This window comes from Podarcis raffonei, chromosome 4, assembly GCF_027172205.1.
Source record: "Podarcis raffonei isolate rPodRaf1 chromosome 4, rPodRaf1.pri, whole genome shotgun sequence".
NCBI lineage: Eukaryota > Metazoa > Chordata > Lepidosauria > Squamata > Lacertidae > Podarcis > Podarcis raffonei.
In genome coordinates, this window is record NC_070605.1 from 50,161,002 (window position 1) to 50,233,090 (window position 72,089).

A 72,089-nucleotide genomic window follows, 5' to 3' on the forward strand; every position below is an offset into this window, starting at 1 on the left:
AGAAATAGTGGCCATTGCTATGAGGAAGGCAAAAACTCACAGGCAGGCCCAATTGGTCTGCAAGCAAAATTCCTCCCTGGCCCCAAATACAGCAACTATTAGCAAGCTCTGGCAATGGAATGCCTCCTAAACTCCAGGCAGACCATAATCCCTGAAACTGAGGGAGGGAGGGAGAGGAAACCAGGGTCCAGGCCCAGGAGCAGTCAACTTTATATAGCCAGAAAGCAGACTAGAAGAGGGAAATGCCCCCCCCCCAATCTGCTCCATGGCCCTGGCCTCTCCTGCTCCCATGACTGGCAACAAAAGCGTGTCCTGGGCAGTTGCTGCAACAAAAGGAAGTGGAAAGTACTTTCCCTTTCCACTGAAGTTGAGGGAGGAGGAGTCCAGCCCCTGCCATGGCCACACAACAGCTGCTTCTGGCGCAGTGTGGTGGGAATGAGTATTTTGGCAGCCAAAAAAACATTTGTGGTTTCCAGCAGAAGTTCAGAGCAGTGAAAGGTTTGGTTGAGAAGACAACTTCATCGTTCCAAAGCCTATCTTCTGACAAGAAACATGACAATGTACCCTAACAAAGAGTAAAGTTTTGATTTGAAGGCAATGACCAGAGCAGATATGTGATGAAGTTTACTAGCATTTACTTGCTGAACTCCTTGAAAATTGACTGCAATTTTTTTAAAGCTACGGTATAAATGGGAAAGTGTTGACATTGTCACAGTCATGCTTCTCTCTTGGTACATACAGTATTTTGTTCAGGGAGACAGAGGGAGATTGAAATCTTTTGGCAGATCTAGTTCTACCTACTGGGAGATCAACCTCAGGATGTTGACAGTGAAAGCTTAGCGTTGCTATGCAAAGAATATACTTGAATTTATGTGAATTTAAGAGATGGCATTGGTAGCCCAGAACTGAGAATAGAAATACATTGTAAAAAATGTTTACTTGTGGGAACTGTAGCAATGATTCACTAGCTATATCAAGGAAAACTTTAGTTGATTAATTAGTGGCAGCCAATGCTATTGGCAAATAAACATTTTAATCAAGCTGTTTCAGAGTTGGTGTCTTGCTATAATAGGAAAACAAAAATAAATAAAATATCAAAGTTCATACACCAGCCTTGATTTACCAACTCATCTGGTAAACAAAGAATTCTGCACAAGCAAGCGAGTGTCTCTCCACCTCTCCTTCACCAACGTGCTGGGTAGAAGGCTTTAATTTTTGTTTTCTAACTTGCTTGCTAAGAGGCTAGTGCCTTGCATTTCCATGCCAGTTGTAAAAGGGGACACAGAATACTAGTCCTGTAGCAGGCTAGCGAAAACTTGATTGGTCAATACTTTTTGTAGGTTTTTCTACAAGGCAGCCTTACCTTTAAGAATGTGAGAGTTTTTGTTCATTAAATTTTGTGTTATCTTCAGTGTTTAAAGAAGATACGTAAGTATCTACAAATTATGTAAATATATTTATGCTTAATAAAGGAGTATCGGAACATAATAAATGCCTGCTTCGTCAGCATCAAAGCCTATCTAGTCCAGCGTTCTGTTCTCACAGTGGCTAACTAAATGCCCTATGGGCAGCTCAGAAGGAGAATATGGTCACAATAGCACTCATCTTCTCCCAACTGGAATTCAGACACACCATAAATCAATTCAAGTTCTTCAGTTACATAGTAGTAGTAGTAGTAGTAGTAGTAGTAGTAGTAGTTCAATTTATTAGTTCAATTTATTGAATTAGGTTTCTTTAATAAAAAAACCCCCAACTATGTCAGTGTGCACATTTGTTTAGATGGCACGTGAAATTGTGTTTTCGTATTGGATATAGCTTCGTGATACTGTATCATGCCCAGTAAATGACTCTATATCACCATGGTTCAGGCAAACCCCAATACTGTCTGTGTTCAGCTAGATGAATGGATATATAGGAAGACAGATTCTCTCTGGACTCTTACACTATTAAAAACTGCATGGCAGGAAGAAATTCAAGTGGTGTAACATTTCCTATCACCACATAACAGAGAAAAGTATTGCCTGTTGAATCTCTGCCTACCAAGCTGATAAAAGTATTACCTGTGGAATTTCTGCTTCACCTAAGTCAGAGAGAGAGAGAAGTGACTATTTCGCTCACCTCTTGAATCTGGAATCAAAATGCCGACATGTTCTGCAAAATCAGCCCTTCCCTTCTAATCTTTCCATATGGGAAAGCTTTCCAGATTCTCTCTTGGTACATATAATCTTTGGAACAACTTTCTTTCAAGTTATTTCTCCAGCCTATTCGATAGAGTTTGCTTACTGATATAACAGACTAGGACTATACAGTAACTACACCTTTTGGGGCATGGATCTTCATCCACTAGCTTTTAGTCTTTTAGCTTGCTGAGCTGTCGCAGAAACCCCTACGATGAAGGATTTTGAAATGATACATTTTATCCCCATTACACAGAGCCCTAACAACACACATTACTTGTATCCATACTGTCATTTATTGATGGTATACAGTCTAGCTGTAAAGTTAGGTACAGAAGCGACAGGGAGTAGATGGATACACAAGCTGCCCATGGAGCTTGTTAGCACACTTTGGCTTTCAACTACAGTCAAAGCTGCAAAGGCATTGCAACAGGAGGGTACACTCAGACCTTTCTTGGTAGGTGAAACAGGGGACTAGGCACCTTCATGTTGCTTTCTGCTGCTAGCACCATCATCACAACCACACAGAACTCTCCTAAACCTTCCCCCTTTGAACAGTGATATGCAGGGTTTACTCATGGAGAAGTGATGTGCTGGCAGGTTACTTTATGTCTGTGCGTATGGTTGCTTGCTTTGGATACTTATGGGAATGGAGAGACTGTCTTTCCTTGCTGGGTGGAAGAAACAGTCTATGGCACATAATGTTTCAAGGGAGGAATGGATCTGGGCTCTGCTCTGTTGTAGGTACACCCTAGCCTTAAGTACATTTCACTCCCAAGACCTTCCACTGACCTTTCCCCCAAATGCTCAATCACTCCAAACATTTCCCCCTCCGGCTTATACCTGTACAGTCCTACCTTGGTTCTCAAAAGGAATCTGTTCCAGAAGTCTGTTCAACTTTGTGTTAGCAAAGAGATGTTAGCAGGGCTATGTGGATTTGAACACAAAGTTGAAACCATCCAGAAGAGGGCAGCAACACACACACTGAATAATGCAATAACAACCAGTTTACCTGAAAAGATTCTGAGACAAAAACTACATTTCATTCAGATTTGAACAAATGAAATATCAGAATGTAATTTTGTTGGCTCCTCGCCCCCATGTCTTCCTCATCCAACGTGACCTAAAACAACTACAGTTAGTCCAGAAGCTTGTTGACAGTTTGTGAGAGAGGGAGTGGAGAGCGAGCATTCTATAACCTGCTTGAATGTTTAACTTCCCAAATTATAGTTTTTAATCATGAACTTGGTATACCCAGGTGGCTTTCCCACTCTCATTAGTCCTGCACTCTGTAGACCCATATAGTTGAAATAGAGAAGACCAGAGCTTACTGCAAGGAAGAGGCTTCAACTGTGATTTTCAGAGCAAATTCATGCAATCGTGAAACTTAATAGATATATCAAGCAGACTACTTATTTCTTATCTTATCATTCCTCACGGGGCTGGCATCCTTCACGCACCTGTCCATTTTGCATGCTGAGCAGCAGAGTTATTATTAACTATCAGCACTGACAGTTTGACGCTTGCAAGTACAAGAGAAGGCTACTCCAGTTTCATAGATGACCACCTGGGGCTTCCTCTTGCCCTGTTTATAGCTGTAGCCTAAGGCCATTGATGAAAAGTTATTCCTGAACATCTTTCAGTTTTACCTCCTTGTTTTTATGTTTTTGTTTTGTTTTGGGATTTTTTAAATACTATGACAAATGTTGAACCATTCCTTAGCTTCCCTTCCCCAGTTGGGAAGGGCAGTAACAGAGAGGCAGAGGATCTGCTTTCCATACAGAAAGTACCAGGTTCAAGCCATGGCATCTTCAGATAGCACTGGAAGAGAACCCCCTTTGAAATCCTGAGGAACTACTGCCACTCAGTGCAGACACTACTAGGTTAGATGTACCAATAGTCTGACTCGGTATACGATAGCTTCCTATGTTCCAGTTTCTGTTTTTCAAAAATCCCAAATAAAATCAGATCATGGCACACTATAGCAAGAGTGAGATATAGTACCGTACTAGCATGGCTTACTTTTTCTTTTGAACTATAACATAGTGGCTACCAGACTAAGCTACCAATTGGGAAGTCACCACTGCCAGGGTGTAGCTGACCCTAGGCCAGTCACTCAGTCTCCCTGTACAATATCAGATGGTTCTGAAAGTACAGATGGACAAATCTGTCAACTTCGGTTTCTCTCAGTGCCTCATTTTCCCAACAATATATTTGCCACATTTCTGCAGTCTGCAGCAGTGTTTTTTTGTTTTGTTTTTTAAGTCCTTGTCATAATCTGTCAGCATTTTAGTGTGACTTTCTCCTGATAATTTTAAGCTGTTTTAAACTGTTCTTAATATTGTGTGATGTTGTGCTTTAATATTAATGCTGAGTTTTAATTGTTATGTTTGATTGTTGTAACTGGCCATGGGACTTTAGGGTATAGGGTAGGTAATTAATTGTAACAACAACAACATTTTTACATATGCAGTTGTTGCCAAATTTTCACTGATGCGTGCATTCACACACACACACACACACACACACACACACACATGCATTCATTTTGAACATATTTTTGGGTTGGTCAGCTACCGGTACATTGCAAAAATAAGAAAACTGCATATTTCAAACAGTAGCTGCATTTCAGTTTGCACACTTAGTTTCAGGAAACATAAACTAAGTAGATTCATATTAAAATGTGTACCTAACCAAATTTCTCCCTACTTGTAAAGATTACAACAAAGTGGTCAGCAATCATCCTTTTTTGTTTTTTGATGACACATATGTTGCGTGAGGCTTCCAACATGATCTCAGGTAATAGTTGGCACCCATATCCAGAATAAAGAGGCAAAACACTTGTCCACACTGTACCAGCTCACTTGGTAAGCTCTTGCACGGACTCATCAGTCACCTGAGTGTGGATTGAACAAGTATTACCTTTTTGACTGCCACACACATTGCATGACTACACTGAAAATGCACACCCCAGTGTTCAGATATATTGGTTTTCTACTATTGTTCTTAACTGAACGCAGCTGTGTTTCCATAGTTCTGGGTCAAAATGACCCTGTTCAACCGTCACAACTGAAGAACCGATAATCAACAGATAACAGCAGCAGAATTATGTCTGCAGATTATCTTATGACATTCTGTACCTGCATGGATATGCAGGGATAGCAGAGGCTGCAAACTGGAAGTATAGAGAGAACAAGTTATGCACCAACTGCCCTTCATACAGTGGGTTGATTTGTGAGATAGGCATTGCCCAATCTGGCCAATTATTGTTATTGATATATGTTGATTTTTTAAAAAATTGACTAAACTTTATAATCATTCCTGACTTTTTCTGAATTTCCATTCTTTCTATTAAAAAAAGGAGAAACAAAAGGGTTATAACCAGAAGAATTCTAATTAGAATGTTAGAGTGAAAAACTGTATAATAATTAAGGTTGAGCTGTCCTTTAAATCCATCTCCATAATATTTAAATGCATTCATTAACTCTAGACATAATTGGGAGGCATGTCATTAATGCAACAGTTCTGAATGTTTATCAAATTACCTCCAATCATCGTTGTATCTTGATGATCCCTGGCAATCCGGTGTATGGACATCAATAAAATACTAATTATGAATTACTAATTGTAATCACTTCACAAGGCCTAAAAAAACAGCACGGTTTAAATTGAATTAAGTTAACTTTATTGACTTAATTATTGAAGGATGAGCTGTTTCAAGCTGTAAAATTCTGCAGTGACATATTAAATTACTTCTACACTTTATAATTAATGTCAATTCCTTTAAAGGCAAAGACTACAAACACATAGATGCAAAAAGATGTTTAGATAATAGGACATACAAGTGCATTCCAGCTGCTGAGAAACTGGAAAAGAATCATCTATACTTTAATGGAAATTCATATTGTAAAACATGAAGTTAAGGATCAACAATATTATCATATTGCTCATGGAGAGGCCCATAATGTCCCTGGAAGTCTTAACCTGGAGGCAAGGCGGGCCATCAATGAAACAAGGGGAAGCCACTGCCTCAGGCAACAGATCCAACCCCCGTCCTGTCCCAGCCCTATTGTACAAGATTTCTCCAGCTCATCCTGAAAACCAATTGAGCTCTCTTCCACTTGTCCTCTGTCAATTGATATTGAAAGGCATATTGCTTGTGAACTGAGAGGTACCATATCATATATCCTTTCTGTCTAATGTCCCGCTTGGAAGAAAGTGTATTGCAAGCTCCTTCTTTTGAAGACTTGCACCATTCCTGACTCACATATTAAACAACTATGACTGTTTCCATTCAGCATGTTAGCTGCTTTCTTATTGATTCTGCATCCCACTCAATGCTAGAATTCTTTACATAAATGGCTGGAAAATTCATTATCTTTCAGCCAGTTATTTGACCTTGTACGAGATCATATTGATAAATTAAGTATAGAGTAGTGCATGAAATTATTTTCTGTTCAACACTAATTGCATTGAATATTTAGCAGCATAGATCACCTTTTCTTTACCTGTTTCTCTACCCAAATCTGTCCTGTTTCTTGCATTTTAATCTCTTTTCTTATAATTGTTTCCATTTATTCTTCTTCAATGCATATATATGAGAAGTAATTTCTACTGTGTTCAATGGGGTATCTTCCAGGTAAGCAAACTGTATTAACTTTCCTTTTGACATTTAACATGCAGGAATTCACCTGTTTAGTAATTCATTGTTGTGTGTTGGCTTCTTAAGGTATTTTACTTCACCTTGATGATAGTGGAGGAGACAGTTGAGTCAATATTTGAGAGTGTTTTTTCTTCTTATGCTATCTCATTTTATTTTATTATTTATTTAAGAATATTGTTATTCTGCTTACCATTAAAAAGACATTTTGAAGCAGTTTTCAGTGATAATATATACATTAATAACATTTCAAACTGAAAAGCAGTATCACAGAAGAATCTTGTCCAGGTGGTCAGAGAAATTCAGAAGCACCCAATAGTTAGTGCCTCCTGAATGGTGGGGTAGGGGCATACACGTTTCTTGGGTGACATCCATTATCTTTATCTTTGTTTTAGAACACCCATAATTTTTGCCCATGGAATCTGTCGTTTTGTCATTGGTCAGTTTTCTTATAAAGACAAATGTTCCCCGTGGCTTTTAAGGGGCAGACAAAATTGCCTAGGTGTCAAACTCAATTTATTGGGAGTCAAATAAGCAAACTGATTTATTTTCTTCTGAATAAATACATAATTTCTTATGTGCACAAGTATAATGAAAACTTTTGAGTCCTTCTCAGGTGGGTCCTATGCATTTTTACTCCATTACTGCTGTGTTTGATTTTGGCATGTAAGGTCAATCTCACCATTCCTACAGATTGTTTCTTTAAGGTTTAAGGATCCAATTCAGAATCTTCAATATCTGCCACAGGGAGCATATGAATGTTTTCCCTCTCTTCTATTATTGCCGTCTACAACCAGGACAATTTAGAAAGATGTTTACATTTCCAAGATGAGCCCACGGTATGCAGAACTGATTCATCGAAAGTGTCTAGGAAACCATCTACAGAACTGATTGATTGGAATTACACTTAAATAGGTTGTTTTAGTCTTTCCAGCATGTACAAATCATTTGTGACACCACCAGTAAGAATGTTTTATGTAAAAGCCTGTAGGAAATTGTCCATGCGACTTTTATAATCAGCAACCACTCCAGCATTTTGCAACTCAGGTGTGTGTGTGTGTGTGTGTGTGTGCGCGTGTGTGTGTGTTATTTCCCCCTGATTAAACATCCATTTTTATTTGGATGGTTAACTTGGTAGAGAGCAAAATCAAAAGTGTTGTACATTGTCTGAAAGTGGTAATGCATGTTGCTTTGCTATTTTAAGTCTCATTTTACTCACTCTACTGTCATTATCACAAATGATAGCTGCTCATATTTCAGTAAAGCAGTGTCCATTAGTCAAAGGATTATATGCAAATGTATATTTCCCCCTTGAAATGTGTTTCATACGGCCCAGTCTTCCCCTTCTCAGTATAAGTGAGCATGTAGAATCCCACTAAATCACTCCTAAGAGTTTGCACTGTAGGAATAGTAAGCCACAAATTGTGGGGCTAAGTAGGAAATTGTTGGATGCTTTCACACTTGGCAAGAACAAGAACATTTCCCCCCATCAGCTGCATATTGTAGTAGAGGGCTAGGGATCCTCAGGCCCAGCTGCCGAATGTGGTCCTCTCTTATCTAGCCCTCATAATTCTCCATGGCCACATACCTCTCTGGCATTGTATTACATCCTGAGTGTACTAGAACTCTGATAATTCATCTTGCTTGTCTGTATGGAAGAGGAGAGTGTAGAAACAAATTTAGCATACAAAGGAAAACTTTCATTGTTTGGCCTGCTTTGGTCTCTGGCCTTACCCTCTATGTGACCATCAGAAGGTTGCCCAGAAGGGAATGCAAGTCTCGGGCTAAAAAACAAATCTCCACCTTTGCTGTAGTATTCAGGGTGTGGGTGGGTGTGCCAGTAGGCTGATTTGGCTGATTTTTGTTGAGCAATATTATTTTGACAAAAGGGGCAAGTGTAATGTGAGCTCAGTCTGGTGAGCTCCCTGGGGCCACTTTGGGTTGGAGGATCTCTATTCAGCCAAACTCTTGCAGCCAACCTGCAAGATGGGCTGTGGAAAGGGAGCTCCTCTTGCACCCTGTTGGCACTATCATATCTGTGGCTGACTAGCCAAAATGGTATAGGCCAATCAAATGTCTGATGAGTAGACCATTCAGGAAAGGACAAGCACTGCTCAGTCAGCAGTGTAACACTTAGGGCTAGATAGAGATTTGCACCTCCTTATATGTGCATCTCAAGTTATCTGAAAGTATGTCCTCCGTAACAAAATTGAAGCTGGCACTCTGTTTCAAACTTGAGATACTAGAGAAATTCAATCTTTGCAAAAAAAAATTATATGAAATGACCTGATCCACACCTCTCTGACTAGTGTATGGATTACTGTATAAGCCATCCATCTGATTTCACACTTACATGATTCCAATGCATTTCTCAGCTCAGAAAAATCATATGGGTATGTTTAAAAAGGTGCTTTGGAAGAAAAGACACCCAAAATTATATACACACTATTTAAATGCAAACTTTCATGCAGATTTTTTTAATCCATAGATTAATGCAGATTTAGAACGGAACAGAATTATGTGTGAACATATATGAAAGTCACATGGTTCAGAAATGCAAATACTTGGATCAGGCTTGTGAATGTCAGGATATATTTTGTGTGTGTGTGTGTGTGTGTGTGAGAGAGAGAGAGAGAGAGAGAGAGAGAGAGAGAGAGAATCAAAAGATATAGCTAAGGTGTAGGCCATACAGACCTTTCTAGAATTGCACATTTAAGCTGCTTCAAAAAACTGTATGAGCTTACAATTTAACCCTAGTTTGTTTCTGATGGATTTTGAAAACTCCATGTCATCTCTGACATGGAAAACATTTCAAAGGAAATAGCATTTGCTGTGGGCCAAATATATCATCAAAATATAATGGAAATCTGAAACCTCATTAGTACAAAAGGAACAGATAAGATCATATGTAGAGAAGGAATTTCCCCCAAGAATGTATTCATTTTAATACCTCCAGGGCAACAAAGAGCACAAGAGTATTTGGAATCTATTATCATAAATTTGATTACAGCTATTGTAAATACAGGGTCCCTACTTTTTTTCTTTTGCTTTCATAGTATTTTCTACACAATTTCCATATGTTACGTTTTGTGATTCTTTAAGCTAATTCCTTAAAGAAAACAAATGCAATACATTTGGAGAGGAGGTTCAGGTATATTGAAACATCCTTGAATGTTGGATACAGCTAAGTTTACAAACTTATCATTCAAACATCACTATAAGCCTTATTGTATAAGGGTAACCATATTTCTGAATGGGCAGCATTTATTTTCTGGCCCAGAATGTATTTGCCCTACTCTTAGCCCAGGATGAAATGATTGGGTGAAGCTTATGTTTTTTAGAGAAACACCTCAAAGACAAACTAGGGAGAAAGGGACTTTGTGCTGATGACGGAAAGAGATGCAGAAAGGTGAAGAAACATTATTATTTTTATTTCCCCTCTGGTTGTTCTAGAACATTTTGAGTCATCTCTGCATGGCTGGCATCTTAGGGAAAATAAACAATATTTTGCTGAGAAGAACAGTTTGTATGAGTGTTTGGAAACTGTATAATGTAAATTTAAGGCAATTAGAACAAAGCTTTACAAAGTGTGTTCTCCCTCATGGAGAGCACAGGTTGCGGGCAGGGCTGACAAGACACCTCACTGTTACTAGGCAAATGGTTTGGCCATTTTGGCTGTTACTGGGGAAATCTAGATGTTGCCATTTGTTGATTGACAGCCCTATTTGTTAAATACAATGCTCGCAGCGAGGAACTTCCTCTTTTCGATGCTTACTTCGGATCACCTGCCCTCCCTTCCCTGATTTTAGGCTGTTTGCTTAACCTTGCTATGCCTGTCATGGGGTCATCTGCTTTGGGGCAGGGGCCTGGTAGGAATTTTGTCCATTTGGCTGATTAGTGTGTGCCACTTGGTTTTTGCCTACTGCGTAGCAAATCGTCACAACTTGTAAGGTTTGCGGTTAGGCATTGGTCTTGGAATTGGTTGGTGGAGGGGTATGGATTCGGCTGTGCCTGCCCCTCCAAAATGCTGCTGCTGCTGGTTCAATGGTTTTCCGTTAAAGGAACCCAGGGGCTCCCCATGCTTCTGTCCAAAACCCCCTGGCAAGGGGCTAGGGCCACGCAAGCCCCTGGGAGCATTCTGGGGAGAGGTGAGGCATGGTTCCCAGTCCCGTCTCTCTCCCCAGGTGACTTACCCTTGCTGACTTCGTGGGGGGTGCGAATGTCAGAGCTGTCCCCGTGCGGGGTCAGTTAGTGCTACCAATGCCTAAGCAACCACTCACATTGCTGTAATTTGAATAAAGTGGTGGCCAAAATTATGCCAAAAACAAAAATTAAACAAAAATTAAGTGTGAATTGTGGGTTTTTTTGGGGGGGATGTCTTGGGGACCTCGATGCGCAACGATTTTTGTGTCCTTACTTAAGTAATATTGCTTTCAGCCTGAGATGAACTTTGGTGAAGCTACTAAAAGTGAGTAAATGTATCTGACACAATATAGATTTTGATATAGTGCTATGGGATATAGAAATGCTATTTATCAACAGGTGTTATCGTTTGAATAAGCAGCTAATCCCTCCATTGTCTCAACATTGTTATCAAGGCTGAGTAAACTGAAGTGTGTTCTAAGAACAAATTGTAACATATTACTTCAAGTGGAGAACTTGACAGGTAGCCATTTTTACATGGACACACAGGGTAAATATTTTGGCCAATGAATCTCTGGTGATGTGTAGAAACTAGTGCTGTGCTGAAAATTTCTCCTAGTTTTATTTTGGTTTTTAAGATTATCCATCAATTAATGAGCAAATATTGCATTCAAAAATGATTAAAGGGGAGAGAGATTCTTTGGTGAGCACTCAAGGGCCCCTGCTTAGTGAGGGGGAGATGTCTCCCAGCCAAACCCTCATTGTCAGATCACTTGAGAGAAATATGGGAGGGGAGCATTCCATAGCCCAATTTGGGCATGGAACTGTATAGTGAACTTTAAACAACAGCCTTGCTTGTGCCAGCTGAGACACAATTTGGAAATCTTTCTTTGCAAGAGGAAATGCAAGGATACTAGGGTGGTACAAGGGAATAATTAGAATTCAAAGCTTTTATTGCCTAAAATCAATATTAGACAGCTTGGGACCTTTATATTCCTTGTGGGGGGAAAAAGCCCTGTAAAGGTGGCATAAAGTTTGGAATAAAGGAATTATCCTACTAGCACACTAACCAAACCAATCCATGCTCAAGCCAAGGAGTGGGACACACACACACACACACAGAGAGAGAGAGAGAGAGAGAGAGAGAGAGAGAGAGAGAGAGTGTGTATCCTGGAAAGGCAGCCTCATTTAAAAAAGGAAAAATAAGAAGGCAGAAGGAAAAGGTACCATGGTCACACGCTGGCTTCTGAAGTCTCTGCTGGGCAGTATTCTCTGAATTTGTAATCCCTTTGTGAATTGGTTCTTGCCCGATTCACCATTGAGAACGATCTGTTTTTATAGTCACATGTCTCAATGGCCAAAAGTTCTTTTCTTAGAATCCAGAAATCCAAATGGCTTGTGAAAAACGCATTCTTCTGTGCCAAGATCCAGGTTTGAATGTCTCAGTATTGTTCTCTTCACATGCATTGGGAAGTAACAAAAAGTCCAGACTGCCTACATCACAGGCCCAGCTTAGTGGACATATCCCTGGCCACGCCTGTCTTCAACCTTCTTCTAAGCAAAACCCATTCACACACACACACCACACAAATGTAACTTCTATTCTGGTTGCTATGCAGTCACTAAGGCTGGAAGTATTTCTTTTCAAAGTTGATACATTGTGCTCTGCAAAGCTCACAATTTAGGTTTTCAGTCCAAGTAGGTTAAAAGTGCAGTTTACTTAACTTCTGCAAATAAAAGAATAGGATAGAATAAAGAGGTTTGATACAGGTTTTTAAAGCAATAAATATGAAAATATAATGCACATAAATGTCCCTAACGGAAACTAACTAGGTTGCCATATACATAAGTTGGTCCCAGTGTTTCTGCTTATTAGGGTTGCCAATTTACTGAAAATCATGCTTACAGATGCAAGATGTGTTTTATCATAACAAGAACTGCTGGAGCACTAGGAGTTTTACCGTACTGAAGCTGGTGGTTGTTAATTTCTGGCGTCCTCATTTGCATTCCCTTTCACTTGAGTGGGTGAAGAATACCCTTACAATAGAATATCCTTACAATTTTTTTAATTTTTTTTTCCTGCTGCTGCTGCTGCTGCATCACACTGTTGACGCATATTAAGCTTGCAGTGTACTAAGACCCCAATATTCTTTTCACATGGCAGGTGTTTCCCGTCTGGTTCTTCCTGCCTAAGTTCAAAACCTTACATTTGCCCATTGAAATTTATTTTGTTAGTTTTGGCCCAGTTCTCCAATCTGCTCATGTCATCTCTCCAATGACATCAGCTACCCTTCCTAGGGTAAGGACAGTAATCACAGCAACTTCTCAAAGATATATGCGATCAAAAACAACTAAATGTATTAATTGATATCACAACTTGGCAGGGCACCATGTACATGGGGGGGGGGACTGTTTACTGTGGTCAAGAGCTTTATGCCTCCCAGTGCAGTTTAGGAAGAAATTACCATAAAGCATTTCAGAACTTGGTGCTTGAGAGAAGCAAGTGATCTCATCGGCAGCCAATCACACATACCAGCTTGTGGCTTGACAGACATGGGTTGGTGAAAATTTCACATCCCTTCCCAGATTACTCAGTGTAGCCCCATTGAAATAAGGAGATATAATTTAAGTTCATGGATTTCATAGGGTTCACTCTTAGTATGAATTAGTTGGTTATAAACCAACCAAGGGCTTAGTTCACAGTGTTATAGAAAGGGGCTCACTTTCAAAATAAGTTCAGAATACCAGAGGAGAAGTCTGTTTCGAGAGTAAGAAAAAGATGTACATGGTGATAGGATCTCATTTTTCCTCCTTTTATTTAAGCTAGAAGAAGGATTATGGAAACAGGCTGAAAATACTATTTTAACACATTTTATATATAAATAATAATCTATATAATCTATAAGATTTATATTATTCATAGATTTAATATATATAATTCAACATTGCCAGTAAATATGACTGTAAAATGACAGGGTATCTTGTAAGAGTGTGCAACAGAAATGAACAATATTATTGGACTGGAAAATCCCCATTCACTATCAGCAATAGGGGAAGCTTTTCTTAGTGTAAGGACAGGACCCTGCACATTTCACAGAAATTTTCCTCTTCCCTCAAAGCAGCAGAAACTCATTTTCCATTTTTGTGGAGGATGAATGCACCATTCAAATTTGAGGACTGAGCTTTGGCCCACGTTTGCTATTTTTATTGAGTATACGACCATGACCATTAGGAAACCATGCATTAGAAATAGATATTCATTTTCCACCCCACCCAGGTGACAGATTTCTTTCCTGACAGAGAGTTTGTGGAGATGTGGTATTAAAGTTTGTCAGATTAAATCTTTACAAATCAGAAGCCATCAAGAGTCCCCCACCCACCCTCTGCCCACATATTTCAGTGTGAGTGAAATTTCAACTATGGTTTAAATTCACAGAAAAGAGAAATTAAATGACTATGAAGAGAGAGGTGTTTTATCACCTGAACTAATACCTAAGCTAGGAAAATATTTTTTGCTTGAGATGGTAACATGATGGTACCAATAATCATTTGTGATGGAATATTAAGTCCTATGAATAGGAAGGAAAGATCTACAAATTTGAGTTATTAATCTGTTCAGGAAACATATTCAATGTGCACTTACTAGGAGAAAAATCATATTGTTATTGTAAAAGAATAGTAATTTTTATACCGGTACCTTCTAAGTGCTGTGATAACCAGTGCTTATACTGCCCCCCCCCATCCCCAAAGCCTCTGGGTTATTCACATGCAGGGAAGAAGAAAAACAGAAGTACATGTGTATATAAAGTAAAAATGATCTAAAGCTGTTCATTCTATGTTAGAAGTAGTGCAGTGAACAATGAAAAATACACTGCACTCTTCATTATTTGGTGACCTATGGAATTTGCTGCATGTATGGGCCCCTGAAATAATGGGGTTGCAGTTTTCAGCCTAAGAGTGATATCCAGCTAAGTCATACTCATCTAGAGCTGGTTGGAGGGGGGGACACAGAAGTAAGGGACACAAAATAAGGAAAATTCTGTTGTGCAAGTGGTAAACTGTTCCACTGGCAAACTGACATTATTTATTAGATTTCTGACCACCTATTACCATAAGCTGTCATAGTAGGTCACACCAATAAAATATACATTTATTAAAGGAAATGAAACAATTAGTCATAAAACAAAGAAGTGTTAAAAGAATTAAAAACAATTTAATATATAAAAACAAAACCAACATTTAAAGCCATTCTATATGTGAAAGCACTTTAAAAATAGTTCCAGTACAGATGCAGACTGGTAAATCGTTAACACTGGATTCCACCAAAGAGGAATTCAAACAAATAGCCAGCACGTGTAGACACAAAGTCAGAAAAGCTAAAGCACAGAATGAACTCAGGCTTGCTAGAGAGGTTAAAAGCAAAAAAAAAAGGCTTTTATGGGTTTGTTCGTAGCAAAAGGAAGAACAAAGAAACAGTGGGGTCACTCAGAGGAGAAGATGGTGAAATGCAAACAGGGGACACAGAAAGGGCTGAACTCCTCAATGCCTTCTTTGCCTCAGTCTTCTCCGATAAAGAAAACAATGCCCGACCTGAAGAATTTGGAGCAAATGATTCAGCAGAGGAAACACAGCCCAGAATAACTAAGGAGATAGTACAAGAATACTTGGCTAGTTTAGATGTATTCAAGTCTCCAGGGCCAGATGAACTGCATCCAAGAGTATTAAAAGAACTGGCAGATGTGATCTCAGAACCACTGGCAGTCATCTTTGAGAATTCCTGGAGAACAGGCGAAGTCCCGGCAGACTGGAGGAGGGCAAATGTTGTCCCTATTTTCAAAAAGGGGGAAAGAGAGGACCCAAATAATTACCGCCCAGTCAGTCTGACATCAATACCAGGGAAGATTCTGGAGCAGATCATTAAGCAATCAGTCTGTGAGCACCTAGAAAAGAATGCTGTGATCACCAATAGTCAGCATGGATTTCTGAAAAATAAGTCATGTCAGACTAACCTGATCTCGTTTTTTGACAGAATTACAAGCCTGGTAGATGAAGGGAACACAGTGGATGTAGCCTACCTTGATCTCAGCAAGGCATTTGACAAGGTGTCCCCTGATATTCTTGTAAAGAAGCTGGTAAAATGCGGTCTTGACTATGCTACCACTCAATGGATTTGTAACTGGCTGACTGACCAAACCCAAAGGGTGCTCATCAATGGTTCCTCTTCATCCTGGAGAAGAGTGACTAGTGGGGTGCCACAGGGTTCTGTCTTGGGCCCAGTCTTATTCAACATCTTTATCAATGACTTGGATGATGGACTCAAGGGCATCCTGATCAAATTTGCAGATGACACCAAACTGGGAGGGGTGGCTAACACCCCAGAGGACAGGATCACACTTCAAAACGACCTTGACAGATTAGAGAACTGGGCCAAAACAAACAAGATGAATTTTAACAGGGAGAAATGTAAAGTATTGCACTTGGGCAAAAAAAATGAGAGGCACAAATACAAGATGGGTGACACCTGGCTTGAGAGCAGTACATGTGAAAAGGATCTAGGAGTCTTGGTTGACCACAAACTTGACATGAGCCAACAGTGTGACGCGGCAGCTAAAAAAGCCAATGCAATTCTGGGCTGCATCAATAGGAGTATAGCATCTAGATCAAGGGAAGTAATAGTGCCACTGTATTCTGCTCTGGTCAGACCTCACCTGGAGTACTGTGTCCAGTTCTGGGCACCACAGTTCAAGAAGGACACTGACAAACTGGAACGTGTCCAGAGGAGGGCAACCAAAATGGTTAAAGGCCTGGAAACGATGCCTTATGAGGAACGGCTAAGGGAGCTGGGCATGTTTAGCCTGGAGAAGAGGAGGTTAAGGGGTGATATGATAGCCATGTTCAAATATATAAAAGGATGTCACATAGAGGAGGGAGAAAGGTTGTTTTCTGCTGCTCCAGAGAAGCGGACACGGAGCAATGGTTCCAAACTACAAGAAAGAAGATTCCACCTAAACATTAGGAAGAACTTCCTGACAGTAAGAGCTGTTCGACAGTGGAATTTACTGCCAAGGATTGTGGTGGAGTCTCCTTCTTTGGAGGTCTTTAAGCAGAGGCTTGACAACCATATGTCAGGAGTGCTCTGATGGTGTTTCCTGCTTGGCAGGGGGTTGGACTCGATGGCCCTTGTGGTCTCTTCCAACTCTATGATTCTATGATTCAGACATTATGTGTGCACATAAATGCTGGTGCAAAGAAATATGTGAAATGATAGTTATTGTGATACCAGACCATAACATGATTTGGTGTTTATTCCTTTAAAAGTGATTCTATGCTTATTTGTTTTTTCTACCAATGCATACAGCTGTTTGTTTGCTTCCCCCACTTTTCTTGCTATATAAAAAAAATTGTTTTGTAGACTTGAAAGGTTTGTGTTAAATTATTGATTTGTGTGTGTTAAATTATTGATTGATTGCTGTTCCACACTCCAAGTTATTTAATGTTTTCACATATGCATTGTTGATTATGGTCATTCTTGAAATCACCTAAAAGATTCAAAAAAATGATGTGAAAGCTGACCCTTGGTGCTTGCAGTAGAACTAGTGGGGTATGTACTTGCCATGCAGTTGCTGGTACTGCTGCCTCTACATAATCCAAAACAAACACAGCATATGTATTTCCACAAATATGCCAAAAGCATGGATAAACATAGAACAACAAGCAGAATTATTATTTATTTATTACTTATTCATTTCTTATTATTATATCTATTCATATCCTGCCTTTTTTCCTGACAGGGACTCAAGGCAGCTTACAGTTAAAACTGAAAATGCAATAATTAAAAACTATTACAGTGGTACCTCTGGTTATGAAATTAATTCACTCTGGAGGTCCGTTCTTAAGTTGAAACCATTCTTATCCTGAAGCGCGCTTTCGCTAATGGTGTATCCTGCTGCGCGTGCACCTCTAGCACATGTCTTCCACTCGCACCCCAAGGCAAAGTTCACAACTGGGAGCAACTATTTCCGGGTTAGCAGAGTTCATAACCAGAAGCATTCGTAACCAGAGGTACCACTGTATATATAAACAGTGCTCTATTTTTTTTAGGGGGATGCATACCCCTAAACATTTTGTGAATCTAATGAGAGAAGAAACTAACAACATTTTAAAAATTAGTTTCTTCTCTAGCACGGTGAATTGTCAGTTCCATTGCTACCCCCAATGGAGGCCTCATTTCCCGAGTCTCAGGCAGAAGTGAGTGTTTAATGTGTGAAGTAGGAGTTGGAATCTAAGACAGTGATTAGTCAGTTTTGTTGTATTTACTGTGTTTATTTTTTCTGATTTGAACTATAAAATGATGATTTTCTTGAGTCAAAATGAGAGTACCCCCAAACATTTTTTAAATAAAAAAGCACTGTATATAAAAATTATAGAGAGAGCATTGCAATAAAAACATCACAGCCCCAGTCCTTTCCTTACAAACTGACAGTTCCCCAAAAGCCTGTTGGAACAATAAAGTTTTCACCTGCTGGCAGGACAACAAGGAGTGGCCTGTGTGGTGAGAGAAAGTCATCCTCTCTATAACAGCATCAATACTTCTTACCTGGACACAACCTGGGACATGGAAGTGTAGCTGCAAGGGAAGGGACACAGAGACACATCAACGGATCCAATTTGGTGCTCCTTCCAGTGCACCTGCACAGTCTGCCCCCTGCCCACCCCATCCTCATCCAGGTAATAAACAGTGATGCTGATGTTAGGAGGTTGGCTCTGTGGCTCCTCTCCACCACCCAGGCCATTATTCCTGACCAGAAAAAGAGGGTGATTCTAGGTATTTTATAGAAATGTGTCCGGCACAGGAATAACATGAAAGCCCAGACATGAAGCGGTGCTGGAAACAGTCACAAAGTGGTAAAATATCCCACACAGGGCCCAGCAAGTCTGCAGGCCATTTGCAAAAATCAGCTGTAGCTTACCTCTCTCGGGGGTAAAACTAGAGTAAACTCAGACTTGTCTTTTTCTATTGCTGAATGCCAGCTGGCAGGTGAATGTGTCAGGTAAGATGATGGCTCCTTCAGATCAGCTACTGATGAACTGGAGGCAAATTTCTGGCCTCTTAATTGAATTTTAAGGGTGGCCAGCACCAGCAGTGATTAGCCCCAACCAGCTTCATCAAGGATGATGGGAGTTGTAGTTCAAAACATCTGGAGGGCACCAGGTTGGAGAAGGCTGCCCTTGATTAATGTGACAAAAAGTGGGGCGGGGGAGCTGCTTTATTGTCTGCTCTCCCCCCCCCCCAATCTGACAAGCTGACTTTCACTGGTGCTGAAAAGTAACAAAGGAGGTTTGGGAATATTTGTCAAGCTTGTAAACACCAGCCCTTTGAATATATTTTCCTTTGTTGCCAGGTCGCAGCAGAATAATCCAGCAAAATAATTGACTAATTTGTTCAGTGTTCCGCTTGCCATGATGTTGTTATGTATTGGGGTGTTTATCTTCCACAGGGCTGTCATACCAAAGATCGTTCTCAAGTGAATTCATAACTTACCTTTATAGTGATATTTACTTTTATTGTTACGAGCTAAGGGCCTGCCAATACGATGGCTGGATTTGATTCTCTCATAAAAGCTTTCCCTTGTCCTCTCGCCTCTTTCTTCTTGCGGTCCTTTATCCTTCCTAACTGTCAGGATGAAACTGTATGCTGCAGTGCCAGCTCTAGATCAAAATGGCACCCCAGCTGGGAAGCATTTTCCATGTTACGCCTCTTATGTTCAGTTTTTGGACATTTTGGACAAGTGGTCCCGTTCACAACTTTGACACACAATTTGCAGGCATTTTTTAGTTCTGTTGAGTGAGCGGTTGCAAAACCTCCCACAACTTATAGGCTCATGCACAGCACAGGCCAGTGCCAGAGCACAGGATGTTGTCCTATTCTGAGTCAGACCATTCGTCCTTGCTCATCCATTATCCATTCAGCACGGGCCAGCAGAGTCTCTCTCCAGGTTTTTAGGTAGCCGTGTTCCCAAGCACTACCTGAAGATTCAGGGACTCGATCAAGGGATGCTCTGCATGCAAAGTATGGGCTTTGCTACTGAGCTCCATTTACAAGCAAAGATGTCCTGTTTGTACTATTCGTTTCAATTGACAGTTGAGCAGAGAGCTTGTGACAACTGCACTCTGAGCCTGGTGCACAAAAAGCATGCCTCCCATAAGCCTGAAATCCCAGGTGGCCACCTCAGTTGCCTGCTCCTAAATCCAAAACTGATTAGCTGATATACTGTGATGTCACAGTAGGGAATGAAGTTTGTAGAGGCAGCTGATTGGCTAATGAAGGAAACTTTGATGATATTGATATCAGAGGTGCAAATTTAATATCCATCAGCAACATTTATTACATTAAAAAACATGTTGTCACAGCCAGGATCCCATGCAATTTTGAATTTTTTATCTATCTCTTTATTTTACATGTTGGGTTGCCATGTGTCCTCTTTTTCCAGGACACATCCTCTTTTTCAGGGGTGAAATTTCTGTCTGGGTGGATTTTTTAAATTTTCCAAAATGTCTCTGGCTATACTTTCTGGATGAGACATGGACATAACTGGTGGCTGAAGACTTGCTTTCCTCTTCTGTTTTCCTGCCCCCCTCAGCAATATATCACAGCTTCTATAGCCTACACATAGTAGGGGTATTTAAAATGAGAGTTGTCAGGGCATCCTCTTTTTTACAACACATTCTACCGGGAGTTCAGTGTGACTTTTCTGGTCCTTCCCATTCAACAACATGCAGGTTCTTTCACCTTTGCAGGTATGTATTGAACCCACGCATCTGTGTGAGTGATCATAGGAACAGAATGTGCCACTCACTCTATCCAGTTTGTACAGGTAGTCCCATCCTGGCATGGACACAGCAGTTGCCCCCCCTTCTCCTCATATAAAATACTAAAGGGGTCTGCTGGTTCAAGTGTGCTCCCACTTAGTTCAGGATACCCTTGGGTAATCAATGACTAACCTGCGACTTGTCCCAGCCCAATTCTAGCCACTCCAGACCTGCAGTAAGGCCAGAAGTTATTCCTCAAAGAGATGAACCCAGGTGCTAGGGAGCACATACCTCCTCAATCCTCTATTAGTCACAAGCCTGTTGCTGCAGTCTAAGGTGGTATGGCCCATACAGATGTTTACTAGAATTTAGGCCATAGTCCCCATATCTTGCAAGGCAGGCAAGTAGGGTGCTCTGATGTGAAAGATCTCTACAGGACCATTATCATCCATCCCTTGCAAGCTTTTACATGCTGTACCACTTGCTCCATGATCTTTCACATTAATTTTGCAAAATCACCCATCATGGAAAAATTGCAATAAAGCATAAAGGAAAAGTTTGAACTCATTGGAAGAAACAGAAACAGAACAAAAGCACAAGAAGACACAAATGGCAATAGGCCACTATTGGGTCCAAGTTGTCCTAGGTGTGATTAAACTTTTTACTCCTAACAAAGATGAGGATATTGGTGAGGACAGTTGCCCACATAAAGTCCATGTTTGAGAAATACACATTCTGCTATATATCAAATGTCTCAGAGAGACATAACATGGAACAACCTTTTATTGAAGAAAACATAAACGCAAATAGCTGTGAGTTCAGTTCCCTGATGAGCAAGATGATAAGGGATAAAATTGTTTTCAGAGTTACAGATGAGACGCTAAAAGGGAGGTTGCTGTGAACCCCTGACCTCATTCTTGGGAATGTCATGCAGCAGAGTCAACAAGCGCAGTGTCTGGTCAGGAAAGGCCAAATGCAATAAGTAGTGAGGAGGAGGACTTAGGTGTGATTGCTCAATGCAATCCCCACAAAAGAGGGAGAAGCAATCAGAACACCCCACCCCACAGAGAAAGGCAGATTGGACCAGCATACATCCACTGAACATTTTGTGGGAAATATCAGACAAGGAACTTGAAAAAGCCAGTTAACTCTTGAGGCTTTTGAGGGATCCCTTGAAGTAGCTGATTTTGAATGTCACATGCAAACAACAGGTTTCAAGCACAATTATATGGCCTGATGTAGAACTAACGTAAGCAGAGCCCAGCTGGATCATACCAAAGATCCACCTACTAGTCCAGAATTTCCACACTGGCTAATCAGATGCTTATGAGGAAGCCCACAAGCAGGACATGAGATCACAGGTACTTATATTCTGCAGCAAGGACCACTTACCAAGCTGGATGGGGACCGGTGATTGTGGCCCAGTGTGGGCAGTGGTAGTACTGGAGGTGGTCTGCCAGCTCCTATGCAGTAGGGAGAAGAACATCACCTCCTCCTCTGCTGGCTATTCAGGCTGCCATGGCTCACTTCCAGTCCTGGCCAATTATGGGCAAGCTGGAAGGCTTGGCTTGGGAGTGGACCAGAGGGAAAACTTCTTCCCTCTGCTCCACTCCCTAGCTATAAAGCCATGCCATGCCCCAGACCTGGTACACAGTTAGCAATTGGATTCCCCACTCTTCCACCCTATACTTCATGTTATGGCTCTGCTTGAAGGTAAGCAAGCAGGTCACTCTTATGACTTTGCTATGGAAATATTCAGTTGCCATGGAGGAATTTGTCCTCCAGACAAATTGGGCCTATCTGGAGGTTTTGCCTAACGCATAGCAATTGTCACAACATAGAAATTGTTGGAGGATAAGGCATTGGGTTAGTCAAGGTGGACAAGGGGGGCAGCCACTCACCACAGTCTAAACAATTGGTGTACGGTGCTAAAGAAATTAATAGGGAAGTGGTTCTGTCTGGGCCATAACACACCCATACCCAAAATGGTGATCTCAAAGGGATCGGCCCAATTTGATGTGTGCCATAGGGCGATGGTTAACCTAGAATTAATCCTGCCCAATAATCAACCAATACTCAGGCTGGATGATTCAGGGTATACTCCCAAAGCCTACCTGTAATCAATTACCTATCTGTAATCAATAAAGTTGTTGCCTGTTTAATCCCAGAATGATAGCCCTATGATTGCTGCACTTTTCCATGTTTGGCCTGTGGAACTCAGAGCATCACTGCACCTGGGCATGCAATTATTATTCAGCAACATATTGCCTTGATTATTGGAGGCAGCAAATAGATGTCATGATTCCTGGCTGTTGATGGCCTTATCTTTCATGGATATGTCTGATTCCTTTTTAAAGCAGAAAAAAGACAGTCATGGAAACCAATTAATAGAAGCAAATAGAAACAAAACATATCAAGGTCCCTGTATAATAACAAACTAGGTTCACTATATACAAAACACTGGAATTATCCAAACCATATACCACAAATAACAAAACAATTCTCAAATAAATACGGAATGAGATTTCCAGGATTAAAACTCATTTCATGCTTTTTCAACCAATGTCAAGTATGTATGAATGGTCTCATTGTCTCGATTCTCAATCCCCCCCTTCCTTTCACGGTCATGTCAAGGCATTAGACCTCAAAAACATATTGTTAAAAAATCATTTTTAAAATCACCTATGTATAATATCTTCTAGCGATATTTTTATAGAAGCTTAAAAAACAAGCAAGAAAAAAGTGATGGCTATTCCCTGTTGTTTGTCTCTTGCATCTCTCAATCAGATATAGACATATTGTATACACTGTATACTCAGATATGTGTGGTGTACATATTGAAATTGAAATTGTGAAAAGCCACCAAAAGCCCTATTCATTATGAACTTATTATATATATATATATATATATATATATATATATATATATATATATAAATAAATATATAGATATATAAACTGAGTCCAAGCCAAAATCCAATACCAGTTCTAACCTTCAAAGCCCTTAATAGGTTGGGACCAGGTTACCTGAGGGATGATCTTCTCCCATATACACTTGCTCAGTTAAAAATCTAATCAGAGGTCCTTCTCTAAGTTTTCCTGCCTAGTGAAATGAGGTGCATGGTTATTACGAGGAGGCCTTTTCAGTGGTGGCATCTTGCTAAAGGAATGCCTTTCCCAGAGATACTTGCCTGGTGCCCACTCTGCATCACCAAGTAAAGACCTTTTGGTTCTCCTTTAATTACAGGGGGCATAATCACTTGGTGCATTTTTAGTCTTGCACCAAATGATAACTCTTGATGTTTTTAAGTGGTTTTAGCACTTTTTAAGTGGTGTTTAGATACATATTTTTTTCTGGTTTGTATTTGACCATAAGTTGTATTTACATTTAAATTCTTGTTATATTGAACTAATAAATAAATAACCAAGCTAGCAGCACAATATGTGGGAGAGGATTTCATAAGTCAATTATTCATTTCTTTTCTCACAATTATTCATCTTCTATTCTCACAAAGCTTCAGAGTATTGTATCCTGGGAACTCTGCTCCATCTGTCATTGCTGGGCCACTTTATCTGCTCCAGTTCCATCAACAGTGTGAGACCCATAGCTGACATTATTCATGCAAAGTAATTGGTCATAGAATCATAGAATCATAGAATCATAGAGTTGGAAGAGACCACAAGGGCCATCGAGTCCAACCCCCTGCCAAGCAGGAAACACCATCAGAGCACTCCTGACATATGGTTGTCAAGCCTCTGCTTAAAGACCTCCAAAGAAGGAGACTCCACCACACTCCTTGGCAGCAAATTCCACTGTCGAACAGCTCTTACTGTCAGGAAGTTCTTCCTAATGTTTAGGTGGAATCTTCTTTCTTGTAGTTTGGAACCATTGCTCCGTGTCCGCTTCTCTGGAGCAGCAGAAAACAACCTTTCTCCCTCCTCTATGTGACATCCTTTTATATATTTGAACATGGCTATCATATCACCCCTTAACCTCCTCTTCTCCAGGCTAAACATGCCCAGCTCCCTTAGCCGTTCCTCATAAGGCATCGTTTCCAGGCCTTTGACCATTTTGGTTGCCCTCCTCTGGACACGTTCCAGTTTGTCAGTGTCCTTCTTGAACTGTGGTGCCCAGAACTGGACACAGTACTCCAGGTGAGGTCTGACCAGAGCAGAATACAGTGGCACTATTACTTCCCTTGATCTAGATGCTATACTCCTATTGATGCAGCCCAGAATTGCATTGGCTTTTTTAGCTGCCGCGTCGCACTGTTAGCCTGTCGCTCTGTTTGAGTTATGGAAGTATTTTTGTTGTCAGTGTGGTTGAGATTTTGATTCTCTCTCTGTGCAATGATGTTCATAGTAGGTCTCTACAGGGAAATACCTTATGCAGTAATGAAACATACAGAAGATGCTGTAGATTTCAGGCTTAACACACTTTGGAAAACTTTGCTTGATAGGCGCCCAGGTTTAATGAAGTTGTATGAATGTGCAAACTGAGCACACCACTTGATTATCCAAGGAGAGGAGAAAGTGTAAATAAATTAGAAATCCTTGTAAGGCTGCCAAATGTCTTCTACTTTAAGAAATTTTCCTTGTGGGAAAAGTTTTCTATTTCTTTTTTTGTTTAGAATTCCAGAGAATAAACCATTTCCCCTTGTTTCAGAAGCTGGCGCCTTTTTTCAACTCCATGGAGCAGTCCCTACCACTGTACAGTACAGTACAGTACACCAACGTCATAGAAACCTTCCTTATACTGAATCAGAAAATTGGTCCATTTTGTTGAGCTGGTTTGCATGTAATCTAAGTCAAGGTATGGCTCATTGAAACATGTGAGTGTGTGGGCTCTCAGAGGAGATGGCAGCTGCTGCACTCCTCCCCCGGTCCTATTGCTGCTGTGGTGCCATGAGCTAAGCCATGGTTTGATTTAGGATGTTGTCTGAACCTGGGCCAATGGCTCATCTACTCCAAACAAATAACAGCCTGTAAACCCAAGAACAAACCATATCTACAGATCATGGTTTGCCAGTGCATGGCAAAGCACAAGTCCAGGTTCAGGTGACATGCTAAGCTAAACCATGGACTCACTCACAGCAGCAACAGCAGAGTAGGGGGAAAGCGGCCATGATTTCCTCTCCAAGAGTTTGAATGCTTGTATGTTTCCAGTAGGCCACAGTTTAGGTAAGCATTATGTGTAAATCAGCTTATTCTGTATTGTCTACACTTATTGGCAGTAACCCTCTGGAGTTTTAGACAGGATTCCCCACCCCACCCCCCGCTTAGTCCTACCTAGAGAGATCAGGGGTGGAATATGGGGCTTTCTGCATGCAGAGTGTGTGTTCTGCTACTGAGCTGTAAATAGTCTTATTTGCTTCAAGAAATTGCACTAACATAGAGATGTCTGCAGACAGGGCCAGGTAGTGTGCCCAATGAGTATATTCTTTGTAGAATTCCTCCTTCATATGAATAACATATGAAGGGGTCTAGTTCTTCATCCAATCTACTTAACAAGATTATTTTGGGATAGAAAGGAATAGTTCATTGCATGCTAGCCTGAGCTCTTTGGGGGCAGAAGTAGGTTACAAATGTAATAAAGTCATAAAATCTGATGGAGATTTGTTTTCTTTATGTTTAAATAATTTCTTAATATCGTATCCTTTAATGCGGGGGGGGGGGGCTATGTACAAATTTTCAACCAGTATCTCTAAAATCTCGCTTGGATCTAGATTTAATCCATATGGGAACCATGCTTAGAATAGATCTATTGAGACTTAACTTCAGTAAGACTTAAGGTACTCAAAACTAAATTAATTCCCATTAATTTCAGAGACTCTAAGCTGTCTCTCCCCATATCAGTCTCTACAGCCATAGCAGGCACTGCAATTCTCCAGCGGTTTGACTTCACCCCCGAAGGCACACACTTCCATTGTCTTCCAAGGCAGATGGATGCCAACCACCCTCATCATAACTAAGTCTGGATCCAGCCCAATGTGCATACACTCTATGCTAGTAGAAAAATGTTAAGTAGTAGTATCACATTTATAAGTAATAATTAGCAAATTTCTATGTGAGGTGAGCACAGTGGGATTAATTTAATTTCAGTGGGTCTGAAGTAGTCCTAACTATCCCAAAGACCCACAGATGACATTATCTGTGGGTTTATTACTTTCCATTTTTCAGTACTTCATAACCCACTGTGTTTCTCAACAATTTGAAGGGGGTTTTTTTAGTTCTTGCCTAAATCTGCATTGTGCATAAAATTTCTGTTTCTCAAACTCTGGTCAAATTCAAGATAAGACAGAAATGCCCTTCCTCCTCCTCCTCTTCTTCTTCTTCTTCTTCTTCTTCTTCTTCTTCTTCTTTTGCACGGCAACCTGAAAGTTTATCAGATCGCCTTCTCAGCACCACTTCTTCCTCCCCTGCAACTCCTTCCTTCATCTTCTGATTACTAATCTAAGGATAAAATCTGGAACAATCATGTGATACTTTATTGTCCTGTGCCATATTTGCCTTAGATGAGGTGGGGAGCATGATGGTAAATGTACCTGCCACAGCTATAAGTAGCAAGAACTCTATACTATTAATGATTGCTTAGGAAGCTCAGAAGTGCTCATAACCTTGACCATATACTGAATTATGAGTGATGCTGTAATTCAGCAGAGGTGTATTCAAAGTGCAGTGTAAGCCAGACCACTATTCCTGGTTGTCATCCAAACTACCATTACAGGAATATTTTTAGTTTGCTTTTAACATGGGCAGGCTCAATAGATTGACAAAACGCATTCATAGCTTTCATCCTTTCCACGTAGACAACATCAAAGCAGTAAGGCTGCATCATGCTTTAGAATCAGCTTCAATACTTTGCGGCTCAAAGAGATGCCCAAGGCAAAATCTATTTGGGAAAATGAAAGCCTTGTCCCATTGCAACTTTTGGTGTAACCAGGTACACACACACACACACACAGAGAGAGAGAGAGAGAGAGAGAGAGAGAGAGAGAGAGAGAGAGAGAGAGAGATACACACACACTCTTTTGGTGTAACCATATATACCTTTCAGCTTTAAATTCTCACTGTGGTTCTATGGCTGGAAGCATGGGGAAAATGAACTTTTACTAGCTGGTTGTGCTATGATGATAACTTTGAAAGAAAATTTCTAACACAACTGGAACAAAGTATGAAGAAAACAATATATGAAGCGTGGAAGCATTATATAGTAATAAATAATAAAGAACCTGGAAAATATTTCCTCATGGTGCTTCAAATCTCACTCTGGGAGTTCTATTGATTCAGATCCATGGAACTGAAAGTTTGGATCTGCTTTGGAATATGGCAGATCCATTATTGTGCCATTTGTATATTACACGGCATCATGGAATTTGTAGGATTCATGATGGAGAACTAGAACTATCAAATTATAGTGCACATGAATGTGCATGCACACTTCAAGATCACAATACTGTATGGGATGTATGATGTAGTAAAAGGTACAAAATGTTAATATATTACATACATGCATAGCAGCCTGCATGTTTGTTCCCAATATTTATTCTCACAACTATCTAAGTTAGGTTAGGCTGAAAGGTATATGCTGTATAAATAGGTATTTTCAGAGTAGAGGGTATACCAGAAGAAAATAACAATGGAGAGAGGACTGTGCCACCAACAGACCCTTGCATGTGGACCAACATGAACCATCTGAATGTTCCTATATGATATGACTGCTTGATGGCATCTGTCTGTCTCTTCACCTTTGGTGGTGAAGTCAAACTGTCAAAAGGTTACAGTACCTGCTGTGACTGTAGGACTGTAGACCATGATAAGATGGGCGAGATAAAGGGAAATAGCAATCAACAAAGAACAGTGCCCTACTTATTTACCATGGACTGCTATCTTGACAGCTATAATGCAAAGTCTCCCCTTCTACTGCTGCTTCCACGTGTTTAGAATTGTTTTGACAATGAAGTCATTAAAAAGTTCTGAAGCATTTTGTACCTGCACCCCCAGCCCTGCCAGCAAAAGTAATTGTAACTTTATAGATAACCCATTTTGTCCAATACATCTTACAGAGAAGACTTGCCTGAAGAATTCTCATTCTACATTCAGGTTGCAGTGATCCAGATCTGCATCCAGCAAGATGTAATGTAAGGGAAATGATGACTCATTGTCAGAACAAATGAAACAGAATCATTGTGTCGACTTGCAATATTCAGCTAATATTTTCTGAGGCTGCAAAACACATTATTAAATTTCCACTATGTTAACTGATGGGAATTCAAATTCTGCTAAGTGCATAACTATGAATATTATGTCAGCCATTGGAAAGACCTCACTTCTCAGATGAAAACTAATAATACGGGTGGCAAATTCTGAAATTATTCCTAATGAATGATTCAGGCATTTTCCTGAGACTAACCACTGAAATTGCACCATAAAAGCTTAGATGTCCTGAAATATAGCAGGTAGGAAGGTATAAATCTACTTTATCTATACTTTTTAATGAATATTTCATCTGATTTCTCAAAATGGGCTGATGCCATTTCGATAAAGGCTACGGTGAGAACAAAAAGAAAAATGCAAAAGATTGGTAGGAGGATATGCACAAATACTGTGCCTTAAATACAAAGAGAAATGCAGAATTTATCCTCAGTTCTCTAATCAGGAGATTCTATTATAATTGCAATGTTTTGTGTCTTCCGCTCTGTGCTTTGCATTCTCTCTTATTACAAATAGAGCACATTTCTGTTCTTCATGGCCTGTGTCCAGCTGTTTGCCGGAACATGCAAATATCAATGTGTGGATGGGAGCAGGGGTCCTACAGGCAAGCCCATGCCCAACATCTTTATGCACACACACACACCCCCCAATTCTATTGTATGGGGCAGGGCTGCATGGGGCTTTTACTCATGGTCATTTGAATGCAAGTAGAAATGTGCCAGTGAGAACTCTAATAAAGCAGAGTCCATGATCATGCAGAGGATTCACATTCAAGTGAATGTGAGTAAAAGGCCCCATGCAGCATGGGGAATGTTGGTGACCGAGTGGAGAGTGATGACATGTAGCAGGTCATTGCAAGTGGAACTTTCAACCTCTTGTAATCTGTTTTTATCTCAGTCTAGTATGGTTAACACAAGAGCTCATGTCAGTTTTATGCACCACACCTAGAGAGAGCACTGCAGCAGCACCAGATTTAGGGTGGTGAAGGCGGTTCCCCCACAGAAGACAGGCTGAGCCAAGGGGGCACATCATCATCATCATCATCATCCCTATATTTATACAGGTACATACTGAGGAGATCCACAAAAAAGCAATTGTACCAAAAAGAATTATTGCGAAAATAAGAATATTTTGGAGGGGCATGGCCCCAAATTTTGTCCTCCAAAGTCTGCCCGTGACTACAATGAAGGTGGAGGTACGCTTGTTGAGGAAGGAATGAACACAGATTTTCTCCCTCCCTCGCTTGCAATTCAAAATCTGAAGCTGAATAGTGTGGTGTAGTGGTTAAGAGCGGTAGTCTCGTAATTTGGGGAACCGGGTTCGTGTCTCCGCTTCTCCACATGCAGCTGCTGGGTGACCTTGGGCCAGTCACACTTCTTTGAAGTCTCTCAGCCCCACTCACCTCACAGAGTGTTTGTTGTGGGGGAGGAAGGGAAAGGAGAATGTTAGCCGCTTTGAGACTCCTTAAAGGGAGTGAAAGGCGGGATATCAAATCCAAACTCTTCTTCTTCTTCTTCTAGTGGGAGATTCAGGGCAGCCAAGAGGAAGTATATAGAGCAGAGCAGAGTTGAACTATTGAATTGGCTACCATAAAATGTGGTATCTTAGTTCTGGAAGTTGTTAGACAAATTCTAGAATGAACTAGTTTTGGATAGGCTTGCTAATCCCTACAATAGAAAATGGATTGCCCTGGAATATCACTATCCCATTATGAATTTCTAAACTATTTTCTTTCTTTCTGTGTGTGTGTATATATATATATATATATATATATATATATATATATATATATATATGGATTCATGTTAAAATCCATATGCTTTTTGAGCTGTAAGTTATGCTGCAATATCCAGAGAACTGCCAAACCTGGTGGTTAGTTATGTTCTAATTTGCACATTAAGTCAGAACCCTCAAGCATCTCTGCACCAACAAAATCTCAACGAAAAGCAGCCCTTGCAGCCAACTGCTTATTTGGTGGAAATGATAGCCCAATAAAACATTGGACGCTGTTTCCTATAAGCCTTGATGCTATTCCATTTAGAATCAATATTTAATTTGTAATTGAATATAGTATGTTAAATAGATAGCCACACCTTATTGTTTCAGTTGCTTGCTATCACTATCTGAAAGGATTCTAGATAAAGCAGTCCCCATCAAAAGACCTTATCATTGGAACTCTGCTACCACTGAGATATAAAACTGCCTAACAGTGCAAATCATAAGCATATTTACTTGAAGGCAAGTCCCAGTATGTTGAATGAGACTTACTCTCAGGAGACTGTGTAGAATACAGCTTAATTTCTGTTGGATTATTCTCTTGTCATTTGGGGGATGAGGGCTTGTTTGGAAAAGAAATCAGATCAAAAATTGTTTGAACACCAAACTGGGCATATGTGAACTTAAACTTAGATCATGGTCCCTCTCCTAAAATAAATGATTAAAGGTTAACCCTGATTCATCAGGCAAGAAAACAAACATACACATGGAAGAGCTCTCAGATTGTTTCATTTATTTCTGTTTTATTGCTCAGACACGAAAGGAGAAATAGATGAGATAAATGCATTAATTTTCTCTCTTCTCCTGTTTCTCACTCATATAGACCCATTTCTTGCTCTTGCTATTCAAGCATGCCTTATCTCCCTTTCCCCCCTCCTTACACCTTGTCTATTTCTCATGTATTTTTAGCCTGTCTCATTTTCTCAACCATTTCTCTAGACTTATCCAGGCAGGGTATGTCTTCACTTATATTAACATTCAGTTAGGGCTCCCGTGCTGCAGTAATGAAAGGCTTGACAGATCCTTAACTACTGCAATCCCACCTGTCTCTCTTACATATGTTTCTTTATTGCTCAAGCATTTCTCTTTTAATCTCACTTCTCATTCTCACCTTTCTGCTTTTCATTATGGCTCCTGCACTTGCTGATTGAGGCCCCAATAAGAAATGCTAGAAGCATTAAACAAGATATTGCAGTGAGGAATTTCTTTTGTGCAAAGATCTAGATGAGATGTGGCTAAAATAGATACTTCCCTTCTGAGTTTCCCCCCTGGGGCTTTTTGTTCCTTTCACTTTAAAAATAAAAATAATAGCAACAACTAGATTTGTTCAAGTTTGTCCAATCTGGAGAGTATTCAATATATCTCTTTTTGGAAGTGAAACAACCTCAACAGAAAACAAAAACAGAACCCAAAAGCTTTTATTAATATAAAATCTTGCAAGAACACAGCAGATTTTAAACAATCCATACATCTAGTCTCCTATTAGTTTTTTTTTAAGGCTAAAAAATAGGGCTGCAAGTTTTATATCAGTAGGTTAATCAGTGTGGCTCATTTTTTGTTACTGAGCTGATTGTTAAGGAGATACTTTTTGGCAGTTACAGTATTTAAGTTTTGGTATAATAGAAATAAAAAACACTTTTTAAAAAGATGGCTGCACTTTAGAGTGGCACTGAACTGCAAATTGTATCATACTTCTTTAATGTTACTGCCCTAAAAATAAATAAATCTACATTTAGCATCCAGCAATACGAAGTTTAAATATAATAATTTCAATGGCAAAAGTTAAGAGGAAGCTGCCTTATGCTGAGTTAAACCACTGGTCCATACAGCTCAGTATTGTCTACACTGACTGCAGATGTTCTCCGGGATTTTAGACAGGGATCTCTCCCAGCCCTACCTGCAGATGCTGGGAAGTGAACCTGGGTCCTTCTTTGTGCATGCTGATGTGAGCCCCATCAATCTTGTACCAAATGGAAGGTTGATGTTTATCCATCCATCTTATAATGAAGACAAGCATGTTCATCTTAACAAACAGCTGAAGATACCACATGCTTATTATTCACAATTACTAAGTTCTGTATAACACCTTGTTGTGCTCGACCATCTCTGGACTGGAACACATTTACTAGCCAGTATGTTGTTTGAAGAAGACTGATCTGCTCTCACAATAAACTTCATACCAAGTTGGATCACAGATCCTGCAAAACTTTAGCTGTTCTGTTTTCATTATATGTTGGGGGAAAGGACATAAAAGCAGGCAAAAGCACTTACTAGTTTTTAAAACAACTGAAAGCCTTGTGCTCCTATAAAGACCTCTTAGAGCTCCTACAGATGACCTGTTTATTGAACACCCATCCTGATTTACGGGATCTTGCACAAATCTTACCCCTAGGTTAGACTATGCCCTGTCTTTATCAAGCATGTGGGGATGTTAGATAACAGTAAGGGCTCATCCTGAATAAATTGTGATGTCCTTGCATTGTACTTACAAGTATTCCCATTAATCATTCATTTATCCCACACTTTTCAGGACATTTCCCTATCACTTTCCTAACCACAAAAAGTTGGTTGCTTTTTAAGTAGATTTGTTGTGCTAGGTGACGAAGAACTTCTATCAACTTTAATTGGAGAAACCTAAACTTCTGTTTATGCATTTCAATTCCTCTTACAAAATACTGATTGAATGGAACACGGCTTGCAGGAGCAGCCCAGCCATTAGGCAGGGTGAGGCCACTGCCTCAGGTGACAGAAGCCCCCAGGGTGACACATCCATGGGTGCCCCATGTGTCCTGCCGCCTCCACCAGTGGCATTGGCAGACACAAATGTCAGGTGAGATTGTATCCATTTGGCAGCAAGATCCCACCCCAAACTGGCACAACCTCACCTGAAATCAATGCCAATGGCAGCGCCACTTATCTACAAGAGGCAGATGTGGCAGAGCAGGAGGTGCAGCAGCTGCAGCACAACATTTCCCATTTTGCCTCAAGCAGTGAAATGGGATGTGCCACCCCTCACTGCTTGTCCTTCTGTGAATCTAAGCCAGTTTGCACAGAAAAATAAGGGAGTGGGTGTTTATTTATTTTATTAAAAGCCATTTCAGACAAACATCTCTCCACCTTCCTTCTCTGCACGCATGGTATATGTAATGAGGTTACCACTTCTTGCATATCCCAGACACCCGAAAACTTATGCCATAAGTAGCATAGGTAATTTTAAAGGACTCTACAAGGCAGTTGTTTTTGCTGGAGGAGACAAACATGGCTACTGCTCTGAACAGAGGCCATGACAGGCAAAATTCTCAAAGGATCCAAGAAGGGCACTTAAATCATGTTCAAGCATGTGGGGATGGGAGCAGGGATGCATATACAAGGTTCACTTCTATCGTCTCCATTCATGTCAACCCAAATATGCATTGAGTCCAACTTTCCTTTGTTGAGTCAGGAAGGTTCAGAGGATGCTTTTATTCACATTTACTTTAACACAAGTAGAATGCACTTGAATGCTTTGTCAGAGTCCCTGATTGTGCAAAGGGTTTAACTTCCCTGTTCAACATGGTAAAACCATGGACTGAGTGGGCAGCACATGAGGACATTAAGGTGCAAGTTGTGTGCATATCTCTTCCTCTGTTCTCACTTTAAATTATTATTGAATAGCAAATGAATTAGGGATGAGAGATTGCCTCCTGACCTCTGTCAGATCTATTAAATGCCATAGGCAAGTTTCAAAATCGCCATCTGCACTTCTGAATAAATAACACTGCAAAGGAATGCCATTTTGTCTTTTGTTCTGACTTGTTAAAGGGCTGCTGTTTAGCTAGCAACTGTTCTTGCCAGGAAATTCAAAAGGTCACAGCAGATTTGTTAACTTATTTATTTAGGTATTTTTACATTGTTATTCAAGGCTTATGTGGCCCCCTCAAGGCAGTTTGCATCATAAAACAAATTAAAAGAATAAATAATAGAATAGAATAAAAGAAGAATTCAATCTAAAAGCAGCATTAAAAATGGGAAAGACAGGGCGGGATGGAGAGAGTAAAACAAAACAAAAAAATCAAGAAAAGAATAGCAGCAGTGATTAGATTGTTTTAAAAAGCCTGGCATAGCCTCAGGTTAATCATTTAAAATCAGATGTTATCAGTCAAGTATTTAGGCTTCATTTAAAAGCAGTCAATGAGGAACCTAAGCGTACTTCCAAGGGAGGAATATGCCTAATGATGAGACCACTGCGGAGAAGGCCCTGTCTCTTGTAGTCTGACGAATCTTATTGATGGGTATTAACCAGCATTGGTCACAGAGTACACCAGCAACTACTCTAATAATGAAAAGAAATTATATGCACCTATCACTCGACCTATCACTTGCCTTACTTGCAAGCAACTGGGAAGGTACAAAGCACAATTAGCAGGCTTACATGCATTTTCTCACCCAATGCCATCACACCAGGCCTGTTGCTGGGTACGGGGAATGGGTGCAATGCTCCCCCTAAGCTATGCTTTGCCTGCACATAGACATACACACACACAAATATGATAGAAAATGACAGCCTCAATTTATAAAATGACAGCTTGCTTTAAGAACTGGGATAATTGGCGTCTTTGAAAAATTCAGTGAAGGCAGGGTGAGTACACCATAAAAGTCTCAGCTGGAAGAGCCCCCAAAGGTCTGCTCAGTAAAGACTTTTCCTGACTGAGGGTGGATTTTTCATTATCACATCACCATCAACTTATAATTATTTTTTAAACAGCCTGTATGGTAATATGGTCCTTGGAGTATTAAATATTAGAACTTAGTAATATGAACTAGAGTTACACACCACCCCTTGGACTTTCCTTTGCTCTATCTACCCTATCACAATACAAAGACATGACTGCCTTTGGGGTCATCTCCACTAGCAGCCCAGCCTCCTGTCCCCAGCATCCCTGCATTGTATCTTCCATTCCCCAGCACCAATGCAATGTGTGCTGGTTTGGGGCTGTAACCACTCAGACAGATGGTATACAGCCTCAGGAGAGCTTAGTCCTGGAGCAAAAGCCTTTTATGGGCAGCTGCCTCTGCTTGGAAGCAAGTAGCCTCAACCCAAAGCCAGTTATCTCAGGAAGAAATGTCAAGAAGCTCCTACACCCCGTCCCGAAGCTCCCCACTCTCCCTCTTTCAGCTAGCTTCCTCTCTCTCACCTTCCTTTGCTGCTGCAGTCCTCTATATGGCGCATTATATAGCAAATTTAAAAGTTTCCCTTGTTTATCCAACAATGAAGAAAAAGGAAAGGTCACGGACAAGACTGCAAGGAAAGACCCTTAAGGGGGAGTTAACAAACACATCATCCTAAAGTATTTATTTGTTTCTCTGCTGCTCCTCACACTTTTAGTATGAACAAGTTTGTTTGTTTTTTTGTGTGGGATCTGAAATGTAGATACCTAATGCAGCATCAAAGTCAGGAGCTCATTGTTCCTAGCAAAGTAATTCAGTTTGTGAAGCATGAGAACACAGAATCCAGATGAAAGAGGACTGCAGCTATAGGAAAATTCAAGGTTTTGAGTCTGGTATTCTTGGAGAGCTCTCAAAAAGAGTAAAGTTCATTCCTATTCAGATACTAAATGCTATTTCTTTAGTTAAGCTGATTTTTGCATAGCTCATAACACACTCTTTTCATGGATGATAAGTGAGGGTGAAGATTACTTCCTTCTTCTTATACTAGCATGGTTCTCACATTCTCTCCACCACTGAGTGGGGTAGTGGTGGCTGGTGTTATGTGACTCCCCCTCCTCCAATACACCACCCAACAAGGAAGCCTATCTATAAGGCTGCATCACATCACATCTCTCTCTCTCTCTTTCTCTCTCTCACACACAAGCTGTTTCTTTTTTAAAAGCAAAAATACCAAAATGGCAGCCCCAACAAACAAAACCCACCAGATGTGTCACCCATACTTAAGACTTGCTACATCAACACACAATTAGGAGTTACTCACATGCAAGCACAAGCAATACCCAAAAGGATAAAATGACAGTAGTGTAACCATACTCCACACAGCACTCTGAATTGCAACCGATGTACTTGGTAAGGGGCTGGGGCTGGGGCAAGTGCATTTCAAGGTGACCAAATATTGCCATTTGAGTTTAGGGGTTATGTGGTATCCCAGCAACAGAAATATTGAGCTACCTATGAAAAAGAAGTCTGGAATCATCGTATAAAATAAATGATGGCACATTTATTGAACTGTAAAATATTCATCAAGGTCCTGTTGAATTGTTACTATAATAAATCAAAGGATCACAAAAGAAGAATGTGAGGATAGAGCCTCTTGAGCTATCCTAGTGCACAGTCTGTTCATAACAGTTTTGAAGCAGCAGCAGCAGGAACAACAATAAAGACTGCATTCCTATGCCTGTAAATTCCTGCATTGCCTGCATTCCTATGGCTATAAGCACCACTGAAAATGGCAGCGCTTGGTTCTAGGTAAACATGCATAGGATTGTGCTGTTAAGCTGCTGTTTTTTCTCCATGGCTTTTACCACAACATTCATAAACATGCTCAGGGTGTCCATCTGCAACAGCAAATGTGTCAATTTTACCATAGAAAATCACAGGTATTTGCTTCATCTGTAATACAAACTCCAGCCCTTTCTATTTACAGTGTTAGAGCAATTTAGCCATTGGCCATGCATGGGGCTAGCAATTAACCTGAATCAATGGAAAATATGACAATCTGAGAACCAGCGCACCAGTCATAAATCTGACATTTATATTCCAATTAGTATCTTTCCTTTCTTAACGTCACACTTTCAGACCAGCATCAATTACTGGTAATGCTAGACCGCAATGCCGTTGCACAATAACAGCAGCTTGCAACATGATAATAACAAAGCTCAGCTCTTCAGACAGGTCAACTATTTTCCTCACTGAGTAAATATAAGCTGGCAAAAATAAGATATGAAGTACCTGGTGTGAATAGCTAAATGACTAAAGATAGTTGATAAAAATGAGTGGGCAGTGGTGATGGGGGGACAATATTCAATGTGATGCCACCACAGGAGTTGTAGAATGCCTCCCCCTAATTTCACCATCCTTGTTTTCTTTTTAAAGCTCTCCCCCTCATAAGTATTAAGTATGAATAATAAATGTCAGTTACTCAGTTGTACAGATTGCCGTGGCCAGGGGCCAGTTTTTTTTTAAACAGTGACATTGATTTCTTTCCTGTTTAGTGTACAAAGAGAAAGCCAGTTTTCACCAGTTACTTATCCTACACATTAAGCCCCCACTATCAGACAACGGCATGGCTCCGATCTTGAATTTTCTTTAGTTTAAAAATAGCAATACAAAACACCAGAGTATTAATTGGTCATCACCGGTGCTGCTGTGCTGGCTTAGAGTTCTCAGATGGATTTTCTGACAAAATCTCAGCCTTTTGGCTCTAAAATAATTGGATGAATTAATATGAAAAGCTGATGTGATGACTTCTTGAACTTTGAAGGATCTGACCACAGGTGTTAAAAGGAACTGCAGAGTGTCAAGCTTTTTACAAACCCGTGTCCTTAGCTGTGCCTGAGCAGCAAGTTCATTATTTTATCTATGGGTTCCTCCAGATGACCTCTTTATTCAGCACTCACCCTGATTTGCTTGCACAAATTTTATGCGGTGGATACATTATGCCTGGTCTTTATTGAGTATCTGTTCTTATTTGTTTACAAACCTTCATGAGGACTATAACAAAAAATCAGAAACTGATGTAGAAATGTTGAGAACATAACTTAATATTGGAAAAACAAGAAGCTGATAGAAACCGACAGAGACACATTTAGCCATTCCTGCTGGACAGTGGGACAGGTTTTCCTGTCCCCTGTGGCAAAAGTAATAATCTCTTTATTATGGTCAATGACCAGTATTCCTCTGAACTATGTTGCACTGCTTTAATGTAGCAAACTCAAGTGCCTAGTCAATAACTTTGCTCCTTTTGCTGGTGTGACCAGTTCTTCTTCACACACAGACTCCCAAGGCCCAGTAAATACCAGGCATATCTGGGGTCAGAATGTGCATGGCTCACAGATTGTGCAATAACTGCCAGCACTCTTCATGAGCGATCTGAGTCATAATGCTCTCACAGCCTGGAAAAAGATACTCACTGCTGACAGATCCTGGTCACGAGTTTGATATTTCCCACTCTTCGAAAACAATATAGACGGCTGTTTCACATGTTTTGGAACCAGAGTGGTTTTGAGCTAGGCTGAGGAGGGGGTGAACAGCATCACAGTTTGCCGAGTTACAATGCTGACATGTGAATTATGCCTACGTCATGAATTTTACTAAATCAGAGGAGCTTAACAGATGTATAGTGCAGATAAAAACATATTGTAATGGTTGTAGGGGTTGCTCGTGCGTAAGTTGCCGCCACTCCTGGCTAGGTTACCTGGTTGAACCCTTTCTGTCTGGACAGCCCTTCACTTCGTGGCTGTTTCAGTCGCTGGCAGAATCCGTCAGTGGGCGTTTCTTGAACTTCTTCCAGCAAAGAAGTTCTTTGACGCCAAGTCTCCTCCTACTCTCCCTGCGCGGAAGTCTTCTGCGCAGGGAGGGTGTGGGCAGCGGAGCACCCGTGCTCTCTCCGCTGGTCTCCGGTGAAGAGTCCTGGAGCCTCCTCTCCGATTCCCCCATCTGCCCCCCTTCTCCACTGGGGTTACGCTGATTTCCTTCCCCAGCAGATGGGCTGCCTCTCTGCCTGCTGGGACCCTCTCCGGCATCCCTCTGGAGCCTTCCCTCCACCTCTGGCTCCGATGGCAGTTCCCTGACACATATCATAAAGCTTAATTAGCTGTACAGACTTTAAGAATTAAAACAAAAGGCAGGGACCTAGTTAGCAATATTGTTTGCTTGCTTTTCACATATAATTAGGAATGATTATCCCTTGATTCCTGGGGCTGAAAAAGGTAAGGAAATGGGGACACAGGGAAGGAATGGTTATTTACCACATGCACCCAGTGCTCCTTGCATGATGGCAATTGCTTGAGTGTCTGGAGAGGGCTATAGCGATCTTGAATGCTTCTAGATAACAATTTTCATTGTTATCTCACAGGACCCTAGCAAACATGTGAAGTACCAAGTCTGGTGGTACCATCTGCTCTAGGTATTTCAAACAGATCTGGTCATCATTTTGCTCAATTCTCCATTTTCAAATAAAAGATATGAAGGAAGCAAATTTCATCAGACTGGAACACTTGTCCCACTGGGACAAATTAAAATAGGAAACGATGAGTATATCCTATTCTTTTGTGTCTGTGAGGCCCTGTTGTGCACTTGGATGATACACATGGGAGCTTTTTCATTTAACTTAAGCAAGAGTGTTATCAAACTAGGTGCTAAATATAGTGTTTTCCTATAAAGATGCAATTGTTGCAGACCTGCAAACATTATGCAAAGCAACAGACATAGGGAAAACACAAGAGTTTAGAAACATTTCCTGCACATTTTCAAGCAATTGGATGGGGACTGTGCATTTATTAATATCTGCGGGTGGCGCTGTGGGTAAAACCTCAGCGCCTAGGACTTGCCGATCGCATGGTCGGCGGTTCGAATCCCCGCGGCGGGGTGAGCTCCCGTCATTCGGTCCCAGCTCCTGCCCACCTAGCAGTTTGAAAGCACCCCTAAGTGCAAGTAGATAAATAGGTACCGCTTTATAGCGGGAAGGTAAACGGCGTTTCCGTGTGCTGCGCTGGTGCCGGCTCGCCAGAGCAGCTTCGTCACACTGGCCACGTGACCCGGAAGTGTCTGCGGACAGCGCTGGCTCCCGGCCTCTAGAGTGAGATGAGCGCACAACCCTAGAGTCTGTCAAGACTGGCCTGTACGGGCAGGGGTACCTTTATTCTTCAGCTTTGATTTCTCTCCCCCCCCCCCCTTTTTAAATGCTATATTATAGAAAAAGTGATTTGGACAATGCAATTGAAGGAGCACATATGCAGCTTGGATATCTGGATCCATCGCTGTAGCTCGAGCTTCAAGCAGCCTTGGTGGCCTGGCATGCCTTCCTCCATTAGCTGGTGGCCCAGCTTTGCTCCTATTTGAAAAGTGATATAGCTTAAATTCTTTCGTCTATGCTCTAATAATCTCTAGGTTATATAACTGCAATGCATTATACCCAGGGTGGTCTTTGAAGATAATTTGGAAACTGCAACTGGTGCAAAATTTGCCTGCCAGGTTGCTCACTGTGGCAAGACAGTCTGCATGTAACACCAATCCTGGTCCAACTGCCTACTATTAGTTTCTGGGCTCAATTCAAAGTGCTGGTTTTTACATAAAAAGCCTCATGTGACTAAGGACTCCATTTCCCCAGATGAACTGACCTGGACCCTGTGTTCATCCTCCAAGGCCCTTATCTTTGTGCCCCCTTCACAGGAGGTCTGGAGGGTAGCAACACAAAAACAGTCCTTTTCAGTAGCATGCCTGATGCCATCTTTTAGGTGCAAAACCTTTCCTTTTTTTACTCAGGCTTTTGGCCCTTAATTTGAAGGGTTTCATGCATTTGTGGACTCTTTTAGTGGGGTGGGATCTGCAAATTCTGTCTATTAGATGCATCAATGTGTTTTTATAACTGGTTTATAACTTGTAGTTCACTTTGGGTCACTTTCATGAATGCTGAGAAAGGCTCTAGTTTGAAAGCCAGGAGAGCTGGTTGCCATTCAGTGATACCAGACTAGACAGACAACAATCTGATTTTGTATAAGACAATTTCCTGTGTGACTATACTGACTAACATTTAAAGAAAGGAACCTATGGGATCTTTAAAGGATCTGGTTCCCAAGCTATATATGGCTTTAAAGTTTAGAATCAGCACCTTTTTATTGCCTTAAAAGGAAAAACAAATTATAACCTTTTACTGATTTTCCAATAGTAAATGGGGTAGAGGGAAGAAAACCTGACTTTCCCCAAAAATGGACTCCACCTCAGCCCCTTAACTGAGCAGCCTTTGAAGTCATTTGGGTCTCAATGAGTTGTTTCTAAAACACCATTTCAGCATTTGAACTGAATCTTATAGTCAGTATATACTCCTAGTAACTAGACTGTCACTTAGGATGTGTGGGTAACTAAAAGTTATTCAGCTAGCTATAATACACCATGCATGTCAGAGTAGGACCTCTTAATGAAAGCAGAACATGGAAATTAATTCACTTTCCTAAAAGAATTAATCTACTTTAACAGCTTTCCTCAGAATATTTCATTATTTTTCATAAATTGCTTCTATTAATAACAGCGGCATCAATGAACTGCATGCTTCTCTTTCTCCCAATTTCATCCCTTCCTGCTAACAAGTGCATTCTTTTGTCACAAATGTATTTGTATATACAAAATTATCATGAATATAATGCATCATTTTCTGCCAGCTGCTCTTATTGATGTTTGTGTCTTTTGTGAATAAGGTATTACTCTTTTTTTATTGCGGTAGCCTTCACAACATGCTAAGTGCCTTCAAAAATACATTCAAAAGATATTATCTCAGTTGTGCAGAACTTGCCGTGTAGTAAAATATAATTACAGACAATACTCAAACTTACAAGGGGAAAATATTCAATTTTAAAAGCCTTGGACAATCTTGCAGTATTGAGTACCCCCCCCAACACTGACTGCATAAATACACCATGCTCATTTTATTCACATCAATAATAAACAGGAGCTTTGACATGCTGCTTTAGCACACAATGGCTTTTAGGGGATGTGGTTGTGATAGGGAACCAAGAAACGTGCCTTTGGGCATTTATATCAGATAAGACTCTGGCAATAACAAGAAACAACAAGGTTTATCTTTAAAAGCTCCACCTTGCCCAGCATGCTGTTCTCCAAGACTAACGAGCTGCAGAAGTTCACATTAGGTCAGAAAAAGTGGCTGTTGACCTTCAGTCAGAGTTGCTACCTGGCCAATTTTAAAAAGCATTTCCACCACCTACTTTATTGCAGGTCCTGGTTAACTTAAAGGATTTATTCATTTCTGATTTTTCCATGACACATGAAAAGAATCCCTGGTGAACCCCCTGAATTCCAATCCCCAGGATTTCCTAGAAAGAGGACATGAATGTTAACCAGTTTAAGTCTGTATTAAATATATTCATTGAGGGTGGGTTGCAGCATACATTTTATTTCACATGATCGTCACGGTGACACTCAATGGATTAGGGCTCCTCCACTCCTGCAGGCTTGGGAAGTGAGAAGTGCTATGTGTGCTCCCAGATGGAGGAGGGACCAGATACCTAATGTGCAGAAAATGCTGGAGCTTCAGGCTCTTTATGTTGACACAAATAGCCATACAGGGCTCCCAAAGGTTAATGGTGTTAAGGTTTTCCTAGGACAGGGGTCAGCAAACTTTTTCAGCAGGGGGCTGATTCACTGTCCCTCAGACCTTGGGGGCGGACGGACTATATTTTGGAAAAGAAAAAAAAGAACGAATTCCTATGCCCCACAAATAACCCAGAGATGCATTTTAAATAAAAGCACACATTCTACTCATGTAAAAACACCAGGCAGGCCCCACAAATAACCCAGATGTGCATTTTAAATAAAAGGACACATTCTAATCATGTAAAAACATGCTGATTCCCTAATCATCCGCACGCCAGATTTAGAAGAAGATTGGGCTGGATCCGGCCCCCAGCCTTAGTTTGCCTACCCATGTCCTAGGACTTTAGTGTCCTATGTCAATGGGTTTTTTTTATGAATGAATGGGAAAAAATGTCCCCTGTGATTCTGAAAAGAGGCAAAACATTCCATGATAACTATTGATGACTGTGTAAATTACACTGGCAGCTGACAGCCCTTGTCCCATGTAGTCCATTGCTTGAATGCCTTCTTCTTCCACAAAAAGTACCACTGCAATTGACACCGATTAATTTACTGCTGCTCAGAAGCCTGACTTTCCAGCTGCCCCCAAACTTAACTTCTGGTCCATTTACCCACTGAGCTCCATGCTGATCTTGTTGTTCCTTGCTGGCTTTTGCTGTTGTCTCCCTTCTTCTGACCTTAGAAGTGACAAGCAGGGCATCTGTTCAGCACCCTACCTAGGTCACTCTATTGTTGCCTGCTGCTGTTTTCAGTACATCAAACTCAGTCCATTGAATTCAGTGCATCAGACTGAAAGCATCAGCTGCAGCCATGACAGCTCTGTGCTCTGAAGGAGAAAAATACTGTAATGAAAGGAGCAGGGAAGGTGGGCAAATAAAAGGAAACAAATAAAATAATGTAAGAAGGAAGGAGAAATGCAAAATGAAGTATTCAATAAGGATTTTAGGAGCGTATATTTCTGTATCTGCCCTATGTTCCTTGAGAGCCTGCTTGCGATGCCTGTCATGATGTGTGCCCTAATATCAATTTTAACATTAAAAAGGAATGGAAAGGATTTTAAAACGCTGTTCTAATTCTTCACTTGTTTTCATCTGAGATTGTTTAATCTGGATCCACCAACTTTTCAGATATGGCCCCATTCTCACTAGTGTGCAGCCCTAAGCCCTCAAAAGAGTTTGCCCTTTCCTATTGCAAATCACCCACTATTTTAAATATTTAAACTATTATTTCCATCACCACCCAGAAAACATTATTATTCCACATTAATATTCAAGTGAATTAGACAGTTTCTTTCTTTTGGAAGGCTCAAGAAAAGACCGAGATGATATAAAATTTTTTAAAAACCTCATCTAATTAAAGCTATAAAGGAAACCACAATAATCAACTTCATTCATTTTAAGCCATCAGATGACAAGTAATTAAATATTTTTTTTACCAGTTAGTTTCTGGATGGACAATTCCAAATACATCTTCTGCTCACTGTGATATCATATTCTGATACTCTCTCTCTCTCTCTTTCTCTCTTACTCTCTCACACACATATACACCCAGTGGATGCTTTCTAAATATATTAATATGGGGGTGAGGAGTCGCAGCATGCCCTAATGATAAGAGATGGGGAAATTATAGCTGCCGCACTCCAGACATTAAACTCTGCTCAGTAGACACTCCTGAAGGTATTACTTTATTAGGTCAATTTCAGTTACCTATTTCTGTGCTCCAAAATGTTATCTTGTTTTCTGATGCCATCTGCACAAGAAAACACTTCTCTGATTACTTGTTCAGCAAGCCTCTTTTTAACGTCATAATTTACTTACAATAAAGCAGGACTGATGCAGAATACTTGAAGATACCAAAGCACAAATGTGAAGATACTAGTTTCATGTGGCATAGCCAATGGTTCCAAATCTGTTACTTATGAAGAGCTGCTAGAACTGGCCAGCCAAAGAAATAACTGTTAACAGAAATGGTCTACTTTGGGGGGAGCGGAGAGGACAAACCACAATTTTGCTATTCCTGGAAGATTAGAGGAAATTTTTGGTGGCTTCTTCTTCTGATGAACAGACAGACATCTCATTTGCAGAGTTAGTCAGCTGGAATAAGATCTGCATGGGCTCTAATTTAAACTAGGGTCTACTTGAATCTTTTCTCTTTGTTTTGTATCCAAGCTTAGCCTGGAATAGGGATGGATGAATCAGTCTTTATTTAGTCCATGTGTATTTTGCACATGTTCACTCATAAGTCCATTCTGCCCCATTTTGTCACTAAGCTTTGAGTTTTCATTTTTAAAAGTCTGTAAGAAAATTCATATTTATATTTCTTGAATAATGAATTTTATCTGAATGTATGCATTTTGAAAAGTATTTTACCCTAAAATCCTTTTTTCTTCTGACAATTAAATCACAAAATTTTGGGAAGTGCAAAGTCCAAAGGATAATAAAGTGCAGACACCTAAATAAAATTCTCCCTCCTTCCTACTGATATAAAGCCATGCTTCCAGCTCAGGCCAAGTGAGTGTTACAAAATTTTGTGTCATCTTCTTCTGACACCTTAACTCATGCAATTTCTTTCTCAGCACTGAAGGTCTCTGCCTAATACATCTTCCATTCTCATCAGTTCTGCTTTAATGACATAAGGTGAACCAGTATTTGCAGAAGAAGAGTGGTCACCATCTCCCTCTCTTCAGTTTAGCTGTTCACAGAGGAGCTGGGTAGCTTGATGCCAAGTAGTTCAGCACCAAGTTAGAGTGCTGAAACCTTACAATTTAGAGATCAATAACCAGCAAGGTAAATTAGAATGTATAAGAATTGCAATCTGTGGGTGAAAAAGGGAAGTCTAGGTAGAAATGAGAGTAGACTTCCAAACAAGTTAGATTTTGAGTCAGGGTGGAAGGCTATTTTTCTGCTTAAATAATAATAATAATAATAATAATAATAATAATAATAATAATAATAAATATATTTATACCCCGCCCATCTGGCTGGGTTTTCCCAGCCACTCTGGGCGGCTTCCAGCAGAATATTAAAATACAATGATTCATCAAATATTAAAAGCTTCCCTAAACAAGGCTGCCTTCAGATGTCTTCTAAAAATCTGATAATTGTTTTTTTCTTTGACATCTGATGGGAGGGCATTCCATAGGGCGGGCACCACAACCAAGAAGGCCCTCTGCCTGGTTCCATGTAACCTTGCTTCTCGCAGTGAGGGAACCGCCAGAAGACCCTCAGTGCTGGACCTCAGTGACTGGGTAGAACAATGGGGGTGGAGACGCTCCTTCAGGTATATTGGGCCGAGGCTGGAAATAATTATTATTATTATTATTATTATTATTATTATTATTATTATTATTATTAAATTCCTTTAGTGTTTTCTTGTTTACATCTATTGTATGATTCTGATGTTTATCTGGCTTTCCTTATTATATTTTTTACTCAAGGAAGAGCATTCTGTCTTTCTGTGATCCCTTGCTGGAATTGAACAAACTCAGATTTATGGAGCATTAGTTCTAGTTTTTTAGAATGAATAGAAAAGACAGGTTGGCCTTGAACAAATGATTCTGAAAGCACCATTGTTATTCCATCTATTTGGGGGCAAAGGTAGCATTAGCAAATGATGTAGTCACCATTTCACCCCATTTTCTGCCTGCATTTTATTATTATTTTTTACCTTAAGAGTATCTCATATTAGAATATCATAGACCCACTAGGGTCGTGCTCACTACCTTTTCACAAGGATTCATAATACAGAAGATGCAAGGCTTATCTATTATGTCCACATTGCTCAGGTAGGAAGAAAATTATCAGGAATAGATTCCTTTAGCACATTACAAAGTAACAGGAGTCATTTGTTTAATTCCCTAAGTGCCTTGCTGAAAATGTCCCCATGGATATTCATCTTTCTTATCTTATGCTTGCTTTAGAAATAGCACTATTTGTGAATGTTGCTGCTTTGTACTGAAGGCTCCCATTGCTTTTTATATTTATCAGTGGTGTGCATTTGTAATGGTACTTGAGATACTAATTATTCCAAATGTGATAAGATCACAATGACACACTGTAGTCAACAAAAGGTAAATAAGTCATTAGTCCTGCAGAGATATTTAAACCTAAATTGCACATTGCTTTTTTTTTGCAGGCATAATTTTAAACACAAATAGAGATACCTACGGTTCTTAGTCTTTTCTTTCTTTCTTCCTTACCTATCAATAGCAATGCTTTTTTATTACCATCCATCTGTGCTCTCTAGGAGTTGTTTTCAGCTACACACAAATTTGTTTCTTCAACAGAAATTTGCCTAGATTTCAGGAAGCTTCTTCATTCACTTTGGCACAGATGCTGCCGTCACCTTTGCTTTTCAGTGGAGTTGTCACAGTGTTAAAAATAAGATGAGTTCTGTAGCAAAAGGCTTATCTAGACCACCAGCCTGTTCTCACAGTGGCCCACCAGATGCCTTTGGAAAGCCCACAAGCAGGACATTACCACAATGGTTCTCTCCCCACCTGCAGCTCCCAACAGCTGGTGTTCAGAGGCAGAACACTGTGGTGTAGTGATTAGAGCGGTGGACTCGTAATCTGGTGAACTGGGTTCGATTCCCCGCTCCTCCACATGCAGCTGCTGGGTGACCTTGGGCCAGTCACACTTCTCTGAAGTCTCTCAGCCTCACGCACCTCACAGAGTGTTTGTTGTGGGGGAGGAAGGGAAAGGAGAATGTTAGCTGCTTTGAGACTCCTTCGGGTAGTGATAAAGCGGGATGTCAAATCCAAACTCCAAACTCCTCATTTTGGAGGCAGTATTTATTTAATTTGGGGGGGGGATTATACCACCAACATTAAGAGGGGGAATTATTTCCATTCCCTCACTGCCAACTCCATAATCATAACAGGCCTTGTACTGCACAACCCCAACACCTGATGAACCATAGAAGATACCAACATTAACTTCACATTCAAGGTGGCTCTTAAGGTCAGCATAAACTTAGATCATAATAGCCAAACAGATACAAGATTCTTATTTATTTATTTATTTATTTACTTACTTACTTACTTACTAATGAAATTGTAGCCCAGCCCCACTCAGGAAATTTAATTGACTTTATAAGTGAATTTCAAGTGTCCCAGCATCTTGACCAATTGGGTATCTTTACCAATGAGATACTTGCCAATTCCCTCAAGCAGCTATAATCTCTCAAGATCAGCACAGTAAAGCCCACCACCACCACCACCATTCTTCAAGTCTTGCCTGGTGCTGCACAGAGTTCTGAGCTGGTAAAGCTCCGTGAATTCTGGCCCACACAGCTAATCTAATCAGGTCTCAGTAATGCATGACAGATTGGCTTCCTCCTCCATGATCAAATTATGAATGAGTGCAGTCTTGTTCCAAATGGACCTGGCATTGAGCAACAACACTACTGAGTAGGAAGCTCAGTGGAAGAGCAGCCAGGTGCATCGGGATTGATTAAGAAACCAGAAAGGGGGACAGAGTGCAACCATCTACACCACACTCACAGCATCCCACTGCACTAACACACCAACTCACATTAATCCATTCTTGTGATTCGAGGACCCGATCCCCGCTTGGGGAATGAAGACACGTGGACACAGTATATTAGGTTAATGGGCATGTCATTCACATTTACAATAAGTACAGGCTCCCAGCTAACCGATAATTTGAATGATATTAGGAACAACAGTTAGCTCTGTGGCAAAGACACAGCAAAAATAAAGAAACAAGCTTCCCCTTGGTGTGTAGATCAGGCGTAGGCAAACTCAACCGTCCAGATGTTTTGGGACTACAACTCCCATCATCCCTAACTAACAGGACCAGTGGTCAGGGATGATGGGAGTTGTAGTCCCAAAACAACTGGAGGCCTGGGTTTGCCTATACCTGGTGTAGATGGACCAATACCTTCTTGCATCCAGGGGGGCAATTTCCACCAATAGACTTTCACCTTGGGGCAAAAACCAGTGCCTCTCACACAGGAGGCAACAGCTAGGAGGCAAAAATACTAATTAAGCTCACACTGTAATAATCTGAGTGTGTGTGTGTGTGTGTGTGTGTGTGTGTGTAATACGACACCCAATCCCCTGCTTTCTCACATCCAAGGTTGGTGGCAAAATTCACACCACCAGGCATGAAACTTCATACTTCCTCTCTTAGCATCCTCAGTCACTCTTACAACTGCACACTATTGCATAAGTGCCTAACTAACTAAACAAACACACACAGGTCAACAAAATAAAACTTGGTAACCAAAATCAGAATTATTTGGATTTCAAACATATAGTTCACCAGTGAAGGACAAGGCATGGCTATCCCTTGTGCCCATTGTTTATTTTAACTTTGGAGCCACTAGCCATACATGTAGTGGGATCATGTTGTTGTTGTTGTTTAGTCGTTTAGTCGTGTCTGACTCTTCGTGACCCCATGGACCAGAGCACACCAGTGGGATCATAGACTTGTAAAAAGACTGGACAGCTGAGGACTTGATTGGCAGTCTTCTTGTGATTTTGTGTGGACGGCAGATGCAAAAAGGTACCTTAGCAGATGATGCTAATTATGTGAAAATTCCATTGTTTGTAGGAAAAAGGCATTTGAGGCTCATAAAGGTTAAAATTAGCACTTTGAATTGTAGATACCAGTGTTGTTTACATAGATATTAATTTAGATTTTTATAAATGTGAAGTCTCATGTTGTTATAATGAAGGATAAGCACAAGGAAAAAGAGGAGCCAATTGTAAGTGTGCCTGTGGCAGAGTAGTACCAAAAACTTGTGTGTAAAAGTAGTTCCCCTCCCCCTTGCTTTAGGTGCTTTTTAAGCTGACTACTATGCCCTAATTTTAGTATTGCAGTTGGTGTGCCCTTTAAATTTTACATTAAGCACAACTTTCTTGATTCATAGACCTCTGCACTGCCTCCGATGCTTTCCTGCTTTTCCTGCTTCTCATGTCTGGTATTAGCTTCTCTTCTTCAGCTGACTATATACTTTAACCGTACCCAGCTTACCATCTCATTTGGACTAAGCCAGATAATGTTTTCTGCAAATAATTAAAGTGCCAGGTGTGATTTTAGGAACTTATTCCAGATAAGTCTCACAACTGACACCACAAATGTCTTACACCCTAAACAGATTTACTCAGAAATTAATCCCATTGATTCCATTAGGATTTAAGACTGAAAGAAGGTATGCTTGGGGCTGTAGCCTTCATCTATTGAAAGTTCTAATGCAGGGCTGGTTAACTTTGTACCTCCAGATGTTGTTGGACTCCAAATCCCATCAGCCCAAGCCAACACAGGGATGGTGGGAAGTGTAGACCATCAACATGTTAGCAAATTCTGTCTAAAGCAGTACAGAAAGGAATAAAGAGTTTCTTAAAATAAATAAATAATGTACATCTGAATTTACATTATATTATTTAGAACGTTTTCTATACAATTTATATATGACTGTCTAAGCCGTATAAACAATAGCAGTATATAGTGTAGATTTTACATCTGAATTATGAAGCAGAAAATGCAAAAGCCCATTGAAACACCTCATTGGTATGTGTGTGTGTATTCTGAGTGTTCTAGGAGTTTACTGAGTTTTGTAAAATATAGTTAGAGTAGACATTATGTGTCTATGCTCCTTAAGCAGAATAGGTTGCCATGACATTCTTTAGGCTCAACACTTTCCCCAGAAACAATGAGAATGTGATCATTGTAAACTGTTCCTGAACAATAAAACAAATATCGCTAAAGACTAGATACAATGAAGCAGGCTGGCTGTATTTTATAGCTCTTATTATGCAGGCACATTAAGCAGGATTACATTCTAAATGGAGACACCCAGTCTGTCAAAGAATGTCCATATTGCTGCTCTATAAATTGTTCTGCTCTGTTAAATAACATGCAATTCTATCCTTCTGAGTTTGCTTCTTAGTGGCATTGCTGATTTAACTTTTGAAGCACTGAAGCATTTTGAAGCAAAGAATTTAGAAACGGTCCATGTTGCCTGGGGCAAAGGGATGTAGCTCAGAGAGAGCCCCAAATGTAGGAGAAAACCCAACACTAACACCTGGAAAAGGCAGAGGTGTCTTGTCTGGCCAACCTTGGTATAAAGGAAGGAGCCCAGCCTTCTCTTATTGCCCTTATTGCAGAGCCACAGCCTCACTAAAGAAATGGTGATCCGAGCCTTAAACTGGGTTTCAAGGAGGATAACTCATAGCCCCAGTTTGGGGGAGTAGGAGGAATAGCAGGATCTGTTCAAGGAAGAGTACTGAAGGTGTTTTATTTCCTAATTACACTTGCTTCTTCTCCATCTTCACACTCCTTTCAACTCAGACTCTGGACTGCCCCTTGGTGTCAAGATGGCACCTGACAGTCAGTGGGGGAATTAGTCAGTTTCAAAATTTGGCTTATAAACAACAACACAATTGTTTTCTAGTAAGTGTATATTGCCAGGGCCAAAACCCATGTTTCTGCCTCAGAAACAGATGGGAGCTACGATTAGGTGCACTGACAGAGAAGCACTGTTAGGTGAACTGACCCCACCATACTACATGGCTGCTATGGTTTCCACAATGCCTATGATTCCAAAAAGCACTGTTGTCATCAAGCAACTGCAAGTACTGTAGCCCACAGAGAATTTCAATCACACGTAAGAGGAATGCTGTTGAAACTCACCCAAGGTGCATCTAATCCAATATCCTGTTATCCACAGTGGGAAGCCCACAGGCAAGATGTAAGGGTAAGAGCCTTCTCCTGCTGTTGCTCCCGAGCAGTTGGTGGTCAGAGGCAAGGCACATCTGAACCTGGATATTGCTTATAGCCAGGGCCAGTGCTATCATTAGACCAACTAGGCAGTTGCCCAAGGCTCAGACTTCAGAGGGGCACAGTACTGACCTTTGCGGAGCATGATGTTATACAGATTCTTTTTTGTTATATTTTTTAGATAATATTTTTCTTTTCATTAATATTGTATCATTTCTACAAGACCCCTGTTTCTGAAACTTGAAGTTAACCATTGGGGGGGGTGCAAGTAGTCACCCTTGCCTATGGTACAAAATAGCCTGGTACCAGCACTGCTTATGATAAATTTGCCTAACCCTCTTTTAAAAAGGAGTTAAAGCATCTAAGCTAGTATGGCTTTGCAATCTTTTGACAATGGCACACAAATTGTACCTTCACAGAAGCACTGTTCAACCCTGAACCCTCACAGGAGCACAAAAAATGTCTATGTTCTAGGAAGATATGTAAACTAAAAGCAGTTATTAGAAAGTTATACCCAGAATCACTGAAATACTGCCCAGGGCACTGCAAACCAGGCCAAATTCCAGGGAAGAAAATAGCTTATTATGAGTGAGTCACTGCAGCTTTCAAAAGGGATGTGAGAAATATGGATTAGGAAGCAGTTAATTTCTGACTCAATATGCTTCTGCGTTATGTACATATTTGACATACTCAATGCAGAGTTTTCAAGCAAGGTTAGGTCTCTTTCAGCATTACAGTAGGAGGAGATATAGTGCTTACTCATTTGACTGAATTGTATCAAGCTTTCAAAATGAAAGGTTTATGGTGAGGGAATTGATCTACCTATAGCACAGCTGTCAGTAAAAGGGAATATGTGCTGTGTGCCTACACAGACTCTTAAAAACTATTCTTTTATTACATGCTAAACACTTTTTTAAAAGTAGGCATGCCACAGTGCAACTCAGAATACTTTGCAATGTCAAACATCAATAAAAGAAAAGAAAATAAGAGGAAAATATAAAGTATAAATACAGCAATATAACAAATAACTTGATATTTGTGTATACTTTAATAATAGGTAAGAAACTACACAATGCCCAATGCCAAGTCATGTTGCCAATATTTGTACATGGGCATACAGACCTTATTTATCTATGATGTTTTGTGTTATGAAAAGTTGGAGTTTGTTTGGTTTGTGTTCTTATAATTCAGTTGTTATCAAAATAGTGTATAATATATTTGCAGCTATCAATCATAACAGAATATAAAATTGTTTACACCAAAATATGTTGCTGAGGGTTTAAAGGAACTATTCTAAGTAAATAGGTTTGTCAGCTTGAACCTTAGTCTAACACTACACACACACAAAACAATTTTCATGTGGGATTCTCACCATTATATCAGAATTGTTGTTGTTTCCTATATAAACCACTCTTCGTTCAATATTTCAATCCCAGACCAGGTATAAATGAAATAAAGTAACAATTTACAGGGGGAAAGATAGCAATATAAAATTGTGAACTCAATTCTATCAGATAGTCAGTGCTGTTAGCAGTGATAACTTGTTTGATGGTGGGGACTAGGTCAGTAACATAGTAGGGGAAATACTGAGTTCTTCAGACATGGAAATCCAGCTCTAATATGAAAACAATTGTTTTCCAGTGTTTGTTTGGAGCAGGGTTCACCAACATAGTGCCCATGCGAGCTCATGTGTCCCATAGACCTTCCCTCATGCCTACATGATTCCCTCCCCTACCCAAAGTTTGACTCAGAAGAAGCATTCACTTGTAGTCAATAGAACAGGTGTCTGCTTGTGGTACCTGCATGTGGTACCTGCAACAGTTCCTCCAGTTTGCCAATATGCCCATGGTCCCAGAAAGGTTGTTCACTCCTGGTCTGGAAAATGTTGATGACTAGGAGGAAGGAAAATGAATCAGCATGTTGTAGCACTACCCTGATTTTTTTCTTGTTGAGCACCTGAAATGCTTTTCCTAGCACTGGAACTCAGGAAAGCTATCTCTGTGCTGCCACATGAAGGAGATTAAAGGATCTGTATCTGATACCCAAGGCATCATGTTTGATTCTTTATCTTCAGATTAGTGGGAACATAGTTGCCAACAGCTGCCTCTACCTTGCAGCTCACAGCTAGCCACCCTGATCTCAGGTGATTGAAGAAAACTAATTGCCCCAGAAACTGTCGAAATGTTGACTTAGAGAAAGCAAATATCTAACCCTACAATATCAGAAAACCTTGTGATAGGCTGCTGCTTAAATCTGTGTCTGCCTTTGCTATTGCCCTGAGCCATATTATTGTTCAACCCAGCCTTGCTTCTTCTCTATCTGCTGACACCTGTCAACTCTGGCTCCAGATCGCCCCTGGATGTGTTGAGATGACATCTGACTTTCTGACTCCATCCCTTGTTTCTGCTTTGAAGAAACAAAACATGAACAGCAACTGATGAAGATCTGTTATGACTACTTGTTATGCTACTACTCCCAGAACCTTAACATTATGGGTTGTTCTATCTTCTATCAGGCACCACTTCACATGACTTGGGCCATATGTTACAGATCCATTCATAGATGGTAAGTAATGTCTTAATGTCATTTTTAATGCCATTATTTTGGAAAATATTGCTCAGAAAGGAGAACACACACCAGCAGTGGAGGAAGCCGTTCGGGCACATGGGACGGCATGCCCAGGAGCGGGGCGAGCCACCCATAGGGGCGGGGTGAACCACAGGGCCTCTGGAGTCTGCCTGCCTCCTCCCACTCTGCCGCCCTACAGCTGGGGAGAGGTAGAGGGCGGACCGTTTGGGCAATGCGAGCCTAAGCCACCGCATCTCTCCCAGGAGAGACACGTGGCTCGGGTGTGCTGCAGCCCTTGCGGTGACACCCGGGGCAGCCAGCACCCACCGCACCCCCCTTTCCTCCGTCCCTGACACACACATCCTCCCCAATGTGCTTCAATACCTGTCTGACACATTCCCCCCTCTTTGGTGATTAGAGGATTACTGGGAACACTGATAAAACTATACCTAGCAAACTTCAATACAAGTTCTGTATGAGAACAGTAATATGCTTTCAAACTCCACCCACCTCTGTAGTATTGACATGAAAAAAACCCCTGATATCTATGTCTCTGTGTGTGCTGAACTCTCTTTACCTTTGGAGCAGATGGGACATGGCCTGAGGCAATAGTAATCAGGAGAAATTGGATTCCAGAAGAGCTCGAATACAAAGATAAATGTTCACAAACTACTTCTGCTGATTGGTGCATGTGTGTGCCTAAAGGTAAGTAATAGGGCTAAAAAACACACAACAATGTATAGGCTCCCTATACAAGTCTGATGTCTCACATGTTCCTGAAAAGTTTGCTTTTAAATTGAAAGTACATACAGAAATTGTTTTTGAAAGAAATTACAGCATCATATGCCCCGTTTTGAGGCAAGACTAATGCTTCTGAGGTAGTTCTTCCAGAAAACAGACTTGCCCACATACTTAACACACTTATTGTAAATTGCCTATGACAATGAGGTTTTTCTTTATTTATTTCTTCTTTTTACATAGTATAAGATGCACTCCTAGAGGGCAAAGATATTTATTTGACTGACTAATCTAAAGTTCTAGAGGAATGCATGCAGACTTTCTATATTTCTGATAGGTTCAAGATGGGTGGAAACCCATAAAAGTAGATGCGAAGTAGTCAAGGGCAACTGTTGGCTCTGCTGAACATGAAAAGGAGCAAAAACATTCAACTAAACTAAGGAATTGCATGTGTGAGTTTCTAAAAAATGAAAACAATCTGTGCAGGCAATGGCTTGTTCCAGTGGAATTTTATCTTCTTATTTTTGCAGGAGATTTTTATGTTGCAAAACTTGCTTCTTCGTTAACAAAACTTTTTCGCAGGGGTTTACTGTTATAAAAAACTTGCTTCTCAAATAAATAAGACAATTTATGGTATTTATCTTTTTCACATTATTCACTTTCTCAGTTAAATATTTTCTTCTCTTGGTGACTTATCAGGCCTTCCCAATAATGCCCCAATTGCTCCCACTAGAAAGCTCCTGTGAAAAAGTTTTATTAATGGAGAAGCAAGTTTTGTATTACATTGGAAGGTATACATGTTGTTAAGGGTGCAGACCCCTTCGTGTTTGGCAAGAAATGCCTGAAGAGGGCTCCATACACTTTTAAGCCTTACTCAGAAAAAGAAATAGACTAGGTTGAATGATTAGAAGCTTGGAAACTTGCAATAATAATAATAATAATAATAATAATAATAATAATAATAATAATAATAATAATACTACATTTATTGTCTTGTACAATGTACATTGTACAATGAAATTAAATGAGCCTCCCTCCCCCCCCAAGCACTCAATCTCTTATCGAACAACACACCACCTCGCAAGTCAATTGCGCTATGTTATTTTCCATTCTACAGCCTAACAGCCCATGGATAGAAGCTATTTTTTAGCCTGTTGGTAGAGCTGATTATACTTCTATATCTCCTGCCCAAGGGTAGATGATTAAAGAGGTGCTAGCCTTGTGATGTCATCTAGTGGACTCAAGGGACAGCCCATGATATCATGTGCTGTATTCACCACCCTCTGTAGAGACTTTCTGTCCGTGGTTGTCAGGAGTTCATCAGCTGTTGTTTAACATTATTCTTTCGCAAGACCTTGAGGAAATGGAGTCTCTGTTGGGCTTTTCTGACCATCTGAGTTATGTTGATTTTCCAAGTGAGGTCCTCACTAAGGTAAGCTCCCAGGAATTTAAAGGAGGAGACTCTCTCCACACAGCCCCCCCCCCCGATATATAACGGGGCAGGTTCCCCTCTCTTCTTCTGAAAGTCCAATACCATCTCCTTTGTTTTGCTAATATTTAGGTGCAAGTTATTCTCTAAGCACCATGTAGATACTTTTTGAACCTCCCCCCGTACGCTGTTTCATCTCCGCCTGCAATTATTATATTATCAGGTTGGAGGTGAATTATTTCCCAACGAGAATCCGGAGTGAAGGTCTGGGTTCTATTTGTGACAAAAGCAATATGGCAATCTACCCAGGATGCAATGCTTTCCTATGAATTCCATCTCTGCTACAGAAAGAAGGAAGTATGATATAGCTATATAGTGGTACCTTGGGTTACATACGCTTCAGGTTACATATGCTTCAGGTTACAGAAATAGTACCTCAGGTTAAGAACTTTGCTTCAGGATGAGAACAAAAATTGTGCTTCAGCGGTGCGGCAGCAGCAGGAGGCCCCATTAGCTAAAGTGGTGTTTCAGGTTAAGAACAGTTTCAGGTTAAGAACGGACCTCCAGAACGAATTAGGTATGTAACCAGAGGTACCACTGTACAACCATCACACAATTTCTCCTTGCCACGGTCTTGATATTTAATAATACGGACAAAGTCTAGCATTGCCTAGGAGGCATCACCAGACCATTCTAGATCTCATCTAATATGATCAGTCTCCAATATGGTGAAAGAAAAGTGGCATCACTTACCTCTTTGCCTCCTAGCACGCACTGAGCAACTTAGATGCCTAGAGTAGCTAAGGATCTATTCTAAATTTCACAATCCGTTATGGAGTTTAAGCAGTATAAAATATATTCATTCCACACTGCATCACAACCTGTCAGATTGTTTCTGTTCACCCTAGTCCCTATCATAGTATTTGGAAGACAAATTCATGTAATAACTTGTCATCACATTTTCTTCCTAGGTCATTTCCTCTCTATGTCATACCCACAATGTAATTATTAATATTCATGTGCCACCATACAATATGTTGTAGTTCTATGCCAAAATGTTGTCCTAATTCATTTTTTTATAACCATCAATTAATGAGAAAAGAAATTACACCTGAAAAACCATCAAATGAGAGAGAATATTTCAGTGAAATTCTGATGAGCGCAAGGATTTTGTTTTGCTAGCCTTACTTCCAAGATGAGGAAGGGGGGTTTGCCCTTGCATTCTGCAAAACATATATCTAGTGATCTTCAGTCTTCTTGGTTCCTGTGTTTCCTGAAAACACCCATGTATCCTCAGTTGGTAAAGCTAGATGTAGAAAAAATGGAATTCACTTTCAAAGGGGAAGAAAACTTTTGAGAAATTGGAGTATGGGTTTTGTCACAGCATTATTACCGTATATTCTGCATGTGTGTGAGTGTTGCTGTGTGAAAGAGAGATAGGGGTTTAACTCCACTCACTAAATATTTCCTTATTTTCCTCATCTTACAAAGGGATAGCACAGTACTACACAGGTTTATTCAGATGTCAGTCCCAGGGTATTCAGTGGGTTTGTCTCCCTATTAAGTGTATTTGAGATTGCAGCATAAAATTCAAATGAATTGTGAGTGGATAGACCCGAGTCTTAGCTGAGAGCATTCTACAACTACTTTTACATCTGCTTTGTCAATTTATATTGTTTAGATGAATTCAGAACATTTCTTGTGACCTTTAAAGCCCTTGGCAGAAGCTCTTCCATGGTAGTAAAGATAAGCTGGAAGACGTTTGGTCTATAACTGGGTTTGAACATTCCATTGAGATAGCACTTTTGAAATTTGCTTCCCTTGGCAGCCTTAGCAGAAATCTAGGCTAGTGACCTTCAGAGAATAATGCAAGACATATTTTTTATGTTTAGTACTTTTTTTTTCATTTGAATGTCATACCTAATTTGTGTTTTAATCTTTGTAATTCAGGTTTTGGCTGACATAACTGATATTAATAATAAATGGATAAAGCCATACTTATTTTATAATGTTTCTCCTACATATACCTGTCAAAACCTTATATGAGCCACTAAAACAAAAATATGTTTGTTAGCCAATTTATTTTCTCAGTATCTCTATGTCCCCATTTTAGTACCTGGATAGGAATTGTTTGTTCCAAATATTTTTCCTCCAACCTTGGAAATGATGCTCATTTTTGAGAGCATTGCATAACAAACCCTTGATTAAGGAGGTTAATAGCAGAGAATCTCATGTTGCCCTCTATATTTGGACAAAACAAAATCGGAAATACATTTTAGAAGCCTATGGATTGTAAGGTCAAGACTGAAGTTTTCGTGCTGGAAACCATACCTTGGCTTGCGATACATTAAATCAGCCTTCTCACACCTGCTGCCCTCCAGCTGTTTTGCATTACAACTCTCATCAGCCCCAGCCAGCCCCATGCTGGTTGGAGCTGATCAGAGTCATAAGCCAAAACGGCTGAAGGATAACAGGTGGAAGAAGGAAACCTTAAGGGCTAGCATTGATTATGCTATTCTTTTCTAGAGGCAAGGACCTCTGATCACTCCATGTTCTGATAAAGTGGTTTTGTCTTGCCTACAAAAGCTGATGCTACAGTACATTTGTAAGGCTTCAAGGTGCCACAGAAACTACTATAGATGAATATGTCTACTCATTTAGAATTTTTGGCTAAGCTTATAAAAGTGACTTAAGTCTGACAGTGACTTAAGCTGGTGAATGTGTTGATATTTTGGTGGAAAACAGGTTATATCCATCATGAATACTTGCTCACTTGTATCAATAATAAATTGAAGAGACATACTAACCATTTTCTTTGTTACACCAATGAATGATCATAAGTGGAATACAAAATTTTACATTTTTATTATGGTTTACTAATTTTATTGTGCACTACCATGCTATTTTAAAGGAGTTGGCTTTTGGGAAAGAATGTGTGTGATTTCTGTGTGAGGCTTAGAACAAAATCCACCCATCACTAGAAATTTGAAACAATGAGTAGCCCACACAGAGAGAACCAGAATAGCATAAAGTAACCACTTCAAGTCTGGAGGCTGATAAAATTATGCCCATGCTCCCTGAACAGCTTGGGTACCACTGTGGCATGGCTGCTTCCTGTACCATCACTGTAATATTTGAAAAGAAGAAAATGTGGTTGAATCATCTGAAGTGAGAACTTCAAGGGCAATGCTGGGGCAGATTAACTATGTCACCTGGCCCATTTACACATCACTCCAATGGCATGAGAAGCAGCCATGCCAGGCTGGATCTCACACTGTTCTGGGAAATTTGATCTAGGGCTCACACTTTACACCAGCATCTATTCCAAAGTATTCTTGGATTTGATGTGGGGAACATTCCTAAAGGTCAGTGCCAAAGAGTTTGATTCATTTTACCTTTCAGATCTTCATTTTTGGACTGCCACCATATGTATAAATCTAATGCTTTTCAGCCCAATCATCCGTACCTTAGAATACATGTGCCCAGTTTCAAAGAACTGCCTTCTTATGGTATTGGGTGTATTTTCAAAATTAATCCCAGATATAATATTTGCAAGTCAAAAACAGGTTTTCTGCATAGTTTTGCCAGTAGGAAAATGCACAACATGTCTTTGGAACAACCATCATCCAGGTGCCTGACAAGTGAGTCGTCCAAGCCATCTTCAGATCAATCATATCAAAGTGACTTGCTTTGTTGATCTGCAATAATTGGTGGTTCATCTCACATTCTTTTATCAGAACATCCAGATGGATATTATACTGAACTGTAATGTTAAGTAAAAGCCATGGGCAGAAAATCTATTCAGTTACAGCAATGGAGGAACACACCATACAAAACAGATCACTATCTGACTTCCCAGTTCAGAAATTGAAACTGAATTGTTTGTTCTGTAACTGAATTTGATCAGGCAAGTGTTCTGTGCTTCAGAAGAAGCACAATTCTAGAAGCATAAAGTTCACTTCCCTTTCATTAATGTCTGACATGTTACCATGTCTAGACTCAGCAAATGTACATTTAAGTACCCATTCACCTATTACCTCTCTAATCTATTACTCCTGTTATTCATGCTTTTGCAAGCTCCAGATTAAACTCTAATGTGCAAGACGAGAGGTGCCCTCTGTAGACAATTCAGAAACTGCAGTTTCTTCAAAATATCACTGCTAAATTGCTAACTAGCACTGGTGATTTCTCGAATGCACTCATCTCCAGTCTGTTTCCAGGTTCATTTTATTGTGCTAGTCTTTTGAAGCTATTTGCAGCTTGGGATCAAAACACTGCCTGTCTCCACACATGCACCTGCCCATTTTAGTATATGGAGCAGGCTCCAGATACCATCTGGGGTGCATTGGGAGGCTGTTGGAAAAAGGATCTTTGAAGTAGTGGTCCCTTGATTGTGGACCTTCCCTATTCAGGATGCTCACCTGGTGACTAACTTGATGTCTTTTCAGAGCCAATTTAAACATTAGTCATCCAGGCTTTAAAATTGTTTAACTTAATCTGGTTTACCCTTGCTAGTGGTTTGGTGCTGCTCTTTCAGATTTCTCTCTGTGTGTGAATTTTTAAGATATAATGGCCAAATGGCCAGGTAGCAGGAAGGAGAGACATTTTGCAATCACATTTTTTGTAGACTGTATTGCAACATATTTTTTTGTTGCTGGAAAGTAAGTAATGAGCAGGGGAACAGTGTCTGAGTTAGCAATAGTTTGATTCTTAGCTGAGCTATTTTTTGTTCTTGTGGGGAAAATGTGTTGCATTATCAAAATCCTATATATCTTCTTTCAAGGAAATGGAACATGTGGTATTCTATGTAAGATAAAGGATAATTGGCAGTTGTGAATGACAGTTTTGTCAAATAAAATATATTTTGGGATGTGTGGTCAGTGTATTATATAGTTTTCAGTAGTTTATTTTTAATTAATTCTTGTACCCATCAGTGGTCTCACCGTGGATGTTAAAATACATTTCACTGATTTGGGTAACTTCACAATTTGAATGTAGGAATTGTCCCTATGATCACAATCTAGCTGGATGAGTTGGAAACATAAGCCACAAGTAAAATAATCCAAATTAAAAACATGTTGATTGAAAATCTGTCATGTTTGGGCTCCCATCAACCAAATATTTGTGTAGAAATATGGCGCAAAGCTGCATCCTTGCAGATTGGAATTAGTCTGGCTTGAACGGAGTGATTTATTTTATTTCTAAACAACTGTGAAAAATAGACAGACCTGACACATAAGCGTTCTGCCATGCAATGATCCTCATGTGAGCTCAGTCAGGACTTACACTCATTTAATCTTCTGCCAGAATGAAGGCACCACCGTGGCTTTTTGTAGCTCTTTCTTTCCTGGCCATATGCTTTTGTTTCCCTTTACAGCCTCCTTCTTTCCCTTTCCCTTTTCTTTTTTGGCACATATAGAATTCTAGCCATAATTCAGACTATTAGTTTTCCACACAAATAATACTACTACAGATAACACAGTCTGTTTCTAGGCAAATTCGTCTGCAAATATATTGACAGATTTTTATCACGCCCCACCCAGACTGGGTTTAATTTACAGGCAGCCCTAGCAATGGAACAGGTGAGCCAAGTAAGAGAAGCAATAGTAATTCTTCTAAAGGTTTGCTGCTGGTTTGGCTGTCTTTTGCTTATCTGCCAAACTACAGTGGTACCTCGGGTTAAGTACTTAATTCGTTCCGGAGGTCCGTTTAAAAGAAAAAATACTGCTTACAAGCCTTCACATCTTGTGCTCGTAGTAAAGGTCAAAACCCTATTAACTACAGCAAAGGGAAACAGCGGTTTAACATACAGCAGGGTATGCCCATAGCTATCCATATTTTCAGCACCTATTTTATTTTGCTATTACAGTGGTACCTTGGGTTAAGTACTTAATTCGTTCCGGAGGTCCGTTCTTAACCTGAAACTGTTCTTAACCTGAAACTCCACTTTAGCTAATGGGGCCTCCTGCTGCCGCTGCGCCGCCAAAGCACGATTTCTGTTCTCATCCTGAAGCAAAGTTCTTAACCTGAAGCACTATTTCTGGGTTAGCGGACTCTGTAACCTGAAGTGTATGTAACCTGAAGCGTATGTAACTCGAGGTACCACTGTACTGCTTTTTAAAGGGCTCTTACTCCCACCCTTCTGGCAAACTCTTCAGGAACTTTAATGCCATATTTTCCATTACGTCCTTTCAATAATGCTGTTCTGAGTTAAATCTCAACCCTGTCTCAACTCCAGAATCTTAGAGGGATGACCCATTATTCTTCCCCAACTTGGGACCCTCCAGCTCCTTTGGATTACAATTCACCTGCCCCAGCCAGCATGGCCAATGATCAGTAATGTATCTACTTTTCTAGATTAACCATGCTGTACTCCTCTAAATTTAATAAAACATCCTGCTTTCTGGGTCATCTCTTGTGGACTGAGATCAGCTTGTCCCATTGCAGAAATAGTCAGGGGTGGCAGACTTTCCCCTGGCACCAGTTATAAATTCTTCCAGACATAGAAGCTAGTGCTACTAAAATTAACAATGATTATACTGTACACTTGGCTCTCTTTGAATTCAGTGATATGCAGGTATTGGCCAAGTGACATACAGTAATGTGCCATGAGGTAATTTCAATCTGTTTTAGTATTTTAACTTTTCCATGTTTTAAAGTACAGTTCTGATTTTTTATTGATTTTATTGTTTTATCTTCTAGTAAAACTGCTTTGAGGGTTTTTTTTTACATTCAAGAGGTGTATAATTTCTTATGAAATAAATAAATAACAACTTAATGCCACTGGCAACAGTGACAGGCTAGAAAATTGAGTAGAACATGGGGAGTGGTTTTTTATTTCTTTTTAAGCACAGAGTTTGGGTTCTCTCTGTATTCAACAGTTTTGTTATGGGCACATAGGAAGCCATCTTATTCCAGGTCAAATGATGTTGTCAACCTAGGCCACTGTTGTATACTGACTCACAGAACATCACCTGGTTCTTAGACAGAGGTCTGTCCCATCACATTCTGCCTCCTGAGGGTACCATTTCTGTTATCTCTTCAATGCCTAGTGAAGGCCTTCCTCTTCCTACAGGTCTTTTAATTGTACAATAAAGTCTGCATCTGTATTGGAATTGTTTTTATATTTTTTATAGCTTGTGTGGTTGCCACCCTGGACTCCTTTGAGAAATTTAATAACAGAAAACGTTGGGGTGGATTTTGACCTGAGACCCCTGTATACAGGACATGCACTCTGTCACTGAGCTAAGGTTCTTTCCCATATCTGCAATACCATTCTAAACACCAGGAGTAAAACCCACATTCCCTAGTAAGTGTGCTTAGAATTTTGTTTAGGAAACAACTTCTTGAAGTCTGAGCTATAGGTTTTGTTAGAGCTTGTGTATACCCTTCATCCATTTATCTGTTAGTTTATCAGGGATTAACCTTAGATAGGAGGTCAGCTCCTTCCAATAGAGATAGCTTGTTGCCAGTGACACTGAGAATTATTTTAGAAGATATAAAAATATGGCTGAAGTGGAGCTTCACCGACCATTTTTCTAAGAAATTCATTTATATGAGTGGGAAGGGGGACTTCCAAGAAAACAATATGCTACAGTGTTTGTCAATTATGTATATATAATTAGGTTTTATTTTTAACAATACGTTTGACTCATAATTGAACCTAGAAACTATGGAAAGGTGATCCTGTTTCCTGGTAACTCATTACTGAAAAGGTTTTTCAGATAATTAGGGTGGCTATTTTGTAGCTGAAGATAGAAATATTTGGAGATCGTATTTTTTAAAAAAACCTGCAGTCAAAACAAAAATTAAACAATAAATTATTTAATTCCCCTGGTCTTTCATGCCCTTTAGTTGAACTAGAGCAAGCTCTACCTTTCTTGAGGTTTAACTGAACTGGCCTCAACATCAATTAAAATTGGAGGGGGAGGTGCAGCAAAGAGTCAAACAGCAGTTTCTTGGGAACAGTTCTGATTCTAACAAGTCTTTACAACTGATTTCAATGGATTAAACTGAACTTTGAATCTTTCTAAAGATATATTTGATCTTGCAAATGAAAGCAGCAAACAATATCTTCCAGAACTATGAGTCTTCTCTTTCTGGCTTGCTATAATCTTATCAAGAAAAACAGAGTGGACACAAAGTACACAAAATGACCACCAAGGGAGAAAAGCTTGGACTAGCAGATATTGCTTCATGCCTTGATGAAGGCAATTACTGTCAAAATACAAAATCTGCATGCCTCCTTACTTGCAAAGTGGCAAAGAGGCTTCAACACTATTAAAGATCCAAGAGAAAAATTAACTCGGAAGATACAAGGAATAGAAATAAGTGCAAATGAAGCTATGGAATTCTGTGTGGAAAACTCCAGGAAAAAATCCAAACCTTTCTACAATATAATAAAGAGCTGTATGACCATGTGGGTGTTAAGTGAAATTGTGACAGACTTTAGAATTTAGATCTGTTTTAGAGGGTGCAGAGCAAAAAGATTAAAAAACTTTCTTGGCAGTCATAGAGAGAGCTTGTAACTTCTCCAGTGTAGTAAAAAAGTCCTAAAACTGATCACACGTATGGTATCTCACTTCTTTGCAAATGTCAACCATATTTTCTGCTATATCACCTAATTGCTGGAGGTGTTGTAATAAACTTGGTACATATTGTTTATGGTGGGAAATGGCAGTTGGTGCAAGATTTTTGGGATTTAATTTTGACAAATGATAAATATTACTAAAGAAACTATTGTTTGTTGTCCAAAATTAATGTTACTGAATATTTTTGATGATACTATTGTAAATATATCTTCAAAAGAATTGGTCTTGTATGTGATTTTGGTAGCACAATAGTATGTGCATCACAATGGAAAATAGCCCAAAATCCTACACTGGATGCTTAGAGCCACCCACACTGGAACATAGCTATAGTGGAGAAAATCATACATAATTTGATATTTTGACAGGGACTAAAACCCCCAGTAACATTTCATATGATTTGGCATTCATTTATGACATATACAGTGGAACCATCATTTTCAAGACAATGCTTGTCACAAGCCTGTCAAATCTAGAACGCCGCTTGATGATCTGGACTTTGTTATTTTAACTCATGTGCAACTCTACATGCCTATGTTATAGTTTGCTTTTTCATCTTTTAATTGTGTGTATAATAATAATAATAATAATAATAATAATAATAATAATAATAATTTCACCCAAAAAAGCCCTAGCAAATAAAATCAGGATACTGTGGCTTCTGTGTATGGGATACATATTTATGATGTCTAATACCTTATCCTTTGCAAGCTCATTCCACAACAGTAGAGAGGAAGAGACTGCAGATCTGTTGTAGACTACAAGTCGCATTAGCTTTGGTTAACTGTATGCTGAATCAGGTTATAATTATAAAGTGCTGCAGTGATGCACAATGTACTGATTATCAATACAAGGGATGAAAGATTAAAGCACCCAAGTTTCCAGACAGGTGGAAGCTATCCAACTAATTCATAGGAGGGGACAGTACAAAAGATAGAGATTGGGTATTAGAGGCTGGAAACAAGATGTCAAGTTTTAATTGCTGCAGATATATCAAGATTTAATCACTGGCTCTTGGCAACTTAGATGCTAAATATTTGCACTGGCAAATCTTCCTGTGATGCTGGAGTTAGTATCCTTGCAGTGCCAGCATAACCATGATCTGAGACATTGTGCTGACATAGCAGCCTGCATGTCCTTCCTATCCAAAGTGTTTGATTGCACAGCAACACTTACCCTATGGTTGCAAGGAACTTTTTAAAATGTAATGGATTCTTAATCATGTTTCTATCTAGCTGCTAGCTCGCTGATATTCTGCAGAGGCAGAATAAACATTGTATAGCAGGAGAGAGGATAAAAAGCAAGGGAAGGGAACTGTTAGCCTGGCTTCTGTTGTTCTGACGTGCCACCACTGCAGATGGCCAGAAGGTCTCCTGTAGCTTTGAAGTCCAGCAGGATCAGGTGACCTGACTCCTCAGTCTTACTTGTTGCTCAGTGCAGAAACATAGGGTGGAAGTCCTGCATGGGCCTGATAACTCACTGTCCTGCCTCCCATTCACCATTTTCAGATTGTCTGGAAAGTGAACTTAATCCCAGACTGAAATATATATATCAGATTCAAATAGGCATTGTTCAAATCATGCCTGATGTCTAGCTGTGCTTTGAACTACATATGTTATGCAATTTATCATTAACTAATTTGTTTCCATCTGAAACTGTCTTTCCACAAAAGATCCTCCTGCCTTTCATAAGAAAGACCTAAATACACTTTTCTTCTTCTTCTTTAAACAATTACGGTGCACTTTAGGTGGAAATATCCTTGACTGTCCATTACACAGTCAGTCTATCTCAGACATAGGCAAACTCGGCCCTGCAGATGTTTTGGGACTACAACTCCCATCATCCTTGACCACTGGTCCTGTTAGCTAGGGGTGGTGGGAGTTGTGGTCCCAAAACATCTGGAGGGCCGAGTTTGCCTATGCCTGGTCTATCTGTTCCAAGCCCTGTTATATTGGATTTGACAATAACATAGTCCTGTTTAAGCTAACATGTTTCCAACAGACTGTCATATACATTTATCAATGCAATTTCCATCAAATATATGTATGTATGTATGTATGTATGTATGTATGAATGTATGTATGTATGTATTTTCTAGACCACATTTAATCTGAGGCTCACAGAATGGTTTACAATATAAAACACAAAAAATAGCATAGTAACAAACAAAAAGAATACCCCCTCAAGTGACAGCAAAGGATCTAGAAGTACTGCCAAGCTGTGTACCCACTTCTTCCAACCCCAGACTATTTGTAAAGTTAACGTTATAGTAAAAAAATGTAGTATTAAATGCTTGCAATTATGAATGGTCTAACATTAACTTTGTTCTTTTCCTCCTATTGATTGTGCAATATTTTCCAAGAGACAACTCTTTATGTAAATGTAAACATGACAGAGGGATTGTCACCAAGAAATCCATAACCAGTTATTTGCATAAGTAGAGGATATTGTGTCAGTGTGTTAGCATTTCATTTCCTCAGAGAAGTGTTCTTTGTCAGAATTTTAATGTCATATTAAATAACCTTTTGTGCTATTTAGTTTGCCAAGATTCAGAAACTCTTCATTTGTTACAAAATGAGGTAGTTCTAGAACCCAAGGCTACCTTGAGATGATACACAAAGGAAGTATCAGCCATACTGACAGATCAGTCACATCCACACCATGCATTTAAAACATTCCTGCTCTACTTTAACAGTCATGGTTTCCCATGGGAAGCCCGGGAATTGTAGTTTGCTAAAGGTACTGACCTTCCACATCTACAATCCTGGCAATTCTTAACAAACTAGAACTCCAAGGATTCTCCATGACTGTTAAAGTGGAATAGGAGTATTCAAAAAGTACAGTGTGAATGTGAATTGAAGGCAGGTTAAATGGTCCGTGGTTAAAATTCCTGGCCTGTGACTTATAATTCATGCCGAAAACATCAATGACCAGGTCTTTTGCATTTTTTCTTGGATAGTCAGGTCTTGTAGTGAGCAGAGTGACCACTGGGAGGAGTGCAGAGAGAAGACACACCATGGTGCTCCTGTAGCAGCAAAACTGGATGCCTTCATCTGCCCCACCTGCAATAAGACATGTCCTTCCTCTACAGCCAAAGCTGGTGCTGTAACTCTCCGATTGGTTTGACCTGAGGCTGTACTCTTCCATTGTCTCCTGAGACAGAAGGGTGCCAACAATAACATTGTGTCCATGGCCTCTCCTCCACCATGCTGCCACTAAAACAACATGTGGGAGAGCATGGAAGGAAAGGAACCTACCTTTGGGGGAGGAAAGCAATCGCAATCGAGGTTGTCTTCTTGGAGATCATCTCAATGTAGTGGGAACATAGGAATATGTTAATAAAAAAAATGTGTAAGCACCTATTTTACTTTAAGCATGTATGCTGGAAGCTCAATGCAAGTACAGTGGTACCTCGGGTTACATACTCTTCAGGTTACAGACTCCGCTAACCCAGAAACAGTGCTTCAGGATAAGAACTTTGCTTCAGGATGAGAACAGAAAACGTGCTCCGGCAGCGCGGCAGCAGCAGGAGGCCCCATTAGCTAAAGTGGTCCTTCAGGTTAAGAACAGTTTCAGGTTAAGAACAGGCCTCCGGAACGAATTAAGTACTTAACCCAAGGTACCACTGTAGTGCACCTGAAGGAAAATAGAAACCCATTCTTTCTTCACAAATTACAGTGCAGAAGAAAAGGGAGAAATAAGATTGGGGGGGAGCCACATGTGATACAATCTTCAGTACCTGCTGTTATGTGTCTCATGTGCACGTGTGTGCATGTACACATAACGTTGTTCCATTTAACTCAGTACTGTCTATAATGACTGGCTTTATGGGACTGCAAGATAGGAGACATTCCCAACTCTACCTGTACATGAGAAGCATTGAAACTGGAACTTTCTGCATGCAAAGCAATTCTACCACTGTGCTACGGCCTTTCCCTTCTAGAGGTCTTTGGGTGGTGGTGTGGAGGGACAGGGAGTCATAAACACTCTACTGCCCAGGTCTCAAATTCACTTATGCATTGAAATTGATTCTTATGGGAAGAGATGGTATAAATGAGTTTGCAAAATTCTAATGCAGAGGTATAGAACTGAACTCCAGTTCCTTCGTGTTGCAGAGGATAGAGTGTGGCACTTGGGGCAGGGAGACCCAATTTCCAATCCTCATCCAGCTATGATGTTCACCACGGGCAAGTCAGAATTACTTAGCCAAATAGCTCTCTCAGCACTGCAGTGTAGATTATACAGTACGTAGAGGGTGGGCTTATGCAATGCCCCAAGCGCCTTGGTAGAAGGGTGGATTACAAATGTAATGAACAAACTCAGCAGGCATGACTGTTCCTGTAGTTCCCTGTCACAGGCACATAGGCTTTTGTGTGAAATTTATGTGCTCTGGAGTGCAACTTAGTTTTCGTCTCTCCTCCGTTTCTATGGGGATGGTGTACAGTATGAAATGTATGGTGCATGCAGGTAGTAATTGATTCCTTGCCCATGTCCTTTTGATTGGCAAGACATGGCAAAAGAAGGGAAAACATCCAGCTCTTCCTCTATTAGCTAAATAACCGAATGTTGGCAACATCAATTTCAGAGACAGTAAGCAACGCAGACTGTGGACTTGCTTTCAGTTGGTGGTCTAGGCAGGACTACAAGGGCTTCACTTAACAGACTGGGCAGGAGGGTCCTGAAATAGAGCAGATCATGTTGAAGTGGGAGAGATAAAACATGTTACCTTCTAAAAAGGGATGCCTGTAGGACTTGGGTCAGAGAGGCGCACCTTCCAATCCTATTTCAGCTATGAAGTTCTCTACGTATCATTTGCCATTCCTTAACCTAAGGTTAGGAATATAAATTTACCTTCCACTTGCATCACTGTTGACTTTTTTATATATAGAACTGAGTTTTCTAAGTAAGGACTTCAAATACTAACCCTTCCCAAAATAATAACAAATCATATATCTAACTGCAGTTCTAATATGCTTAGTACATCAGTGAGAAACCATTTTGGGTTTTCCCTTACTCTGTTTTGCACTCCTGCTCATTCTCCACCCCATGAGAACTAACGTGGCCTTGAGATGCCATAGGTCAGCCTTCTGTAGTGTGTGCCCTACAGAAGTTTTGGAATACAGTTTGGGATGGGGGAGAACTTCAATTCACTTTTCAGTTAAATGTGGGCTTACCTGAATCATACTTTCTGAGAAAGTACACAGACTGAAACACATACTTTCAGATTTGTACTTCTCCAAATTGGGCACTGCTTATTAGGGGAATTTGCATGCAAAAAAAGTCTATATCGGGGGAGGGGAGTGCACTGAAATGCTGATGAATGTGAACAAGGCCTTCTTGTGGAAAATCAAACTTAAGACTGGAAAAATGGGAAACACAGATTTGACAGATTCCCAAGGGCCCCAGTCAGCACAGTTGAGAAAGACTGATGTAGCTATTCCATTTACTATCAACCACATGCAAAAGACAGTCAATACTGGGAAATAGGTTCCTTGATAGGTTCCAGTATCTGGAACACTCTGCATTTCTCCTGTTCCTGTTGGAAAACTCTTTCTGAACAAGCCTTTAAATAAAATACCAGCATGTGGCATCAATATGTTTTAAGATCTGTGTGCTGTTTGCCTGCAATAGTTATGCTCACTAGCCTTTTGTGCTTTGCTTTGACTAGGAGAGGGGCTTTCTTTATGCATGTTTTTTCTGAGCAGCAATATATTTTAACAGCTGATGAGATAGAGGGTTATGCTCTGGTATCACTCTGTATGACAGGGAGCTTGGCTCTATCCTTGCAATGTAACAGATGTTGTGGAAACTGCCGGGAAATAAGCAAGTAGAAAAACAAAGAGTCATGTTGCAATTTTGCATGGTGTATTCTTGATTAAGAAGGACCTTAGGCAGGCAATATCCAGATGATAATATTATTTAAGCACAGAATTCCAAAATATGCACCCTATGCTCATGAAGAAAAACAGAAGAAAGCAAGTGGAGTGTGACCAGGCTCCAAATTAATTAATAAGGTTAAGATCTCTGAAGGGAAGTTAAACCAGATGAGCCTAACACAGGCAATGTTTTATCTTTCCTAGGCAGAAAAGGGAACTGATTCTGCCTTGCAGAGCCCCTCCATATGAGGAAGTTTACCTTGTTATGAGGAAAGAACACAACACCAACTCATTCAAGCCCCATTGTGAATAGCAATGCTGAAGAACCTTGTATTCAGCCCAGCCCCAGAAAGCCCAAACACAGCTCTTGATTTTGTTGAGGCCTAGCTAGGACTAAGGACCTCTACCAGTTAGGGGCTCAAGACCAGTGTTGTCCATCTTTTCGGTTTTGGAAATTCTTCGGTTTGTACTCTAAGGGAGTCTCTCTTCTTCTGTCTCTCCCTGTACCACAAATCATCATCAATGTACATGCCTTCACTTGACTCTGCTAAAGGATCTATGCAACCATGAATCTAGCAAGAAAGATGCTGCAGAATAGATGAAATGGCACGTGGACAAGAGGAATATACTTACTTGAGCCCAAGGTGAGGTGAGCAGGTTCAATTCACAGCACTGTTAAAGGAAACTTGATGGGTTACCAATCCTAATTGTTAGAGTGACCTCCTTCAGGGGTTACAACCATGAAGGGGCCGCTTGTTCAGAGAAGGACCACCTATAGCCACCACCACCACCATTGGACATGCATTGGATTTGGCAATTCAAGGCATTCAAGGCATCCCACACATTTATCCTTGGTACTTACCTCCTCTGAACATTAGAGCCTAATTTTGCTCCTTCATTACCATGAAAACTCATTTTCCCTTTCATACCAGTTGCAAGTGCAAAAAAGACCACTTTACATACAACATAAAGCTATTTAGGGACTTAGAATAAGATTTTTTCTCCCCCCCCCCAATCCATTACTTAGGAAATTGTAATGCTGGAAGGA